At 46.8% G+C, this 72,089-nt stretch overlaps 2 protein-coding genes across 3 annotated transcripts; both read right to left on the reverse strand.

Moving 5' to 3' along the window:
* Positions 1–1,487: 1,487 nt before the first annotated feature.
* On the reverse strand, positions 1,488–40,955 carry SYT17 (synaptotagmin 17). 2 transcript variants are annotated; one of them, XM_061473487.1, is made up of 8 exons: positions 40,826–40,955; positions 37,676–37,693; positions 36,130–36,278; positions 30,818–30,966; positions 29,793–30,412; positions 18,825–18,945; positions 17,882–18,037; positions 1,488–2,665 (listed from the first exon to the last, which is right to left on the reverse strand). In XM_061473487.1, exons 1-8 carry the CDS (start codon positions 40,838–40,840, stop codon positions 2,469–2,471), a joined length of 1,425 nt encoding a protein of 474 aa, XP_061329471.1. In that variant the 5' UTR covers positions 40,841–40,955; the 3' UTR covers positions 1,488–2,468. The 2 variants fall into 2 exon arrangements, with proteins under 2 accessions (XP_061329471.1, XP_061329470.1); XM_061473486.1 differs by lacking the exon at positions 40,826–40,955 and adding an exon at positions 37,833–38,069.
* A 13,563-nt stretch (positions 40,956–54,518) lies between these two features.
* ITPRIPL2 (ITPRIP like 2) lies at positions 54,519–58,510 on the reverse strand. Its single transcript, XM_061473997.1, has one exon. The coding sequence runs from the start codon at positions 58,508–58,510 to the stop codon at positions 56,543–56,545; it is 1,968 nt and encodes a 655-aa protein (XP_061329981.1). The 3' UTR covers positions 54,519–56,542.
* Between the last annotated feature and the right edge of the window lie 13,579 nt (positions 58,511–72,089).

Here is a 72,089-nt window from a genome sequence, read left to right on the forward strand (position 1 = left end):
CACACAATTGTGCTGCCAAGCAGCCATGAGCCATATGCAGTGGTCAGTAAGAAGGGAAGGTTTTTCACCAGGGGACTGTGTGCACAGCCACACCAACAAGGTAAGCTCCTACCCGTATTTGTGCCCAGCCACAGCAAGTAGGTAGAAGGCTCAGCAACAAGGTCACCAAGGCTCTTTTCTGACATCCTCTATCCAACACCATGCCCTACCTGGGAGCAGGGTGTCCACACTTTTAAGCTCCCCGAGCCACTGAGACATAGCTTCTAGATACAGAACAGAGACAGCATCTCTTGTAGCCTCCTTGCATTCTCCGCATTCCTTCCTCCACAATGGCAGGGTCACCATATCAGACTTGGCTGTTGCATGGGGAACTCACATGCACTGCTCTGAGTGCAGAAGAGAACAAAACACCCACTGCAATGTGAACTGGAGAAGGTCCCTGGCTGAATGCTGGTATCGGAGTTACAGCACAGACCTTCACACTGGAGCACAGACATCCTGGACAGCAGCAAGGATATTGACCAACACAGATGTCTGCCCAAACAAGCACTAAGCTTTTTAACACTCAACTAACTGCAGCAGCCAAACAACAAATGGAGGTGAAATAGTCACATGTATGTATTGTTTTCTTTCTAAAACCCAAAATATTAAAAGTAAGGAGATAATGGAACTTCATTCTGTGCCGCACTTGATGAATATAAGGGAGGGAGATGGCTGCTGCCTGCCCTACCACATGCCAGCTCTGGATGGTTATTGCTCTGGAACCTGAAGACCAGCGTGGCTGCAGGAAGGCTCTGCACTGCAGGGTGCATGGAGTGGGCCATGGGCATGGGTAGAGGCCATGGGCTACCCCCAGTAACTTCACAGGTCACCTAGGGAGCAGATACAGCCAGAGCCGGGGCCCTTCCACACCTCTGTTCCATCACAGCAGCACTGATGTGGCAGCAGAGCCAAACCATCCGTAACACTGTGAGGCTTTCCAGTCCAACACAAATAAACACTGCTGAACACAGAACAGATCCCTCCTCCTCCACAATTAAGACATGGAAAGACAATAAAGTCACGAGCCAGTCCCAGCTCTCTTCTGGGCAATGCCTTTGCTGTTCCATTTCTTGAATGGGCTGTAAGCAAGGTACAGATTTTTATGCAGTCTCAGTGTTCATAAAGAGGGCAATAAAAAACAATAATATAGGCCCACCCCTGCAAAGAACCAAAACCCAAAGCCAGGTGCAGAAACCTGACACCTCCACCCTGCAGTGTGTCAATGTGGTCTGGTTGGGAACCATGCAGATCCAGACCAACGGCTCACTCACTCCACCGATCTCCATCATCTGGTCCCTAGTTTCTCAAATGGCTCCTGGTTCACCCACAGTGAGTAATAAGGGGACAAAAGCCAACATCTTGGCTTTTCTTGTGCCACAAATACAACCAAAGGAGCTCAACACAAAGATGAATTCTGCCAACAAGTATCACCCCAGTCTACGTGCCACAATTAAATAGAATTTTATTTTCAATAAATATACAATCTACATCAATACCAGACAATATGCTGTGAAAAAATAAAATGTACAGAAGCAACCAACAGGACAGCTTGACCGTAGCTAAGTTCACTTGGTGACCTGGAGGACTACCTGGGTTAACACACACAACACAGAAAGAGCCACTGCAGTCTGTGAGAGAACTGAAATCATGTATTTTGGGTCTTCTTAACTGCAAAAGTCCCCAGAGCAGGTTTCTTTTGCTGAACACACGTTTGAAAAGACATGAGCTGGCTTTCCCAGTACAAATGCTATTGGAAATGTTTACTTTGCTACATCATCACTGTATCTACGGGACGCACACAGGCTGCTATCGAGAGTGGCACGTCTCACCGCTGACATGACATCGGATCCGTTTGACGCGGGGCCACACGGCCGCACGCGTGCCCCAGCACACACATGTACGTACTAACAGGAGCTTAATTCTGTTAAACTAGCACAAGGACAAAACTGGAGTCAGAATCGATTTCACCACAGGTTCTACCGCTTAAAAAAATATTCTAGCCTAATTACCACGTTCACCAACGAGAGCACACAGGTACTTATATCTCCGAGAGGATGAGCCATGGATTTGGACTGGAAGGACAGCGGAGGCAACTCCCATCTCCTCCACCCGCTCAGTGCTTGCCGCAGCACCTCCACGCACAGCCTGCCCACGCTCCGCCATGCGGGATACGAACAGTCAAGCGGTGCCGGGTGTGCGCTGCGAGAGGTCCAGCCAGGAGGGACACCGGTGGTCCCAGGGCAACAGCCGGGAGCCGGTGGGACATGGTTCACAGAGGCCAGTGAGGCCGGTTGGGTGCCGGCAGCCGCTTCAATCCAACAGAGCTGCCATGGGGTGCGTGTAGGGTGTGAGGTGGGGTGGTTCGGTCGGTGGTTTATTCATGTGCCTTGTCCACCTGCTTGGCCTGGGTGCTGTTAGTCCCCACCTCATGTTACCTCCAGGGATGCTGGAGACACGCGGTCGCACTCCTCCCGGGACCGCAGGCTGTGCCACTGCTCCACGGCCGTCCGGTGCGCATTGAGCATCCGGCGCCAGTGGTTGGACTCAGGGGCCCCTGTTGAGTACTGCCCGATCACGATCCTCCCGATGAAGTCGTTGCTGCTCTTCACGTTGTGCCCATACACTGGAGGGAGCAGAGACAGAGACCGGTCAAGGCAAAAGCACTGCTTGTCCACCCAGAGCCCTGCCCCCAGAAAGCCAAACGACCTGCAAACACCCCCTCACACAGCACACCAGGTGCCAGTGTTACTGGTATATAGCTCAGCATCTCAAAATGTCAGAGACCGAATCGGGAGTTTGAAAGGGATACGACAAGCTGTACTACCAACTGAAATACAATTCAAACAAACGACACAAATCTGCAGTTATCATGGTATTTAGCAAGAGTAGGTAAAGTAGAATCATGGAATGGTTTGGGCTGGAAGGGACCTTAAAGATCACCCAGTTCCAATACCACTGCCACAGGGAGGGACACCTTCCACTAGTCCAGGTTGCTCCAAGCCCCGTCCAACCTTGCTCTGAAGTAGAATTACATCAGGGAAAGGCATGACAAAAGCTCTGCTGGGCACTATGAAACAGAAAAGCAGACAAGCAGCCTGCACCTGTGTAAAGGAAGAAGCAGCATCTCAAACTGTCCTCTTCCAAACACAAGTGTCATGAACCACTCCAGGCTAATCAGCAGCCTTCCCGACCCAGACAGGAACCACACACCTAGAGGCTGTCAGCACAATATTTCTACAGAAACAGTTTGCCATAATTATCACTGCAGTTACTTGTTAGAAGTCCAGGAAAGCAACCAAAGGAAAGACATCATCCCAACACCCCATCCTTTGGATTAGCCCAGTCTCCTGGAACAAAAGATCGCAGACAGCAGCAAACTCTAATGATGGGCCCGATCCCAGGAAAGTTAGCATGCTCCCACCAGACAGGAGCAAAAGCACTTTGCAAATCGAAGCCCTGCCTCGGCTCATTAGAACAAAGAGTCTGTGCAAGCTGCAGCCAGAATATCCACAGGCAGTGGCTGGAATATCAAGGATTTAAAAATCTCCTCAGGGAAGAGAGGGATTTTTAAGAACAAATGTCTGCAGGGGCTCCAAATCCACCCAGGCTTGTGCAGCAAGAGCAAGTTCAAAGGAGGAGAGCACCCTGGCATGGAGCCGTGAGCCTGGCATGGAGCCCAGCTCTGCCCCTGCCAGCGGCACCAGCTCCCCAGGGCTGCCAGAAACCAGCGCTGGCAGCAAAGCCACAACTGGGATCCCTCATGGCAGCATGCCCTGGTGCAGCACGCACACTTCCAGGCAGGCAGCACCCCGAGCACTAAACACTCAACCTCACTTTTAGCTACACATCTCTGTCAAGGCTGTGTATTTCCTATTATACCTGTCCCACAATTACTGTAATTAGTATGCATGCTACTCAGTATTTCTGTCATCTCCTTTCTCTGCAAAGGCTGGTTCCTAGCTACTGCATCAGTATGGGATCTCGCTCTGTGTGATGCAGGGACTACCTGCCAGTGCATTCTCAAAACAATCTGTACAAGGTTACATCTCACTTTATACCTTCTGACAGCTCTGACACACACAGTTCATGGGCAGAAATGCTACTGCTCCTCAAATTACCTGGGGACATTTTTGATAATGGCAATCGTTCAGATGTCTAAATCATTTCTCCAAACAATTACAATGAATGGCAACTATCCTGAAGCTCAGACCATTGTAAGTTTACCTTCAAACTAGTTAACAATTAATTGAGGTACCACCCCCGTTAAGAAGGCTTCATCTCTCCTGCTTGTCATCATCACTTACATAGAGGTGATGCTATCAGCTCTCTGGGGCATGTTGCCAAGGAAGTGCCCCTGCCAAGAGGCCAGGCTGGTGTTATTTGGAAAGGCCTTTTGAGGATGTGGTGAAGAATTTTAAGCCATCCATCTCCAGCTAGTGCACAGCTTGTCAGTTATTAACAAGTTCTGCTACAACAAGGCCTCACGAGTACCGCTAGCATGACTGTGCTAAATGTCTTTCTATGATTTATTATCCTAGAGAAATCAAATATTGTAATAAAATCGCATAAAAGTACGCCCAAACCAAACGTCTCCCTAGTTTTTTTTATGTAGGATGAAAGAAGACGAAGCCTAATCCTGGGAGACAACACCAAGTAATTTAAATTAAGGAGTCTTAAAGGCCATCAATTAATCACAGGGTAAATTAACAGTGGAGAAGTACCCAAGGCGCACCAATTCTTCAAAACCAGTCCATGTCAGGACTGCAAAGCAGGTAGGTGTGCTAACCTTCATTTCACTGTTGATCCAAGTACTTTGGATTTTTCTAAAGCACCTTGCTTTAGAAATGTCATCATGTCAGGTAATTAGCATGTTGATTCCTTTAGGGTATTAACAGGCTAATTATACAAGCATTGTCGCTTCTATCATTAACTAGTTTAGATAGCACAGAGGTAGACTTCTTGCTGAAGAACAGGGAAGACATTCAGAGAATCACAGAACAGCAGAAGCTTCCCAGGGAATCCCTTCCAGCTGAGCTCTGAGCAAGCTAAAGTTTGCTCTTCTAAAATACTAACCTTCAGCATGCTCTGCCTGATCCCAAACTCCACTGCAGCCAAGGCTGTCAGTAACTGAGATACTACAAGGCAGGTTTTCTTGGTTCCAGCAGCGCCTCATTCCTGGTTGGCACATCTAACATTTGTGTGAGGAAGCAGTCCTCTACGTATTCCAGGAAGGTGACAGATGACATGTGAGCTGCTGCATTGTTCTTCCACCATTTTCCAAGGCTAAATGCTAAATGCTCACACACCGACCATAAGAGGTGGCACTAGATTCAACCTCTGGTATACAGCCTTGCAGCTTCACTGCAGCAGCTTTCTGAAAACATGAGTGATCTTTGTGTGCCAGAAATCCAGCTTCACGAGCCTTTAAAACTCAAGGATGTGCCTTTCTTGCTTTACTCCCCTCTTTAAATGACCAGTATCTGCTAGGCAAATTTGCTGGTGGTGGAGCTGCACAGAGGTATTGTGTGGACCCTACCTAGGGGAAGGTGCTTAAAGCTGGTAGTGCAAAAATAAGCCCTTTTCTTTGCTCACGGGGAGCATGATTTTCCCCATTGCTGTCACCAGTTCTTCCAAGAACAGCTCGTAAAGGAGACCTGTAGGAGCTGACACCTGCTCTGGCTGAAGGGGACCTGCTGAAGCAGCAGGCATCCACAGGAAGACCTGAGACCAAGCTCACACCTTAGGAGGAAAAAGGCTCCTGCTCTTTCCTTTCAGCTTCTTCCACAGCAGGTAGAGGTGAAGCCCTTGTGGTCCAGCCCATGGGACAGCAGTTGGGCGCTGCACCACTCTCTGAGCACAGGTTATGGTACAAGTAGATGGAGCTGTATTCCCTGATGTCTGAGCATTCCCTTCCATAGCCTGACAGGAGCTCAGAGTAGATTTCAGATTAAATCTTCCCTTGGCCACAAAAAGCCCAGTACCTCCATGGAGCTGCTTAGAAGCAGAAAATGAGGTAATTACCATTTAGGGTTTCAGACTGACCCAGACTCTGATTATGGACAGAAAGACACTGCTTTCCATTTAAGAAACCTATTCTCCTGACAGAAACGACACACCTGATGTCAGGAGCTCTTATTCTACCACCACAGTAATTTACACAATAGCAACATCCATTTCTAGGCTAATACAGAACAAAAAGCAATTAAGGAAGCAGAGGTCAAACCAATTCCTTCTGCAGCTGCTCTTTACTGAGGGATGCATTTGGAAACAGAAAGACTTCTTTTTAAAAAAGATTAAATCTTATTATATTAGAAATGCTGAAAAATAAAAGAAAATTGGGTTCACTTACATTCATTAAAAGGGTGGAATTTTGAGGACAAGTAACGTAATGTAAATAAACCATTTTCATGTTATATACTCATTGATGCAGTGCTCCTGCATGATCCATATCAGATTGATGAGGGCCTGGGTGCTACATTAAACTTTTCTTTGGGGTAGGGGCAGATGTCCCTGTGGGGATCCCATGCAGGAAGGATGGCTGGGTCACAGCCCCATTGCCTGTCCTGCTCCCACAGGGCTGAGCAACACGGCACAACAGGTACCAGGCAATGAACAGCCCAGAGCTGCCCCCCATCAGCAGCAGGGACTGCCAGGAGATGCGCTGGGACTTGGAGCTCCAACATTTGGCTCCAGGGGCAACTCCCGCCTGAGCTTCACCTTGTCCCCTACCAGCCTCACAGGGAATTGCTTTTCATCAGTTTCACATGTCACTGCATAACCTGGCACTTGCCCCTGAACCATGAGGTTGCCGGGGTGGCATCAGACCTGGCACCAAATCCAGACAAAATGCACTTTTACCTTCCCCTTTACCTCTACCCTGAGACTTGCAAACCAAGTAATTGTGAAGAGCATGACTGCACAGTATTTGTGATTTATGAGTTATATGCAATAGTAAAATTTAAGCTGGCATTTCGGATACTAATTCATCCATTGATTGAGCACATTAGCTGCTTGAAATGACCAAGAAGAAGCACTAATTCAGAACATTTCCTTTCCTTAAGCTAACTTCAAAGCTATCCGTACCATTACGTGATGGGGAACAAGCTTTAGCAGCAGCACCTTGCTCAGCTGGGGCCACAGAGCACCTGCATCTCCTGAAACCCCTCTGCCAGACGAGCCCAGCAGTTACTCAGCAGTTACGTCTGCGCTGCTGCACTGAGTACAGCCACACCGGGCCTCTGCTGCCGCCTGCAGCTGCCGGAGCCCCTGCGGCAGCCTCCCCTCCACTGCTGCCTCTGCAGGAGGAAAATCTCCCCGCAGGGAAACCTCAAGGCACTGGAGTGGGTGAGAGCTCCGGCACCAAGAATTTAATTCTACTTCAGTCACCTACATCAGTCACCTGCAACGCAATTAAAACCATTTAACTCTGAAGAAAATAACAAGCAGGAATGTGCCTCTGTTTTTCATCTGTCTTCTTACTCAGTGTAGGCATCACGCAGAACATCTTCACCCAGTTTATACTAGGTTTATACACCCTGGTTTATACACTGGGTTATACACCCACTTTGCATTAGCTTATTTACAGCACAATTACAGCACACCACCACCCACTCTCTAACAAGTTGCCCCCAAAGTTTTCTACTTTTTAGGTTTTTTTCAATGCAATTTACTTGCTTCCAGCGTATTTTAAAAGGCCTTAAACAAGAGAGCACCCCTCACTGCCACTCATGTACACCCCTCTGACACACAATGCTGGCACACAACATGCCAGCTGGCACGATTACAGAGCCAGCCCACTGCTGCAGGCACAGCCACAGGAACCAGCATCCCAGTGGGAGAAACCCTGAAGGAATTAGAGGGCCCTGCTGTCTTCCTCTCCTCTACAGGATAAAGCTATTCATTCTATATACTAGAGAGCAAAAATCCACCTCAACTTTTATAGCTGGTCTAGAGGAGAATATCTGGTGCCTGGGTCAACCACTGGGCACGGAAGTCGTTAACTAAACCCTACCCACCATCATACACCTGCAATTGCTGTTGCCACAGGCTGTAGGAGTTTGGTACCCCTGGCCCACCAAGCAAGGAACTGAATAAACACCTACACAGCTGACATCCTTACTGCAAGGGCTGTGCAGCGCAGGCACACCTAACCCTGCAGCCATGCCTGCTGTAAGCTGCGAAATACCAGAAACCTTCATCCACCAGCATCCTGCTCCAGCAGCCACACTGCACACTGCCCAGACACATTCTCGGAGTACAGCCAAACCAGGGAAAAAAGGGGGAAGTAAGCAAAGGCATGTGGCCAAGGCTGCACACAGGCAATTGAGCCGCAGTGTCTCCCTGGGGACACAGGTCTCAGCAGACCATGGGGTCTCTGTCAGGAGCCACAATCCTGTTGGCACTGACCCATCAGCACTTCCCCACCTTAGCCTCAGGACTTGGCAGGGTCTCAAGTGCTCTGTTTTACACACACGGAATGCTTCCTCCCCCATCCTTTGCAGGCAGAAACCAGTGTCCAGGCTTTTCTATGCTGGCTGTTGAGCTCTGCCACCAGCTATAGTGAGTCTGAGTTATGAGGTTAAGCAGGTCTGAAAACTACTTCTGGACTGCTTGACATCAATATTGAAAAGCTGTTTAGCACAAGAAGGCTGCTGCTAGGAGCAGGCAGCAGCAGGACTAATAATGCACACTGCGAAGGTCACAGGCACAGACCAAATTCTGCCCCTTGCTCCTTGCGCATGGCCCATGATATTTAGTAGAGAAGAAAGAGAAGACGCAGTGATTTCATATCTATCAATTTAATCTCCATCAGGCTCTGATGTGCATGTAAAAGTCACTTACCAGCATCTCCTCCGTAAGGCTGCTCCCTGCAACGTCTGCACCTGCCCAGCTCCATAGGGAGTTGGTACCTCCTGAGCACATGGCCAAATCCTGGCCATGCACAGACCCACCGCAGCTCCAGTATCCAGCTGCTGCTCCATAGAGGGGAACACTACCATGGCAAGGAAACTCCCTTCAGAAAACCACTTTCCTCCTCGACCTCCTCTAAACGCAGCCCCTGTGCTCTGGCTGGGGCAGCTTGGGAAGGGGACCCTGCAGGTGCACCCAGTGGTGCCCCCGGGCCAAGCATTCAGCTAATTGGGGTGTGATGTCAGACAGGGAGAGGAAAGTCCCATAGGAGAGAGCAGGAACCCAAGGAGCAGAGGAAACACATAAGCATGTCTCACAGAGGTCTCAAGGACACGAAGGGATGACAGCTCATGAAATTATCTCATCAGGAGATGCTGGAATAACAGAGTGGATGCACCCATTGCAACAGCCCGGAGCATACTGAAAAGCAGCACCTACGGCTGGCTTTTTCCACCTCCAATTCCTCTTTTTATTTTTTCTTGTTTTTCATTGCATCTCCATTCTCTGCACTATGAGCCCCAGATCCAACAAAGCACATGAATGGCTTCATGCATATTTATATACCTCACAGGAACAGGCTCCGGCACCAGTTCTGTACAGCACCTGTAAACACGGGCAGGGATGGCCACGCAGGACAGGCAGCCTCTGCCAGCAATTCATATGTCTCCTCCGACAGCCATGGAGCCAGGCACAGGCATTTCATCTCCAGACACTGCTCTGCCGCCCAGAGCGGCTCCTGCCACGGACATTTTTCATTTGATACACAGAAGATTATGGCCTTGTGAGACGTTTGAACAATTTCTCTCACCACAGCATGAGCCAAACAAGATGAAACACTGAGGTCGAGACAGGCATGACACTGCTTAAATTGATGGGCTTGGCAAAATGAGCAAGCGCTGACGAGCAGCCTGGACAGAGGAGGGTTTGCTACTCTCTTGAGGAGAAAAAGATTCCCAAACATTCCAGAAAGTTCCAGGACAAGTAGCTTCTGCCATGTCTGCAATGCGGTTATTAACTAAGTCTGTCCTCTTGAAGAATATAATTTTGCCTTCTAAGCAAGCAACAGATGAGCTCAGGAAGCGTCAGCATCTTGCTCTCACCAGGATTAACAGTGGTTCACTCCTCCTAGTTAAAGCAGCGAGTCTGCAAAAAAAGCCAAAACCATCCCTGGAGCATCTTCCCTGAGTGAGCCTGAACCATGATCAGGGCTGCAGGACCCACTTAGCACCTCCAACTGACCCCCACTGCCTGCTCTGCTGCCTGCTGCTCCAGGCTGACAAACAGCACCTCTCATGGAGACCAGGAAGCCACAGGTGGGGACCTGGAGAGCAATGGAGATGGATTTTGAAGCCCATGCATGGCTCCTGCTGCACAGAGGCTCCTCCAGGCAGAGTGGTCACCAGGAGGCCAGGGTTTCCCACTGCAAGCACATCTCCCCGTGCTCCTCTCCCACCACCCCAAGAGCAGGAGATGTCCCCACAAGACCTGCCAGGTTACTCCATGTGGCCACAGGGTGCCGGGTGGGAGCACTCTGCTCTCTCCAGACCCGAGCACAGAGCATATGGTATCTGGTGCATAAATACATGAAGTATTTTATAACACCAGACACAAAGGCCAAATTCTGATCTAAATTAAACAGGTATAAATCCCCAGAAAATCCAGCGCTGACATCAATGGGTTTTTCTTTTTTTTCCCTTTGGCTAAGATAGGATTACACAGGTTTAGGCACAAATTAGATTCTGCTTCTGAGCTCCAGATCTGTGGAATATACAGACAGTCCAATACTTCAGAAACACACGTCTAATAGACAATAAGAAACAATTTTCTAGCAGCAAGTTGCCTAATTATCTATCCATCTGAGAGACATTACGGTGCTCAACATGATAGCATTTCAAAACAGAAACCACTTCTTCCTCCTGCATCCCAGCACAGGAAAAAAACCCTAATCATTTGCCTCATATATTAGAGAAGATTCCCCTCCACTCCCCATATTTGTGTGCAAAAGACAAAATACCTGGATATTTCTTTATGGGAAAGGAAAAGCAACAGGAGAAAGGAGAGATGAGCACCTGTCTGAAGCAACAAGTCAAAATGTACATGTGTAATGACCCCAAACACATCCTGGCTTCCACCCATGCAAACAGGCACCTAAAGATGATGCTGGCATCTGAAGGTCATGTTTTCACACAGACAGGCAAATCAAGATTCAGGTGTATTTCTGGAGAAGCCTGAGGAATAAAACCACTATCAGCCTTCAACCTGCTCAGCTAATTGGGACATTTGGAAAATGGCCTGTTATTTACAAAGGTACCACTGAAAAGCCTCGCTATGTCTGCATCCCATCCATGGCACTTTTACAAATCTAGTGCAGCACAGGCGAACACCAAAAGCATCACCTTGTCTCCAGTGTCTACACCAGTCTGACCACCAGAGCTGATGGAGAAAACAGGAATAGTTTTAAGGTCAGAGGAGCTTCAGCCATCTTCTGCTCCACCAGGACTTAAGAGATCCAATGCCTAGAGACCCGACTTTAGGACTCACACAGAATGAATCCTAGCTAGTTTTATTTCCAGCTGCAATGACTAAGTGTGGGTCTGTGGGCTGCAAGCCTCCGGTGCAGCAGTTTTCCCCTGCTCATAGCCTGGGCTCACTGGGAAGGTGAGGTCTGGAGCTGATGATCAACTTTGGCCCATCTCCAAGCAGCCTTTTCTGCCACGTCGGGGCTGCCCTCCTCCCCCCTCATCTCCACCACCTCTGACTGACCCAGAAACTCTGCTATGTTGTTCTAAAGCACCCCAAAACATTTTCTATAGAGCATCCAACTAATGTTCATTAGACAACATACAAAATCAAACTGGTCTGCAGCAGAGCATCCCCAGCACCCCCAAGAGTGAAGGGTGACAGTGGGCAGAGCTGTGCTCACCAGGGGCTGTCTGTGCCATTAGTGACCACTTTTTCCAGATACAGAAGCATCCCAAAGTATCCACCTTCAACAAGAAGTCAGGATTTCAAAGAAGACTCAATTCCTCTCCTCTCAAGCTGTAATGCCACAAAAGCAATGAATATGCTCAAACAGGCAGCATTCAGTGAAAGCAAACCAAACTACCCAGAACTGCACCATTAGCAACACACACCAACAGTGACTTTTTTTCTCCTCTAAAAACTCCAGCTTGATTAAATGGTCCTTAAATTTTCCCAAAGGCCAAGGGAAAGAGAAAATGAGCCAACAGAGGACCAGGTATATTGCTATTGAGGAGTAATCTGTTATTTTAATCAAGTACTGTCCATTACAGGAAGTTAATTAGAGTTAACTAATTGGAATAAAGCATCAAAGGGATCTGGGGGTCTGAAGACATGCATTGCTACAGCATTCAGTGCACAGACAGCTTGATGGTATTGTCAGTGCCTCTCTGCAGTAGCTATTGAAACCTCAGGTATAGGTGTGCAAAGAGTCGCTCCTCAATGCTACCTCAGGAACTAAAATACGTAAAGAAATTACATTTAAAAATTGGTCCTAAACCTTTATAGAAGACAGGCACAGTCCATTTTTAAAACATAGTGAAAAGTGAAGAGAATCATATAAAATCCTATGAATGCTTCAAAAGAGAGTGCCTGTGGGCTGCATCCTCAGCCAATACTTCAGATGAAGATCTTACCAGCTTTCACACATGTAACAAGGCTATCTCTCCATCAACATGTAAACCCTATCCCAGCCCACTTCCCTCCAGAGCATCCTGTCCTGCTGGAGTCACAGCCACCTTTCACAGGGGATCAGTGCAGTGGGATGAGCCCCACCACTGCACTCCATCAGACACCACCAGCCCTGATTATTGTCCCAGCTTCTGCTATGCTCTCAGCCAGTTCAGACAGCAAAGAAGGTTTTCCCTCTGGATTTGCACAGACCAGTACCCAGAGCACGAAAATGATTCTTCCCTTTTGGGGGACCCTGCTTGGTTCACAAGCTCTAAAGATGCTGTCATGTAAACACGTACAAGAGATTATTTAGATGGAGAGACACACACAGACTCACCACAGGACCTCAGGGAGATACATATTCCCTATCTGTGAGCCCTGAAGGCTGTATTTTTTATGGTAAGCAATCAAAAGATGTTAACGACCCACCAAGATGCAGCTTGCCCTGGAGCACTGATGTTTTTTATTGGACCATCTGGGCTTTACTGCAACACAAACAGCATTACCAATGATTGTTATTAACAACATTATAATCACTAACAAAATACCACAGTGCTCAGATTTCAGGTGTTGTCTCACCTCCTGCTGCACAGCCCATGTTTTCCAAATGTTAGGCTGGGATTTAGAGGACAACCTGCACAAAACCCATCAGTGAGGAGAGGGCACCCAGCACCAAACCATCCTGAGCTCAGAAGCTGCAGTCGCACCTTAAATATCCTCTTCTCTGCTTGGAAATGACCTTGGGCAGCAGCTGACAGCCCTGCTTCCAGGGCCAAACTCCACCTTCCCTTTACCATGGGACAGGTATATATATATACCACAGGTATATGTGGTTAGGAGAATACACCATCTTTTAAACCCCACCCCATTTCTCTGCAAGAGGTGAATCCAGGCTACTTTCATTTAAGCAGAAGATGGCACATGGAGGGTATGCATCAAGTTGCCAAAAATACCCCCAAAGTGGAAAAAAGAATCACCCCAAAAAAAGTGCATTTCTGTTACAGGATGTGTCCTGGGTTCAGCAGTAGCAGTCATTTTTCTCCTTAGTAGCTGATGCAGTACTGTGGTTTTGACTTTCAGCCTGGGAGCAGTGCTGATAACACCAATGTTTTCAGTTGTTGTTCAGTAATGTTTACTCTGACCAAGGACTTTCTGAGGCTCATGCTCTGCCAGGGAGGAGGGGAAGCCAGGAGGAAGCAGAGACAGGACACCTGACCCAAACTAGCCAAAGAAGTATTCCATACCACAGCACGTCATGCCCACTATATAAACTGGGGGCAGTTACCCGGAAGGGCTAGATCACCGCCAGGGTTGGGCTGAGTATCAGTCGGCGGGTGGTGAGCAATTGTATTCTCTTCCCTTGTTATTTCCCTTATCATTATTATTACTGGTGGTAGCAGCAGTGGTTTGTGTTATACCTTAGTTACTGGACTGTTCTTATCTCAATCCGTGGGAGTTACATTCTTTTGATTCTCCTCCCCATCCCTCCGGGAGCTGGGGGAGGAAGGAGGGGAGTGAGCGAGCGGCTGCATGGTTCTGAGTTACTGACTGGACTTAAACCACGACAGGATGTATACAGATGCTCATTACCTAGACAACATGTTTGATGGTGTAAATGAAAAACAAGTATCTTCTTCACTAGATGTTGCCTCATTCATCATCTATTTTTTCTGTCAGGACATTATACTTGTTATGATTATCAGCTACTTTCCTATTTTTAGCCTTTTCTGGGATTCTGTGACACTTGCAGCAGCGATCCTGACCCTAGATGGTTCCTCCTGGAATGGACATCTCCACCTAAGCTCATCCCACCTCATCTTAGGCACTAAACAGGGACATGTGAGTTAGTGACAGTTCCAGTAAGCACCTGAGGTAGGAACAGAGAGGAAGGCTGAAAGACAGCTTGCATAAGGTGTCCTGCACCAGTGTGGAAGGAGAAGCATTTTGGTCTGTAAATGCCAGTAATTTACAGTGTTGAATCCTAGTATGTCTGAGGAAAGAGCTAAGAACCAGTCCAAACCCCTCCAAATGTTGCCTAATGCAGAGCTCACCCTGTGCACCTCTTCTTGGAGGACCTACTGCCTTGTCTCCTAGTCCAGCTGCACTTCAGTCCAAAGTCCAGCTCTCCAGAGCACCATCAGGAAAGTGCTTTATGGAAAACCATCTATCCACAGTGTTTGTGCACACAGCCCTTGCTAAAGTTGCAGCAAAACTGGGCCTAAATTTTTACTACAGTAAGAACCAAACCCAGACTGTTTGATTCAAGATGCACAGGAGAAAAACACACAGGGGAAAAAGAATTAATCTTACTTTGTCTACATAGTGCTTTACTTCGCAGTGTGGTACCAACCGCACAGAGGGAGCCAGGAGCCTCAGTTGATAAGGACTGGCACAGCTCTACTGATTTCCAGTGAAGCCAAGCCAATGTAAAGACAGCTGCAGACTGGGTCCAAAATATGAAGCCACAGAAAAGGTTCCTTTAAATTATTGAAGATACGCTTGACTCCTGGCTCCCATGACTGCTTTTACAGCTCGCTCTTCATTCAAAGCATCATCACCCACCAATCAAGCAGGACTATTTTCCTTTTCAATTGGACTTTGACTCAACAGCAAATTTAATTAACTGACCTAATGGACTAGAGCTGTGGATTGAGAAAAAGTCAGAAATACAAAACAACTCCCACAAAACACACAACAGAAAAACCCATCACTGCAGCCAGAAAAACCCCAACCCCCAAGTGAAAGCAAAAACCTAGAAAAGAAAAATGTGCCTCATTCTCCTGCTTTTTGGAGATGCAGAGTAATAAAAACATCCTCACATTGCGAGGTACAGCTTCTCCATGGGGGCAACCATTTGCTCTTTATTGTCTTTTAACAGAAGATCCCAAAGCCCTTTACAAACTTTTATGCTGTGCAATACCCTAACATGCCAAGAAGGCAGCTATATGGGGAATACCACCATCCCCAGCCCAGAGTTTCAGTCAAGCTGCATGCTAATACTCATTTTATTTAAACCTCACAGATGCACACAAGAAGAAACTGGTGCCGCACTCCCTGTTGGAGTTAGGCTTCCACCAACATCCAGAGCACCTCCATCACTTAGGTGAACACTAAATGTGGCTCAGCATCTTCACCACCACCATGTCCCCTGAACTATCTCACTCTTGTGACACACAGAGTGCCAATTCAGAAAGGTCCTCACAACAAGACGAGCTCTTGGCTTCTTTAACAATGGGAGGCAGTGCAGACATTGAACCAGAAGACTGTACGCACACAACAGCATGACCAACACCTCTGGTTCCAGCTATATACTGGCTGCACAAACCATGTATATCAAACAACAGAGTCCCAACCTCAGCAAAAGCGGCAAGCCCAATGATGCCTGCAGTGCTGTGCCCAAGCCACTCACCACCCTTCAGTCTGACAGTAGCCATGAGAACCTGGCACTGCTGCTCCTCCAAGCTCTGCATGCTCCTTCCCAGCTTTGAAGCGCTGGTGACATTTCTGGCCTGGGATTATTTATTGCAACATTCAAAGTGAGCAACGCATCACTTAGAAAGTGAAGCACCACTTAAAAGGAACACTACAGAAATCTGACTGCATTATGTGTGATTAGAAATCAGATAACTACCCACTGGCTTGCTTGAGAATACATCCACCTGCACAGAAAAAAATAATCAGGCATCCACTCCATCAGCCAGGGAGAGGAGCAGCGTATTCCCCTCACCTTTCTGCCTATATAGAGCTGCTACTCCGTTTGCCTTTTCTTCTTCTATTAGGAAAAGGGGGGAACAAAGAAAAGCATATTTTACAGCAGTCACAAGATCACCTAGATGGAAGCTTCCAAGAACAAATTCATCATAGCACATGCAAGGTACAGGCAGGGTGACATGCATGCAAAGCAGTGATTAATTATAGACTTTTAGTTGAGGAAATTTCTGAGCATGCAGGGTAACATTTAAATTGCTCATCAGCATCTCTTTTGTTATAACATGTTTGGAAACAAACTAATTGGTTGGAATTAGGCTCCTTGTACCAGCTTTGACACCTGTATCAGCCGCGTAAGAAATAAAATGAAAAAACACCTCAAAATGTATTCCTTCAGATGCAGATTCCTATCTGTTCCTCAAAAGATGGCGAGTAATGGGTGGAAAGTTGCCAAAAAACATGTTTGTGAACCATGGGAACCCAGTGTGGCAGAAAAGCTGGGTTCCATTGCCCAATCCCTCTGTTCTTCCAGAGGACAAGAGGGTCTAATCCTAGTCCTGACAGTGCCCAAGCTCCACAGCACACACAGCCTGAGTGAAGCCGTGGCATGGGAGAGAAACCCACTGCTTCTTACGGGTCCCTGCAGCCCTGCCCATGAGCTCCATCCCGTGGAACAGCAAACAAGGCCATTGCCATGGTGGGTCTATGGCCCCAGTTTAGCCCCAGTACTGCTGCCCAGCCTGCAAGTGAGAGCACAGCCAGAGACTCATTGCTGTGCTCTGCTCCTCCTGCTCTGAGCAGCACGGCAGTTGCCAACTTTACTGACTGTGTTCATGCCCAGAGAACAAAAATAGGAGATTCAGAAATTGCATAAAAATAAGAATTCCTATCCCAGCCAAACATGCCCAGTGCTGACAGAGCTTTCGAGTGAGGTTAGCTCTAGGACTCCTCCTCGCCCACAGCCTGTGTGGTCTGTCTCTTGGTCTTTCTCAGCTGTGCCATTCAGGGCTTGACACTAAGTTCCAGTCCTTTAAACAAAGGCATGAACAAACCTGTTTACAGAACAGGTAATGCCAGTGTCAAACACCTGTAGCTGCATCACCTCACCAGCAAATTACGCCAAGTACCAGCAGTTATCTTTGCCTGTGTCTGGGATTGTTCAATATTTCCCTCTCATTCTTCCAGTATTTTACTTTATGCCAAGCTCATTGCCACTCAGAAGTGCAGTCAGCGCCTCCTCCTCCTCTGCACAAAACCATTCCAAATGGCACCAACTAAGCACAGGATGACAAGGTGTGCTCCCAGCCAGCTCCAGCCATGAGGTGGCAATGCCGGGACCATCTTCTGCAGAGGACAGGGTGCTAATTAAGCTTCCCTGGAGACCCCACCGACTGTCACCTCTTGCAGGGTGGCTACTGGGACAGACACCATCCTGCACAGGTTCATCTGAACACCCACAGCTGCTTCTTTATTGATGCTGGAGGTAAGCACAACCATGCCAAGTCGGTAACACCACCACCACATTTACCTGTGAACACTAGGCTGGCATTTTCCAGTTCTTCCTGTGGAACCTTGAAGCTGAAGGACTCATTGTAGAAGGGATCTATTGTCCCCCGCATGCAGGAGGTCTTCTTGGTTTTTGTGAGTTTTAATCCATGAACAAGCTGAATTTTCACAAAGGGATCTGGCAAAAAACAAAGCACAAGGTCTGCTTTATGGGCATCCTGAGTCAGCACCCCAGTCTGTGAAGGCTGGGCACCATGGGGACGGACCATGCTGGAAAACAGCACTTGGAAATGACTGGGACTTGTACCACTGCACTGCTCCCAGGGATTTGCAGTGGAGACAAAAGTCAGGCAGGTGGATTAAAACTGCTCCTTGCCAAAGCCACTATTAATGGCAGCCTTGACAGAGGCTCAGCGGACTGTTCACTTTGGAAAATGCCAGTGTTCTGGCAGCAGCGGCAGCTGGGGCAGGGAACATGGGAAGAATACCTGAGGACATGCATGAAGCAGTTACCAGCCAGCACGCTCAGCAGGGAGCAAAGCATGGGCACTGGAAAAGCCTCACAGCATCCACAGAGCAGCTAGATATCATAAATGAAACCACTGCAACATTAATAGTCAGGCAGCACACAGATCTGCAAAGCACAGCATAGCCACAAATGGGCTGCCTCACAGAACACATCACAGGGGTAATTTAGAGCTCCTGGTTCCTCACCTCACCCTGGTTCAGAGATTTTAACTTAAATATGGCAAAGGTATTCACACCCTCCATTTTATGTCAGGGTTCCAAATACTTTCATTATTGTTGGCTATATATACCAAATTAATATCTGGAGCCTTATATTAATAGGAACTGAGCTTCTGAATCCCCCTGGATCCCCCACAAACTGCAGCCTCACCACAGCTCTCCTGTAAAGGCACATATAATCTGCCCATGAGTAATGTGAGAAATGTACTGCCCTTTACCTGAACCTTGGCTCATGTCTGTCTGAAGAAGCTGTTTTGCTCTAATGATGTCCACATTCAGTCTTCCTGCACTGGGTAGGTAGTTCAGTGACAACAGCAGCTCTCCCAGCTCCACTTCATTCTGCAGGAAAAAGGGAACATGGACATTCAGAACAGAGCTTGGAGGGGAAGGGAGAAGCAGGAAGAGAAATTAAATAAATCCTGTTTATCTAAGTGCCTGAAAACCAAATTTCAGTTACGCTCTAAACTGCAGCCAACAACCATCTGGTGGTACCTCATGCTGAGCAGAAACAAGAAAGAATACTATCCCCAGGTGAAGATCGTTCTTTAATTGCTGATCCTTCACCAGCTTTTCAGCAGCCATGCAAAGAGGACCTATAAGGAGGAATAAATGTAAGGTCAGTCACTTGCCTTCTTGGGGAAGACATCCTTTTCCCTTACCAGCCCCCAGGGACCACACCAGCCACTTGGGAAGTCCAGGCATGAGACAGTTAATGCATCCCTGGGCCACAGGAAGGTAATTCAGAGGAAACATCCCCTTGGCATCCAGCCCATTCTATCCAGGCCGTGGCACAGCTTAACTGTGCCCTTGCTGTTCATCAGTCTGCACCAGACATAGCCTCACATCGAATAGCTGCTCAGCCAGTATTTCTTTTCCCTTTACTTAATGATGCTTAAAACTATTAATTAAAAAAAAAAAACAACAAAAAAAAGAGCTGGAGCACTGACATCACTGCTCCTCAGACATGACAGCTTAAAGTAACCTTTCCTCCCCTAGCACGACCTGGCTCCGAGATGCTGTTACTCTCAGATGCAAAATCCATACACTGAAACAACTCTGGAGACTGAAGACACACCAGCCAGCCCAGGCAGTTCACCAATCCATCTGCCTTGTCTCAGGTCCATGTCAGAGTGCAGAGCTGGTTCTTCATCCCAAATAGCCAAACAGTTCAAAAACCAAGTCACAGCCATTCCCAGATGGAAAAGGAGCTGCAGTGGTATTGCAATTGCAACAAAAGGCTTAAATGTCTTTACTGATGCCCCAAATATTAAATTACAGAAACCCAAAACTAAAGGACTAAGTAGACAATAAAGAAAAAAGCTCTGAGACGGAGTCACAGCCTGAACTGACCCAAAGAGCCAGGTTCATCAGCAGATGGGCCAGCACATGTAGTACCCATCCCTGGCAAAGTTACCAACAGTACTGGGGAAACTGAGGGTACGGCTGCCAGGAAACCCAACCGGCTTACAGCTACTCAGCTGCAAAGGGAAAAGCACAATCTCCACTGAGCACAGATCAACCAGAGAGCTTGGACCAAACCCGAGGAGACACTCAGGGAAAAGCCTCACTCCTCAGGCAGGAGCTGCACAGGATGGCTCCCATTGCCCACACGCCACTCAGCTCTTCACCTAACCAGCCAAGCACTAAAACCCACGTCAGGTAATGGTATTAAAAGTTCTCCCTGAGGCATTTTGTCTCCTCTCCTGTTCCTGTTGACTACTCCCGGGGAAAGCAGCAGGACGTGCGTGGCATGCAGGAGCACTGGCAGGCTGAGGAAGTCCTGCACCCCCGATGCTACATAATACAATTCAATTTAAATCAATATCCTTTTTTTTTGGCTTTCATAGAAAATGTGGCAATAGGCTGCCCAATTTCATATTAAAGGTCACTGCGTTTCGGGAGCTAGCAAAGCAACCCCCCTGTGTTTAACCCCACACATTTAATGAGCAAAGGACAAGGGAAGCACCATGTGGGGAGCAAGGCAAAGGCTGCAAGTACAGCAGCATCCTGACTCAGCCCCTGGGTGAAGTGTGGACCCACATCACAGATCCTAAGGCAAACACATGGCCCTCCTCACACACTCCACTGCCCCAGGAGCCAGCCCCAGAGCCAGCCTGGTAGCATCCACCCCAAGCTGCCCCACCTTCTGCCTGACCTTTCCCCACAAGGAAAAGCATCTGATTTCTTACCCCAAATGCCTTCTGTCACAGCATCTTCTGATGTGGCAGTATACAACTACACAGCACACATACTCACATTCATCATGTGCATTTTCTTCCATTGCTACAGTACTGCTTCACTGAGAAGGCACCCCTCTTCTGTCCACCTTTGTCAACTCCCATATCACAGTCCTGTTCAATATACGATATTAGAAGTTCTTTCAATCAGAACACCATTCCCCAACACAAACCTGACCCGACATGACTTCTGTGAGGTCAAGCCATACCTATATATACAGCTGTGCCCAATGGTTGCACAACGTTAGGATCTAAGAAAGCCTGACATTCAAGGTGATTTAAACATCATCTATCTAATTCAGGCTATCACCTTTGGTTTGATATTCCCCAAACAACTCTTCTCTGATCTTGGCTCTGTGGCTGGAACTGCCTGAAGACACATTTATCACCAAAAACAGTTGGCAACTTCTAAATCTATTACCAGGACAGTAATGAAGCACCACAGTGCCCACAGCAGGATCCAGCTGAGGTACCCCTCAAACTCATTCTTTATAACATATCAACAACGTATCCAGTCCTACTTCCACTTGCATTAACTGCTGTGTCGGGTTCCATGCAGTGTTTAATTCCTAGAAATTCAGGTACATTTGGACAGCACGAATTAGGAAACTAATTAGTGACGTTATTACCTGCTGAGAGGAGACAATCAAACAGCTCCTGTTGCAAATACCAAGTTTCTGGCACAGGCAGGAGGCTGGCTGGCACTGGGTAGGGATGCAGGACCTTTCAAGTCACCTCAAGCTTAGAGTGCTGAAAATCCACATTAAGATTTGGGGTAATAACTCCATTCATCCATTGTTGGAGCCTATTGATCTTATCCAAGACCTGCAGGAACTAAGGGACTTCCTTGGGTCAGGGAGGAATGGTGAAGCCCAGCAAGGGAAGGCAGATCTCCACACTTCCAACATATTTAACATTGGACACGTTTAACTCCTGACTGTATTTATGCATGACAATATCAGACTGGGTATGTAACACTCTCTAAGGCACTGCCAGGGAAACCAGGCATCTACCCCCAAGCAAGAACCAAGCCTGACACCCACTTGAACCCTCCCCAGCACTGGGTCACATAACCCCTGCAGAGGTTACTGAAGGAGCCACTATAACATAACTGTCACACTGCTGCCTAACCCACAAGCCTTCCATAGGTAAAGGTAAAGCTAAATCCCTGATTTTCCGTAGGACCTAACCTAACAGGGATATTGGCACCTCTAGAAAACTTTCTGATTATCTGGGCTTAAATTTGAGTAAGGGGAGATATAAAATGCTGTATTCTGTAAGTGTGATCCACTGAAGTCAGAAGATAGACTACCACTAGCTTTAATGAGTCCCAGATCTGGCCTAATTACCTAAATCTCAGTAGCACCTTCCGCCCCTTAGTGCTTTTCAAGCATTCCCAGATTTCTGTTAACTATTTTAAGGGAAGGAACATCCAACGCACAGAGGCCATGGCAGGATGAGTGTGCTCAAAGCCAGCCAGAAAGCAGCAGCTCCATTGTAGGGTGAGCACCAGCAGTGTCTGCAGCAGTAACAAAAGGTGTTTTCAGAAGGAAACCCAGATCCCTGGATAGCTGCCTCCCAGAACAAGTGACTCAGCCTTTTCAAGGCACTTAACCCAAGCACTGAACTGCCTTTGCTCTTTTGAAGGCATTATTTCTAGCTTAGCTGGAAGGATCTAGGAAACATGCTTCAAATCCTGCCACAGTGCCTGAGGGGACATCAGGCACTCAAGAAAACGAATTGGTGGCCAGCAGCCACCACATATGCCTCCCCAGCATGTCAGACCACCACTGCCTCCACTGCACCACGCTGGCTAGCTTTCTCCTGTTCTTTGGTTACCTGCCACCATTAGCAAGGAATTAACGTGTTGCTCCAAGAAGCACAAGGTACAAGGCCTCCTTAGGTTTTAGAGCTTCATTCTTTCCCCAGCAAGCTCATGCCGTGGCATACTTATGCTGATGTGACAGCCTTGCTCATAAGACATGCTGGTGGCACAGTGTGTGTCAGAGATGAAGATGGAGATGCAGACAGAGCTGCAGCTTAATGGACTGACTGGCTCAGCATGCAAAACGTAGATAACTGGAGCGCACAGTTGGATCCACTGCGAGATGGAGAAACAGGACATCCAGCTCTATAGGTCAGGCAGGAGACTCGGCTCAGGGAGGAATGAATGGCCACAGAGGTCTTGAGTGGCTCGTGGGGCCATAGGAGCTGACCAGAGAGCCTCTCCAGCTCACTTGCACCTTGGAAACACTCTGTGTTGCCATAACCATGGACTCCCATGCCCATCACCTTGTTCAGAGGTGTTTTATCGGTAAGACACGTCTTGCTGGGGACCAGAGGCATAGAAGCATGGCTCCTGTTTTGTCACACACTGCAGCATCCCCAACCTCAGACTCACGTAGAGGCTGAGCTGAGAAGAGGGATGCAAGTTCATACACAAGAGGTGTCATCAGCACCTTGTTCACTATAGGGAAAGGAAGTGCCTGAATTCTACTTTTCCTAGGTCTTTTCACCAGGAAACTAAAATGCTGTTGGTTTTGCTTTGAATATTTTGTTCATAGAACACAGCTGCAGAGGTGCCCCTCAGGCACCACGGTGCAAAGGCATCATTTTAGTTGCCATTATCATGCTGATGATGTGCTGATCTGTGCCGAGATCCCAGATGACCCTGAAAAAGCAATTTCCTGTTTGATGAGGTGCCGGAGTGACACCAAGTCAGGGACATCCGAGACCCTCCTGAAGCTCTGATTTACATTTCACTCCTGGCTGTTCCTCTCCGCAGCTGCGTTACAGAGCCAGACGTTTGGATTTGCAGCCTCGGGCTCGCGTGTGATCCAGAACCTTCTGCAGTTACTGACTGGGTGGAACCAGACACCCATAAGCAATCTATTTTTCTTTTTTGACATCTCTGAACCACAAAGAGGCCACCTCCAGGGAAGAGGAGTTTATAATTAGGGCCATTTGCACACCTGGTTTGGACCAGGGCAATTTTTTCCTCATAGCCCCCCCCTCAGACTGTTGGTTGTGCATTGTTACAACACCAGCACAATTCTGCAGCTAAATTCTGTTCCCGACGGGAACCAGAGCACATTACATCAGCACAGACATCTATGCAATGCTCCTAATGAAGTTTCAGATTGATTTTCCTCCTCAAGGTTATCTGTGACGGTACCTCCAGGCACATTAGAAAACTGATGTTTACAACAGTTTGCTCCAACAGGCTTTCTACAGCATCCTGCAACACACAGCAATCATTTCAGGAAGGCCAAGCCATTAAGGACCAGAACCTGAAAACAAATACATACTGACCAATGGCTAAGAACAGTGTTACTTGTGTAACAGAAGCTGGCTATATGCGTGATGAGAAGAGTCACAAAATCCCTTCTAAAGCCTAACTGGCTTTGCGTCAGTTTTGACAGCCATGAGAAAACCTCTCCTGTGCAAAAAACATTTGGGAAGAAGATGTTGCATGGAGAGGCCCAGCCCACAGGCCCCACCTCTGGGCAGCTCCTCCACAAAATACACCCCACACCATCCCAGTCTTACACAGAAAGGGCAAAGAGTGAACAGCACAGAGGGGAAGGGATGAGGCGGCTGGGTCAACAGCTGGAAGCAGAAGAGACAGATAAGAATGAAGAGAAAATAATCTAGAAGCATTTCTTATGCTGGAGCACTGGAAAATGAAAGGGGGGGAATAACACCAACAAATCTGGGGAATAAAAAACACACAGAGAAGGAAAGATGGCAGAATATCATAAACTAAAACATGACAACAAACCACAGGTTAGGAGCTAAAAATGTCATCATGACAGGCAAGTGTCTATCACAGCATCCCATCACAGTTCCCTCAACTCCAGTGACCTGCAGGGGGGTGGCATCACACCTCCAGCCAAGCTTCGCTCAGAACATCTCTCCTGCCTGACACAGGCAATCTGCCAGGTTGATTTTAATATCCTGTTAATGAGTGAGCATAGCCCTAAGTACCCAATCCGCATGCACCATCAATGATTATGCATTATTCCTTTAATTAAGCAGCCACTGAGCTCTGGGGCAAGACAAAAAAAAAAAGAAAAAAGGAAAAAGTAAGAAAAGGAAAAATCCCTGACACCGTTCACTTTCATGTTTCATTTCCCATATTTAACCGTCATGAACATGCACCCCCATTGCACTCTGGCACACACAGACTTGAGTCAACTGTTGTGCCAATTCTCCGAACCAAATCTCTGCATGACCAATGCTTTATGCCTGTATGAGAGATGAGTACAGGCACTATTTTCAATAATATACCACGCTACCAAACACAGGGCATCATCCATGTTCCCCAAGGATGGCTCCTTCTCAGGGCTGCAATGCCCAACGAACCAGGGTGCTAAGAACAAACCTGGTACACGCACAGCTGGAGGCCTCCAAGCCCATGCCATAACCACCTGGCTGCATGGCAGAACTAACATAGCACCCAAGAGGAATGTGCCAAAATGAGTCAGTACCTGAATTTCAAACTCATTTCCCCCTTTTCCTTCCCAAACATGGCACGGTGAGAACAGCACAGTACTTGTTGTAGGCTTATCCTGAGATGGGAATCTACTATTGCAGAGAGCTGCCATAGCAAAGCCACTCCATTTGTGGAGCACATATCACACTTTGAATGTAAAAAGCAAAGAGCTCATTCTAGTGCATTCATAGTACAAAGTCAAAAAAGCAAGTCCAATACATAATCCCCCTACTACAAAAATGGCTTAATTTGAGAGGAGAAGGAATTTTTACGCTATTTTGTCTCCATGACCAGGCAATTGTTTTTTCTTTTCTGGAATTATCTCCAAGCTCTCATTACTGCTGGTATACAGCGTTTATTCCTGCCTACTCAAATCTGCCAAAAGAGAAATGAATCATATGTCAATAAAACTTGGGGTCCTAAGCACGTGTTTCAGAATCAATGTGAACGGTGAAATAAGCAAATATGAGCCCAGCTACAGCAAGGCCTGCCAGCTTCATTCATGGTAATTAAGCAAAGCCACACACGTTTAAGGGGATATTTAAGGAGAGCAGAGTGTTCCTATGGGGACTGGACTCAAGAGCTACTTCAGGAGCTGCTCCTACTGTGCTTTGGAAACATATTAATTACCCTGCAAGAAAAAGCCTCCCAGAACTATCCTTTAGAAAGGATAAAGGATTTGGCAATACCTGCACTGACATTTTCCACAAGGAATAAGTCCTTCTGCTTAGTTGCTGGCTCTGATGATACACTGGACAGCAGCTCGCCTGTGCCTCCACACTCCACTTTGGACTCAATCCCCCATGTGCTCAACGAGTGAGCCAAATTAAAAAGCACTTATGTACAGGTGCAATCTTTTGCCTGAAGCTTGCATCAAGTGGTTTATTGCACTGATTCCCAAGGCTGAGAGAACAGCATGATGCTCACCCATACTGGGTTCTCTGACAACCCCTTTAGGCACTGGATGCTGCTGTGAGATCTCCCTGGAGCCTTCTTTTATCCAAGCTGAATAGCCTCAAGTCTCTCAGCCTTTCTTCTTCATAGGAGAGGTCCTTCAGCCCCCTAAGCATCTTCCTCCAATTCATCTTATCCTGGTCCAGCTCTTAGTGGAGTCAATGGAGCTGCTGGCTGCAGAAGCTGGACCATGCCTCAGACTGGGAGAAATCCACCCAGAGCTGTCAACACTGCAGGCTTCCCCACCTTTTTTAGCAGGACTCACTTGTGCTGGCGCAGTCCTGTGCTGAGGCTGTGCCCCAGCTCTGGGCTTGATGGGGCTCAGCGTGATGGTGGGACAAGGACTCAGCACCTGACTTTATCAGCACACACCATGGCAATGGCTTCCAGCTGGATACAGCAAGTGCAAACAGATGTTCATCCTGGGTGATACCATTAGGCCACTTTCTCTGCTCTTCCACAAACCTTGCCCCATCCCACTCCCACCTGTATAAAGAGAAAACCTTCTCCATAGCTCCTGCCATCTGGATTCACTTTCCTCCACGTCTCCAGCTCGTGACGTTTCTGTCTATATATGCCAGTAAAAAAAACCCACATATTTTGTGTCTTTCATCTTTACATACCACGTCTGTGGCTGTCTATTTTTCTCTCCCTCCTGTTACTGGTTTTCCAAGCACCTGCTTCAGGATTGTCTCCAACACGATCCTTATTGCTGGGGGGGTGCTGCTGCCAGCTGCTGCTCCATGTCAGAGCCCAGGGCAGCCAACCCAGCCTGGCAAATTTTCATCAACTAATGATCAGAGCTGCAGCACATCGGCTTCATGTGGCTCTCCAGAGTCTGAGGACACCTTCTGCAAAATAAAATGCTATTGCACAGAGACTTTTTTTGTCCCTGTCTACCGTGAGCTCAGAGCACAAAGCACACTTCAACAGACTCCACTTCAATCCAGCAAGAAACTAATAAAGGTTGTCTGTCCCTCAAATCATCAAGCAAAAAGAAGTATAAAAATATTGTCAGTATGTCAAGTCTATCATTCTGCAGGCAGAATCTTTCAACCAGCAGTCAAAAACACCTCACAAATTTCTAGCTCAAGCACCACTGTTATTGAAAGACATTCCAAAGCAGGTTTGTTCAAAGGTCTAAGCTTTATTGTTTTACTTCTTCCAGGCTCTATTTTTAACCCTCTGATCAATTAATTTAATTTTAACCAACTAAGATAAAATATGTCTTATTCATTGAACTTTAAATATCTTATCATTGAGGAAACATGGGAAGACTATACCAAACATCCTTTCTGGATGTCCTAGTAAAAGTATTGCTGTTCCCTTTGCAGTTGCAGTCTGCCAGCCAAGGTAAAAGAACAAGGAAGTATGAAAAGACCAAAACAAGGTACTGTACTAACCAAGGTGCAGAGGACCTTTCTGCTTAAATTTTTTTCCATATGATAGCAAGCAGATAAATGCAAAAGGTGTGTAAGGTTAGGCCTGCCCATCCAAATTGAGTTTTATCTTTGTCTCCTTCCTTTTATAAATATCAGAAATGCATAAATTTATCTTGAATCCCGGTGAAGCAGACAGCACTGCTGAAAACAGCAGCAGCTTTCAATGAAACTTTGGGGAGGGAGAGAGGAAGGGCTGGTTCAGAGCCTGGCACACAAAGGCAGATATGATCTTGTCTAACCAGGGTCTGTATTAGCTGCGGAATGAGTCCACGTTACTAACAGAGAGATACATTACACATAGAAGTATCTACCATGCAAAAGCAAGGGGAGCAGGACGGAGCAAGGCTGCATGGTGGGAACCACGGGAGGATAACGGGATGCAACGAGGAGAGCTCTGTGATCAGATACACAACGCAGAGCCCATGACAAACTGCTAACACACAAAAAAGGTGTGTGTGTGTGTATATATATATATATATATAAATTATTGCAGGCATTTTTAAGTAAACATTTGACAGAAGGTTCGGGCAGCAAAGGCAGCCCAGGAATATCTGTCTTTGTTCGTTCCCCTTATGAACAGCCTTGTAACACAGCCATGCCCTCACCCCCCCCCCCCCGCCACTCTAGTGAGCAAAGCAGATCCAATGACACAAAGACATGTCCTACATAAAGCTATGCTCAGGGACCCCATGATTTTGACTTGTGCACAGCATTCAAAACTTATCCTTTTTGCCTGAATATTGTTCAGGCTAATCCCACAATGCTCCTAATTCTGTTACAGTGAATTTAGTTAGCTCTCTTGCAGTTATCAGGGGTCTTGATCTTCTTCCCCTTGTACCCTGCAGAAAGTCTGAGCAAGAAGTAAAAGCACTCCCAGCCCCTCTGCACACAGAGAGGGGGCAAAGCAGAGTCAAAGACCCGTTTGGTTTCACATATAAACACCATTCAGTGGATTTTACTCGTACAAGTGTCTCATCACAAGTTCCCACTCCAAATCAGACTCTCAGACCCACACTGTACATCAGCAGTGAAGCCAATGATTTACTGTTAATCTTGTCTAATATCTCTGGCTATGCCATCATCCTGTGAACACACAAAAATCAAAGAAAATGTGAACCGTCCAAGTTCACAGAGAGGTTTGATTCAGCAAAGGCTTTAAAACATAGAAATTGCAATCCCAGAGCTGGCAAGGAATAGGAAGAGACAACCCTCTCATACCAATTTTGAGATACTGCTCATGCTATGCTCTTAGCTCCCTCCTCCTATGGGGTCCTGTGCCTCTAGCTACATGAGTGATACTGCTGGTAGCAAATCTGGTGGCTAACTGCCATTCCTGGCTGCAAAGCTCAGACCTTCCGATTGAACAACTCTTTTCCTAGCTGGGGAGGAGGTGGCACTGATCAAGGCCCTTTCCTGAGAGCAGATATGTAAGCACGCAGACCCTCTGCATCTTCTCCTCCCATCAAAGGGTTGAATCTAGTCCAAGACACACACTCAAACTTTCATGCATGCAATGTGTCACGTACATTAGAGAAAATCCATGGCAAGTTTATTTCCTTCAGGGACATGATGACAACAAATCTAACACTACTTTGCAATCTTTTGCTTATGCATTATACCAAAAAGTCTGTGGAGATTCGGACTTTACCGAATCAAATCATTAGCAAACTGGCATGTCCCCAAAGCACAGTCACGCTACCCACCACAGGAGTGACCCAGATGGGACAGTGTCACTGCAGCGTTTGGGAACGGATGCAGGTCACTGCAGTGTCAAGGAAGATCGTCTAAAAGGTGCAGACTTCCAAAGCAGTCTTGAGTCATTGTCATTAAAGCTGACACAGGATCATGTCACCTCCTCTGAATATGGAAGCCATCTCCTCTACCTCATAGTTTTAGTTATGAGACCAGTTACAGGCCCACACTATTTCAAGCCGGCAGATGCTGTATTAACAAGATGGCAATGACTAATTGGAAAGCACGCTACTTGCCAACAAGCAGAGGAACCGCACAAAAAACCAGCAAGAGAATTTGTGTCAATAATCTGATAAATTGTGTTACCTGAGAACTAGGCACAAGGGCTTTCCACCAGTGTCCGCCTTTCACAAGGTCTACATCGCTCAAGGGCATTGACACTTTGCCAATAACACAGTGGCGTGAGAATTTGTCAAAATCCACTACGGTTAAAAGCAGAGTTCTTCTCTGGGCTTCTAAAAAGGGGATTTCAAATGTGTACCTCTCTTCAAACACCGGGTTCTGCGTTTTGCGCTTCACTCCGGTCTGCTTGGAGTTCTTCTGATCGGGAAGAAGGCAGATCTTCACGTAGGGGTTGGAGTGAGCCATGTCTTGCCTTGAGCCGTCGTAAGAAATTGGAGGAGGCAGATCTTTAGCCTCAATGACTCGCACTATTAGGTAGTTATGCAACAGATCATACTGCGTGCTAAAATGCAGCATGCCCAGCTGGTACTTTGATAAGATCTCCTCATCTGTCAAGGAGTCCATATCGTCGCTATTCGAGTCAAGAGAGTACAGTCTTGGTTCAAATTTTCTAAAATAGTCATCTGGGGTGTAGGTTTTCCGCAGGATTGTCGGCTGAACTATTTCTTTCTTAGCTCCTATTATTCCAAACTCGATCGGTTTAATGTCAATTAACGGAGAACTTGGCCTCCTCGACTCTAAACCTAAAGGAGAGAAACGCAAAAATGCAATTGTTAGAAACTCAGCTGAAGCCATTAAAGGTGCAAGTCCACTTGTGCTTCTTTGGATATAGCTATTGTCTCTGTGCAACACCTTGCACAGCAGGCCTCTCAGTGGGACTTTTCACCACAATTAGTAGGACCCTTAATTATACTGAAGTCCAAGCCCACCTACACTTTTCCTTCCTTGTCCATTTTCACATGCAATTACCATGCATATGCTTTAGCAAGGAAAACAGAATTAGCCATGTTCCTGCAGAACAGAATGAGATTTTAATCAATGTTCCTTCAACTTGAATTGATTCCCTGCCTAAAAGATGAAAGAACAAACACTACAGTTTGATTTTCTTCCCCACAAGAATTACATTAATGTTGGAAGGACGACCTTACTTGAAATCCGCCTCGTGAGGCTGTAAGTGGACCGTGATGCATCTGAAGACGACCGCCTTCTGTCAGGGGAAACATCCTGCAGAGTGGGAGGCAGCTCACTGATTGTATTATCAGAGTCTCCATCTTTGTCCTCATTTTGGCTGCTTATCCTGTTATAAGAAGAGACCTTTGCGTGATTCAACTCAGTAAAAAGGGTATACAGAATAAAAATGCATCCTGGTATTGTGTCTCATCTCAGGTGCACATCCCTGGATGCTGTGGGGTATCTCCTGATCTATCTGGCAAGCAAAAGGCTGAGCAACTGACTTCAGACCTATGTGAAAAACAGACTCTTTACCTTTCTGCCTGGGTTTCAAACAGAGTTGTATCAGTATTAGTGCACAACACAGGCCACATGGGCAGACCTTGACCAAAAGTATTATCTTTGTCCTTAGAAAAAAAAAGAAAGAAAAAAACACAAATCACAAACCCCCAAAAGTAGCTTATTGCTGTAAACTCACAGGTACACTTTGGAAGCACAGATTTCGCTAGGAATGAGCCAGCATGGGAAACCACCATGCTCAGACATCTCAAACCTACAACACACCTCTCTCAGTAAAATATTGCTTTGCAGGTATGCCACTAATGTTTCAAAACTCGATCCTATAAATACATTCATTAAGAGCTATTTATTGACATGGGGAGGATGTTGTTTAAGTAACTGGCTGCTTTTTATCCACTTCTATAAACAACAGGTGATTCTCACCAGACAGTAATTTTACTGCCCTGGGGCCCTGGGAGGAGCAGGGAAGTTGGAAGGATCTAAATAACAAAGGGAGCTTTGAAGAGAGTTGTAACATCTTTGAGAAGACTCTACAGAAGACTGGCATTATAAAGAAGTCCATGTGTAATTCCTAATTCAGTTTATATAGATATATATAAAATTATACATATGTAAATATATCAATACGAAGTATAAAGAAAAAATTTATGTGAAAGTAACACCTATTATATATCTTATAACAACGTTCTGGTTAAAACCCTCATTGTGTCACAGCCACAGTGGCTCACAAAAGCAGTCAGGACCTCCCAGCCTTGACCGCAAGAAGAGCAAGAGCAACCAGTAACAACTACAGGAGATAAAGTCTCCAACTGCATGTTCAGAGGGGAGCGGCTGCCAACAGAGATGAAATCACTCAGCGGTACATGATGTGTAGTGCATCGTGCAAAATAAACCTTGGCTAATCCATGAGACAGAGCACTCAAAAGAAAATAGCAGCAGATCACAAGGAAAGCATCAGCATGAAATGAGCAAAACAAAGGGGAATACTGTGTGAGTTTTGCTCCTGATTCACCCTTTCTACAAGCATGGCACAGTTGGGTATAAATGAAATAGATTGAATCATTTGCTTTAGTAACCAATGACTGGAGCAGAGCAACAAATATATCCTGCAAAAAGCAGTAAAACTGCAGAAAAGTCATATCCATCCCATCTCTCCACCCCCCATATAAAACAGATTTGAACTGGAAATTCTTCTCCAAACCCACAAAGGTCACAGCAGAATCCATGCCAATCTCACTAATTCAGTCACACAACTTACCCACATGAAAGTCTGTTAATAATGAAAACCAAACCCTATGCTAAGAGGGGCATGCAATATTTGCACAACTCTGCAGCCCATTAAATGCAGTCCAAATCATGTGGTTTGACATATAATCAGTACCTGGAACGCAAATAGCTTTTTCACGCCTAAGTGCAGGTCTACACAATCATAGGTAGCATTTGGCTATACTTGTGTTTGAGAAGAAAATGCACAAAACAAGGAGAAGGCAGGGTGAAAAGGAAATCAGGAAGAAAAGCATTAGGGATGTTCTACAATGGGTAAACGTAATAGTGAGTTAATAACATACAGATGACCTTTAGTAAGGAAATTGCTGCTGAGCCACAATAATTTTCCCCAAATAAACTTTGGCTCTGGTTAAAGCAGCTCTGTTTCTGTTTAATCCAACCCTTTGGGAAGAGGAGCTGCATCCTGCCTGCCATTCAGTCTCACAGAGTGTGCACCATTTATCCATTTATCTTTGGGGTTTCTGTAGAATACTCCATAAGGGGCAGATCCAACATACACGCTCGTTCCCAGTCCATTGCTGCAAGGACCAGGATGCAAATGCTCCTCAGGGAATAACAAGAAGCAAGTACACATTCAGGTCAATATAATTAGACTCACTTTTGTAAGGAATTTTTTTTCCCCAAGTTACCACTGTAAAAAAATCAGGAAGTGATAAAATTCAACAGTCTCCCAAGAGGAAGGGCTTAAATATGCACCTTTAACATCCCATCCTGAGTTTCCAGGAAAGCAAGGTGTGTCAGAGCTGCCAAAGGGAAAACCTATAGGCGAAAAATAAATGATGGATTATTAAGCATGGGGTTCAGATGTTTGCTTGTAGGCCAGTGATGATCACAGAAGCAGTTTCCCCCTGGGAATTAGGTGGGGAGTTAAGAAAGGAACAAATTGCATTCTGCATTATGCCAGCGTCCTGGGCCCATGAAGAAGTGGCAAGGTGGAAAGATCTCAGCTAAAAACCTAGGTCTATTTTTGAAACACTTTCAGGCCATGAGTATGGCATACAGTAAATTGATTTGTTCGTATTTCTAATGCATGCATCTAAATGCAGAATATGGTGGTATTAAATCCATCTTCCATTTTAGGAATCCAAAAGCCCCATTTTAAAAAAGAAAAGAAGATAAAAAAGAATGAGGGGCCAACTGATATATACAGATTTATGAGCACTTAAAAACATACCCATTAAACACCTAATTCCTAGACCAACTCCAAATTCTTATTCTGCTCACACATCTAACTCCAGGCAATATCCTACCTCCAAATACACATACAGAGATTTAAGAGTTTAAAATCAACACAGTGAAAATAGAAATCTTGGGCTCCTGAATTCTGAGCCAGCAGAGGCTGCATGGGATCACTTCCACCTTAAACCTGCACACACAAAAAGCATGGCACTCCTATCAATCAGCAAACAAAAGACACCATTTCTGTCTCCCGCCTTTTACTCTCCTTTCTTTTTCATCTTCCAGACTCTTGTTCCTCTACAGGCTCATTTTTTCCTCCTCTCCTCTCAATCACATCCCCTCAGCTCCTTTCCCTCTCCATCTCCTCTGCTCTCTTTGCCCTTCTCACTTGACTAATTTCTGGGTTCCCTCACCATTTTCTAGCAAAGTCACCCTCGAAGCTCAAAGCATCACCATCTTCCCTGGCACCACCTTGGGTCCATCTCAGCTCACGACAAGAAGCCAAAAGCCTCTTCAAGCAAGCAAAGCCTGATCTCCAGCTTCCATATCAACATGTGTTAACAGGCATACGTAGAGATCACAGGATTTGCAACAGTGCCAGAGGAGATGGTGACTTCAGTGATCCTAAGGCATGGCAGCATCCATGCCTCCTTGCAAAGCTACTTGTCTCGTGTGTCCTCTTCTTTGGTTCCTGCTGCCCCACTCAGGCATTACCTTTGGGAACTCAACTGCTCTGAGCACTAGAGCAGAACAGAGACCCTAATGGCACCAAATCACCTGAGGCTGGAAGGAAAGATGAATATATGACCTAGGCTGGGGTCCCAGGGACCCTACCCAGGGCTGCTAGTATGAGTAGGTGCAACATAAATTGCACCATGGCTGAAGAACTAGGCTTGGTGTTTTTTCTTTTCTTTTCAGAGCACACTGTCTTCTGTCTGTGGCCATTCCAGTAAGTTAATTGTAGAGGTTTTCAGATGGAGCAGGACGGGGGGGGGAAACAATACAGGCTGGAGAGAGCATTTTATGAGTCCAAAGGTGTCCATGTTCTCTGCCTGTGGCAAAGTCCAGCTCATCTGCAAAGGCACCATACATCTTTGTTTTGAGACCAAAAGAACAGAGCTTCAATGCTTAAAATGCCCCTTTAGCCAGACAGAATCCAGCAGTCAAAACCAACATCACAGGACAATGACCACACAGCCTCAAACACATATAATGTCCCTTCTGCTTCTCAGTACACCAGAGAAACCCTAAAACAACCTCTCACAACAAGCCTAGCTACTTCTTCCCAAGTATGTAATTGTTCCTGCAGCAATCTTTCTATGTCCAATACTGCAACCTCATCACTCTGTTCTGTGCACAGTGCTTTCCTATTTAGCATTGATTTTGCTTCCATTTCCCATTAACTGCAGGTGAATCCATTTCTGGGCATATATCAGACTCTTAAATATGTTACACCACATTTAAAAACCGCTCTAACACATCTTGAACATCTCTATTTTTATTGCTTAGTATTAATTACCATCCTGTTCTACCTGGATTCAGAAGAGCATATAGACAAGATTCAAACATGAGACAAATTATATTATGCAGCACCAAGATATGGACCTTCCAGACCTGACAGAGAATAACCGCAGTTACTCACAGGAGCAGATAAAATCAACCAAGTGTCTCCGTGCCTAGGTACAAACTTCTGAGCATCAAATGCTGCACTGAACAGGCATCTCCTGTGCCACAGCTTCTGGACTCACTGAAACTGGACTCATCAAACAATCTGCTCTCACAGAGACAGCCCAGCCCCAGCTGACAGAGCAGCCACTAAAAGACAAGAGACCTCTGCTCCCTTCTTGGTTTCACTAATGTCTCCACAGGGTCACCTTTGTGCTGCAGACTCTCAAAAGAGAGGGATTAAAACAAGCACAACTTCACTGACTTTCTTAGTAATAGATTTGCAAATACACTAATCAAAGCTCCAGATAAAACCTGGCGCTGCCACTGTTGTTCTTTAATGGTTCAAGGGGAAATCTTAAAGAGTACTGAGATAGCACAGGAGATCAAGTCTCGCTAAATGAAATTTTAAATTCATTTCCTTTTTAGAGCATGTACAAGGTACACCTTTCATCTGCCTATATGATAATCACCTTATGCTAGGGTAAGAAAACATTTCAAAACAACCTCATCAGCATTTAAGTTAAGTTGAAGTGCTCCAAAGGGCTGGTCCATTTGAAAAAGAAGGAAGTCTGAAGATGAAAAGCATCCTCAGAAAAGGGTGCACAGCTAAACCAGTTGTCAGCTTGCTTGCTAAATAACTTCCATCTTACCCATCTAACATTACTATTTGAGCTAATAGGGTTGCCCTTTTTCACCTTGCCATTGAGTAGCCTACATTCCCAGCCTCAGCAGAAGGTTCCTCCTTTTTAAGTAGCATCCTCTGAATGTCCTGTCATCATTTCACATTAATACTCTCATCACAGCCAAGCAGCCCTACTCCTCAGTTAAAGCTAGGAAATTGTTCATCTAAACTTACAGCCAGGCTGGAGTTTGAGCAGGAAAAGGTCCCAGGATTTCAACTTCATCTTCATTTGTTTGACAACAGCTACAGTCGAAACACTTCTGACAACAATTTCTACAAGTCCACCGGCACAGCAAGAGATCCGAGATTCTAGCGAGCAGACCCTGAAGCCATTGGAAACCAAAGTACAAGATTACAACCCATCAATAGCTATTGGGAAATAACATTCAGCTGTATTTATGTTTGTGTTTCTGCAACAGAACATTAAGAACTATATTTATTCCATCTATATCAACAGACAAATGCTATGCAGTTACCAGCCCAACTTCACTGATGCCACAACAAGGCAGAAAAATAAGCATTCACCGCAGGTATTTTCCCTCTCATAGCAACGTATCATTATATAGGTTGGCAAGAGGGTGATTTACAAAACACTATGGCATAGCAATATGCTAGAGTGGAAACATGCTTATTCTTTCACGCACATCAACAAACTAATAGATCGGCAAATGTACAGCAGAAGGAATTTAAAGGAGAAGGTAAGTGAAAGCTCCAATTTAATCCAATAAGGGTCTATTTAATTAACACAGCAATGTGAACACATTCCATCCCTGTAGATCCATCAGTACGCAGTATTTGTATGATCCATACACATACAGCATTACAGCCCAACAAGCTTGCCACTAAAATGGATTAGCAAAGGCACTCTGTCCACATGCCTTCCTCTGCTATTATGATTAATTTCATGAAGAACCTTCAATGATTTTTTGTAAAGAAGATACTTGACCCAGAAAAGTATTTTATTCCTTAGGTTTCCATGGTGGTACTGACAGCATCATCTGTAGCAGTGCTCCTTGACAACATTACAACCACAGGGTGCACCCCACTGGAGGGCAGCAGGCTGCTGCCCCACTTCCATGCCATCCCTACAGCCTTCCCTCCACTTCAAAGCTCTGCTTGCTTCAAGAGGAGCAGAAAGCCAAGCTTCAGCCCATCTCCCACCCACACCAGCTCCAACTTCTGCAGGTCATAAGAAGGCTTGCTTAGCCAGCACAAGGGCCCTGCTAATAAAGGGCATCACACTGTAGTAATGCGGGTAGACGTGCAGCTGCAAGAGCACAGCATGTGCACATACAGGGTTAAATCACTTTATGATGGTATGTGACCTTGAAATGTTCCTATGAAGCTGAAGAAATAAAGCATGTGAGATCTTCTCTATAGATATCCCACCAAAAATACTTGAGACATTGCAGTATTCATGAGTGTGCAGACACAGGGGCACTATCACTCCACACAAAGGGGATTCCTCTGAGAAACACAGATCTGTAGAGAAGACTCCACAGGAACATTTCTTTTTGCTCCAGTAAAACACACATTTTTTCCATAAACAAAATCTGAACACTGGGGGAGAAGGGGAAAAAAAAAACCTAAAAATTACTAGCCCAAAATGCAGTGCATCACTTATATCTAGGACATCAGTAAAGAGTCAGAAAAGACGAGACAATCCCCTCAGGATGGAGCAAGGAGACAGAGCGGAGAGTGAATCATCAGATTAACTCACCTCATTTATTGGTTCCAACTGTCCTTTTAGACATCGAGGATGAAGCAAAGGGAAACAAAATTAAAAAGACAAAAGCAGGTTAGCAATGTTCAAATAACTTTAAATTTTCTGCCATGACCTGGCCTGGCCTGTGATAAGCCTGAATTTCAGACAGCACCTTGTAGATGTTAGAGGAAGGAGAGGTCTCCTCACCATCCATCAGCTTCTTTTTCCAGTCCTTCCCCACCAAGCTCCCTCTGTTCCTCCTTCCCCAGTAGTGAAATTCCCAAACCCATCGTAGAGCAATGAAAATCCTCCTCACTGCCCCTTACGATCAGGGTATCACATGCAACCACTTACTTTCCTCTTTAACATCCTGTCTCTAGCTGCAGCAACTACTTGCTGCTGACAGCAAATGATACCCAAATTTTTCCAGTTAGATGCCACAGTGGAAAAAAAAGCTTTCCTCCTGATTCAGCCCACATAAACATAGTTTCGATGCCAACTCATTAAAAGCAACGTTTCTAGGAAGGAGTAGAGATGCAGCATACTCCCCATTAAGTACCCAGCACTTGAGGTAGCTGAGCATCTTCAGTCTCATCCTCAGATGTGACTTGAAGAATACAAAAAATAGAAGCGCTTAAAACTTGAGCCACCAACTCCAGTTTGCATTCACTTCCCCCAAGCCATAGAGAAAATCTACAGCAAAGGAAGAAATCATTGCAAGGCAGTGTTTTATTCACAAAACCACCCTTAGAATATTATACTTGACCCACTTCATTTACAACTGGAGACTCAGAAGCATTTCCGGTGCCTCCTGAGACATCTTTCCTATCACGCTCCCTTGATAACGTCTAAAGAGTTTCCCAACTGTCCTGGCTGTGTTTCTATAGGGGGAATCCTTAAAAAAAAACCCAAATCAAACCAAGACAAAACCACAAAACAAAAGACTACACACTCTATTCTTCCATGTGTAGATACTGGCTTCTAGCTTTATGCTCATGACAAGGACAAGAGCAGCCTTTTATAAAGCAACCAGGTCACAAAAGGTGTCTTTATTGCCAAGAACTCTCCCATGGGCCACGTTTTGGTGCAAGCTCCCCCTTTAAAATTCCGGGAAGCCAGTGCTTGGTGAAAAGGCCACCACTTGTTAGAAGTATGAAGAGGCTGCAGTGCTGTATGACAAGACAGTGATTACCAGCCAGCCATGGACCGTTTAAGAAAACTCTAAATGGTTTAAAGGGCTTTATCATTCCTCATTAATGCTAAGTTGCAGCCAAGGCTACAGTGGTTTAGCAAAGCTGCAACAAGAATATTTAAATCACTCTGAAACGAAGAGGCTGGATCCGTGCCACACCATGGAATGCCATACCGTAGCACGTGCTGTGGGAAGGAAGTGGCATTTCAGAGTGGCCCATGGGGACACACGGTGTCAAACAGCCCTCCTGCTCCCAATCAGCCAGTAGCAATGTGAAGTCATGCCTGTGTGCTACCAGCCCCAAGAGCACAGTGGTCCTGTGGGCACCGTGACAGAGTGAATCCACGACCACCCACAGATCTCCACCAGGAAATGGGACAGCAGAAATAGGAACTAAGTATTATAGTGCAGAAGAGGTAAACAAGTAACCAGCAACTTCAATGCAGGGGTCCATGAAAGGAACACAGACACAATCAGCTATGTTCATCCACCTCGCTCATGTCATGCCAGGCAGGAGGGTCGGGGCTGGGAACGGGCAGAGGTTTAGGGAAGGATGCACCGGCAAGCAGGTGCAGCAGGATCTCAGGGCACAAAGTCACTGTGATGTGCTCAGCATCCCCCAGAAGAAGGGCTCAGCCCTTGGGGTCAGGGAGGTACCATCATGCCTTTCCCTATCTTCCCAAACCGGCCAAGCAGAAAACAACCCGGCTGGGAACATGAGAGAAGCCTCATTGAAGGCCAGTCATGAGTGCCCTGGATGCATCCCCTCACGCAGCTCTGGGTGCAAGGCAGGACTTCATCTCCGCACCTTGATGCAGAGCCCTATTCCCCAGCCTGCCCGGCTCATGAGGGGTCCCCCTGCTCTGAGCCATCACAGCTGCCATCACAACCGGGGCAACAGACCAGTTACAACAGCCCACTGTGGCCACGTCCCTGCTGGGGGATGCCGCAGCAGGGTGGGGTCCCCGCTGTGACACCCCCAGGGAAGGCTCACAAGCCCCACCACAGCAGACACCACAGCCTTGGAAGCGTGTCCCACCCCACCCCAACGTGATTAACGCCACAGTGGGGGGATAATGGGGTGTCCCCGCTGCCCTCCTCCCCCCCCCGGACACTCCCGCCTCGCACAGCGGGCCCCGACGGCAGCGCTGCCGTGGAGCCCTCCCGGCCCCACTCGAGATCCCCGCCGAGCCGAGGGTCCCGGTGCCCCGCACACACCAGTGGCGGCTCAGTCCCGGTGGGAGGCGGTCGCGGGGACACAGCGGGGTGGCTGGAGGTGGACGTGGCCCCGCGGGATGGCGGGTCACGGGTGGCGGCGATAGCGGGTGTCTCTACCAGCGCCCGCACTGCCAATACTCCGCTCGGGTTTATCTGAAAACGGGGCGGCAGCCTCGGGAGCTACAGATGGGCGCAGGCAGCTGGGAACTGCAGAGCCGAGGCGGGGGGCGAACCGCTCGGGGTTTAAACCAGCCCAAAATTCAGTTCAGCCTCACACTGCCGGGGGTCCCGTCCGGCAGCCAGAGGCTGGGGCCCCTCGACATTTCGGGCTTGGGGAGACGATTTACCCCCAGCGCAGCTCGGTCTGCCCGCGGGGTTTCGCATCCTCCTCCCTCCAGCAAGTCCTAGTGCGGGCTCGGGCCGGGCTCACCCGCACCCGGGGCCACCCCGCTCCCCCCCGCAGACAAGGGCGAGGGCCGACCGCTGCTCCCCGTCACCCTCGGGAACCCGCTCCCACCGCGCTCCTGCCCCGGCCCCGCCTGTCCCTCTCGCCGGGGGCTGCCGCCGCCGGGAACTCCTCCCCAGAAGTTAACCCGAAGTTGCGCACCAGCCCCGGGCCAGGAGAACGGGGAGGGAGGGGGCCGCCAAGGCACCGACACCCATCCCGCGGACGGAGCAGGGGTCCCCCTGCACACGCCCCAGACGTGACACTCATCTCTCCTTAGGACGCGGATCCTCCGCCGCTCCGCACCCACCTGGATGTACGCCATCTTCCGCGGGGCGCTCCGCGGGGTGCGCACGGCGCCTCCCGCCCCACCCGCCCGCGCCGCAGTACGCCCCGCGGTGCGGCACCGCCCCGGGCGGGGTGTGTGTGTGTGTGTGTGTGAGAGAGAAAGAGAGAGCGGCTCCGCGGCCGCGCAGGCACCGCGGGGGTCCCGAAGCCCCCCGCGGCCGGTCGGGTCTGTGAAGGCGCTGCCGGGCTGGCGCTCCGAGGGGCCGGCGAGCGGGCAGGCTGCCGCCCGGCCCGCCCCTGCCCGCGGAGCCTCCGCGGGGCTGCAACAGGTCCGCTGCAGCGCGGGCGAACACTGACCTCCAGAGGGCCCGGCGAGGAAATTCAGGGCTGGAAACCCCTCCTGGCCCCCGGGGGACGCGGGAGGTGCCGAGGGAAGCGGAGGCTCGTACGTGTGGAGCGGTGGCCTTGTCTGATAGAGCAATTTCTATAGCGGTGTTTTCCTCTAAAGAGTTTGTCTGTGAGAAGATGCTATGAACGCACCGGAGCTTCACAAGGATGGAGTCGTTTTATGAGGTTGAATGAACAAAGTTAAAACATGTATATACTGGTGTTCTCCCAAGCAAAGATGAGCTGGAGCGAGGAGTGAGCTTGTAGCCCACAGACCACGCTGAGCATTACATTGCTTGGGTTGGTCCCAGGGGAAGGGAGGGTGGGAGGGGATGTGGTCCAGCAGTGGGTAAATCCCACCACGTGGGTGACTGGACATGGAGAACTCACGTGGGAGGAAAGCACTCTTTTGAGGTCAAACTCCAGAAAAGGGAAAACACAGGAAAGGTGGAGATTTAGGGCTGCTCCCCTCGAGCACCACATTGGTACCATACAAATTAGAGGCTTCCCAACGTGCTGTTGGGAGCAAAGGCTTTTGCCATTAGCTTCGGAGGAAACCCAGGCTACGCTGCTGGCATCTTCCTGGCATGTGGATTTACGCTAAACCCCGGATAGAGGCAAAAGGCAGTAGCTTGCAGCTCAGCCCAACTGGATGGTCAGCAGTTGCATGCTACAGGCACATCCCCGACTGACACCAACCCTTATACCTCAGTGTGCTGTGATAAATGGTAAAAGCATCTGCTCTGGAGAAGTGGCCATGCACAGCTTCGGAGGTTGGCGCGCCTAAAACCATGGATCCCTACTGCTCCTAGTGGCAAGGAGGAAGATTCTGGGACAGGACAGCTTTGGAAAGCTTTTGCATTACTGATCTCATTTAATGGCCCATTTAAGTTCTCATTGAATTCAGTAAAGAACTCCCGTTGACTTCCGTGGGAAGGGCCATACTCTGAATTGAATAAATAAATTCTCTTTTTCCCCAGGGAGAGCAGCTACTGCTTTAGAAGAATAATGACCACAGTGGAGATAAGCAAGGAAAAAACCCAAGCCTGTAGTAGTTTCAGACAGTTTTGAGGATATAATTAAACTGTGGTACAAGTTGTTTGTCAATTTTTGCTTTGCAATTCTTCCTAATTTCCCTTCTTTCCAAGTGCCAGTGTTTAAAATGCCAGCCTTTACTTTGAATATCGTTGCTCTTTTAATCTTGACTCACCACCGCCTTGATGCAGTTTGCAATAAGCGAACACATTTTGGAGGCTTTTTTCCCCCTGATTGCAATGTAGCAGAGAGAGGCTTAAACTTTTCAGACAGATTTTTTGACTCCTTGAAGGCAGAATGCTGTGAGTCACAAAGCCGATGGCGTGCCTCACTGTATAAACATTATGTGCATGTTTGTACTTACTCCTTTAAAGCATTTAAGACAGAGAAAGATCAAATGATGCATCAATTGCCACTGCCTTTTTGTTTTTTGATAACATCTATAAGCATTGTGAACCCAAAAAGAAGAGTAAAACAAGTTAGATGGGGGGGGTCACTAATACATAGAAAAATGCTCTTTTTTTCCCCCATATGCTTTAGTAGCTGACTGTAACACAGAGCCATAAGATAGATGTGCTTCCCTTGCACACTCATACATATACATGCATTTAAGTGCCTTTTTCACTGCTGCATGAAGGCTTTTGGATCCCATTCTCCCAGCACATCTATTCACTAAGCAAACACAGCTCTAACCCAAAGAATTTGATGGATTCAAAACGGCAGACAGGTGGTTATTGTAAAATCTAATTTCAAATCTGCATATGGCTGATGCTCTGATTAAGCTCTGCTTCTAGAGCACTCAGAATAAACAAACCCATTTGACATGATGACAACATAACCTTTGGATGTCCTTTGCTGTGCACACTCTGTGTCCGGTAAGATACATTCCATACTTCCCATATGCAATGGCTGCAATGCAGATGGCGAGGCTTGCAAACGCAGAATTTCTACACAGAAAACAAGGAAATTAACACTGCTTTTGCAAAACGTGATTTTATGATAAATTTCTATTCCTGCTGGTATTAATACACATTGGGAATAACATTAGCTACAACCAGAGCATGCGCTTGAATCATTACAACCAGCCCAGCAAGGAGCAAAATCTACCTCCAGCACAGCAAATCAGTTCAGCAGCTTCCCAGACAAACCAGAACAAGGGCTGCTGGTATTCAAGATGCTATGTCTGCATGTGTCTTCCAAACCCTAGTCAAAGTCTTACAGCTGCTTCATGCCTTAAGGGAGAAGAGCATCATTCAAAAAAAAGTGGAGAAAGAAAGGAAAGAAAGCTGATGAAAGGATTTTCATTTGAATCTTCCTAAAGCAACTGACAGGGCTTTCTGCTGCAAGGGGGAAAATGGGGAGAAAAGTGGCAGGGCAAGATGAGATGAGATGTCTTACTCTGCTGTCCATATGCCAAATCCTTATCATCACTTCAGCCTGCTGGAATAGCCAGCTACCGCTCTGACTAAAAATAAGTTTCTTATCTCCAGATGTTTTTCTAAATGGCAAACTATTGTAGCTGGTGCTTCCCCAGTGCTGTTGGCAGCCCATAAAGGTCCAGCTTCAATCATCACTATAAGATGAGCTTTGCTCCCCCACAGCATCATCCCTCCAACAAAGTTATCTTCAATTCACTCTTCCAGGCATATCTATCAACACGTTTGTCTCCTTGAGGGTTTCATGGAAACACAGTTTCCCTCTGTGGTTTTCAGGTCTTTTTCTGCCTTGGATTTTTACCCTGAAGAGGCAAGTCCATGAGGCTTTATTCAAGAAGTTCTGGGCAAGTGGGATCAGGACCTGCACCCAGGAGAAGGGAAGGGCTGGAGAGCACTGGCACAGAGATCCTGAACAGTGGAGTTAGGAAACTGAGCAAATACCCCTAGCTGGGAGTGTGAGCCAGGCTCTGAGCTGCAGATCTATCCCAGCTGTCAAAGCAGAACTTGGCAAACTCTATTCACCTGCCTTTACCCCCTGCTGCATCCCAGGAGAGACCTGACACGCAGTGTGGGTAAGGGGGTTGGTTTGCTATGGGGTAGGACAGCTCTGTCTTGCTGGCTCCTCATATTGCAGGCTTTTGGCAGCAAGGATTAGCTTTGACTTTGCCATAGGAACCTGTATTTATTCAAGCTCAAGGACTAACTCAGTGTCAGGGTCTCTGTGTTTGTTATGAGTGCAGAAAACACCTGAAGTGACCTGAGCTGAATTCCACCCCCCCACTGGTGGCCAAGGCGCAAGCTAAACCCCGCTGGCTGCTGCCCCAGCTCATGTGTTGATTGATCCCTTTGATCTCTTCTCCCAAATTCCCATGTAGCAGCATGCCCAGATAGCTTTGTTTGAAGTAGGGAAAGGTTATCCCCTTCTCCCACATGTGCTCCAGAGGTCAGCAAGAAGCCTCAGCTGCAGTGGCTCTGCCCAAGCTCTAGCCCCCTGAGGCATGCGAGTGTCATAGCAGCAGGTCTCCTGCCAGCGATGATGCAGTTTCCAGCAGGAACTGGGCTGACATCAGTGTGACAGAAACAGATTCCAGCTACTGACAAACGGGGAAGGTGCTACAACCCATTTCCAAGACTCGTCCAGCCTTTGGTCTCAACTGTCTCTAATTAGCCCATCAACACGGACATCTGTGAATGTGCCTGAGCTGAAGCCAAGATACAATTTCCCAGGCTCCTGCATTTTCAGTAGCCAACTGTCTTTAAATATCATTGCATTCCCCTCCTCCTTCTCTGCAGTTTTCCTAAGCTCGTATCCCTGTCTGGTTTGGCATTACCTACCACAGGATATCCCTCTCGTCACATCTCCCATCCCCGACTCATGCTGTAGCCGGGAGGAAGCCGCTGGCGCTGTGCCCTGGAAAGCACTCCTCTGCTCCACTTCAGAAACAGCCTCTGCTGATGCTGCATCTTCTGCAGCACATCTGGGTTATTAACTGGCCACCTGGCAGCTCCCTAATTGGCAATATCAGTAAAAGCATATTTTTCTCTTTTCTGAAGTCTCCAGATAAAGTGGTTAAATTTGATCTAAAATCCTCAGGTCCTCAGTGCCTCACATAATTCATAATGGCCTTGCTTATGCCATAAAGATTACTGCTTGCACCCGCACGCTTTCTGTTTTGTCTTTACCATACATCCTGGCAGGGAACTGAATGACACAGCACAATCTACTAGAGCTATTTCCATAGTAAACAGAGATAAAAAACACAGCCAAAGGTCACGCAGCCTCTGAGGAAGCAGGCACCGCATACTACTGTAACAAGCACCCAAATCCAAGCTCCTGCTCTAAATAAACCTGTCCCAGGGGGAGCCATCACTGCCCGGTTCAGTCGTGCTCCCTTCCAGCATGCTGATCACGTCTCAGCACTAGTTATAGAACCATGGAATCAACTAGGTTGGAAAAGAGCTTTAAGATCATCAAGGCCAACCTTAACCCCACGACTGTAAAGTCCACCACTAAACCATGTTACTCTAAAGGCCTCATCTAGATGGTTTTTGAACAGCTGCAGGGAATGGTGACTTCACCACTGCCCTGGGCAGCCCGTTCCAAGGCCTCACCACCCTTGCAGTGAAGAAATTTTTCCTAATACCCAATCTAAACCTCCCCTGATGCAGATTGAGGCCGTTACCTCTTCTCCTATCACGTCCTGTAATGGCACAGCCCTCAGTGGCTTCACACGGTCACTGCATGCGAGCCAAGCATCATCAGCTGATGGTGTTGAAGGGAAACGGTGACTGCCAGGTCCTGTGTGTAAATATGAGTTTGAGGTCATGTTCTTCCAACGACCTGATTTTGCAATAAAGACAGGACCTCTGTGGCCTGTGACTCGCTCACTCACAGGTCCCCCCCGACTCGGTGCAGTGGGAGAGTTCCCTGGAGAAGGGACAGCGCTGCCAGGACTCCTCTGCTTTGGAACTCACTCCTTGCATTGAGGCCAAAAAAAGCTTGGATATGGTACACTTTGGGTCATGCTAAAAAGCCCAGAGTATTTTCAGACTTCCGAGGAGAGAACATTATATTTATAGAGAAGTTCAGCTTTTCAGTTGCTTTTGTAATTCATTTTGTTTATGACTGGTTTATTCAAGCTGTAGTGCTGAGGAGTTAAGCTGCTAGATTTCTTTTCCAGGCTTGCATTTCTAACTGTTTGCAGACATAGGACAGAGCTATTTTTGTAATATAAATCATTACGGAGAGAATATCTCACAGGCCCCACTGAAGCAAATTCCTAAGGAAGTGAGCTCTATTTTTAAAGAAAATTTCTACTTGGTATTTGTTTTAATTTAATGACTGAGAAACATCAACCTTTCTGCAGCAGAGAAGTATCCCCATTTCTCAGGAAGACAAACCCAGCAGAATGAGAGCCATTCCTACCAAGAGGAGTCAGATGGGAGCTGCAGACATGGGTTCCCCAGCCCTGGGGATGAAGCGTGACCCTGGCAAGTGGGGGGCTGAGCCAACGGGGGACCCAGGTCTCCAAAGTGACACAACTTCAGAGATAAAGATACTCAACATACTTCCAGTGTCCACCTTAGAAAAGTGAGAGGATACTTCCTATGAAGGTCAGAATGTGGGATTTTAAAGAACCAGGCAAACTCAGTCTCCCATCCAAGGTCATCTCTCCGAGACTTGAGGGTAAGATTGCAAGATAAATGCTGAGCGGTTTGGTTGAGTTACAAACTCACAGATGACTTTCTTAGAACACTCTGATCCCTGGAAGCTGTTTGAGTAACTGTGCTATAACTCTTCCCATTTGATTCACACTAACTTAACAAGTCACAGTTTAAAATATTCATTTCCTCTTCATATGAACATTAAAAACTCTATCAAACCTAGAAAGAGGCCAGGGAGGAAGTGGCTTTTACAGTTTTCTCCTTTCCAGCAGTGACCTAAAGACATGAGTTAACACAGAAACAGATGTGGTCAAGCACACTTCAACTAAACCAGCAAAGCTTTATAGCTGAGCCCTGGGGCTGTGCAGCTGTAAAATGTAGCAAAAGTTATCACAAAAACATTTAAATACGGCTGGTAAGAGAAACGTTTTTAATTTATGAATCAAATGACCAAACCAGAGAAATAGAGATCGCTTAAAGCTTTTGGAGAAAAATGCCAACATCAACAGCAATCGGACCTGCTTCTGAGCTGCAAAGGAACAACTATGGGAATAAGTTTAGGATCGTTCAGCTGCAAAGACCAAACCATCATTTACAAAACAAAAAAAAATGCCCATGTCAGCTTCAGAATTCAACAGGTTCAAAAGGGCAGGGCTATTTTTATTACAAAAGGCTCCATTTCCAGTCATTCCCTCACAGCAGCAGAGACCACTACATCTGTTTTTCCCATCTCACTAAACAGATGTGCAAAATACTGTATCACATAGTAGAGCTAAATCGGTGAGCTAAGGGGGTGATTTGCATTCTAAAAGACTGCAGTGCTGTAGCTGAGAAATAAATGGGATTACTGAATCTTTCTACCTTGTAGGGACCTTGGTTTTACCCATCTATTTCTGTTGTTTGATTCTTTTTCCCTCCTGCCCATTCTTATGCATTCATCCTGTGGTGTTTTCACTAGGACGCAGCTCTGCTGAAGAGGGAGGCTACAAATCCAGCTGAATGTAATCAATATAAATGAACCAAGTCCTTTCTGAATTAAAATTTCCTTCTCATGAAGAATCTCTTCTCTGGACGTTAATGGAAACCAAAATCTCTGCACACAGCAACCAACAGTGTGCTCTCTGCATTCAGATTCAGAGCCGCACTTTGAAAACAAACCTGTCTTCATCACAGATTGAACCAATCTTATATGTAAAAGTCTGCTCAAATCCAGGCAGTAGAAGTCCTCCTTGCCACCGGGTGCTCCCCTGGGTGTCTGACCAAAGAAACTTGCAGGTTAGACAGTAACACGCTTGGTCCCAGGTTTGCTCCCTGTATTACACGGGCAGCAGCACGTTATGTTCCTCCCTCACATTGTGCCCAGTAACTTGTAGCTGATCAGGCAATGCTATCAGGGAAGATGTCTCTGCTCCTGAGCAATGTCCTGGTGTATGTCCAGCCCTATCTGCTGCCTCATCCCACTGTGCCAATGGCTCAACCCACATCACCTGCCATCACGGGTGACAAACTGCATGCCCACTGACCTCAGAAGAGCAGTTTATGAGTCAAGGACTACATTAGCCCTTTCCCAAGGGAGGAAGCTTACTTCTCCTCCTCCCTGCAGCATCCCTTTTACGGCATTGAACTGGGGACCTCGTTAGCAACACAAATAATTTTCCAAGTAGAAAAGGGAAAAAAGGAGATCTGATCTCATCCTGGCTTCCTCCCCCACTGAAAGAGATGGAGCGGCTGTGGCCAGCACATGATCGCCATCTTGTCCCCATTCCACTGGGATGCCATTGAAAGGTTACAAAAATACTACACAGGAGGGAGAAAGGAGTTATCCATCTGCTCCCTCCGCTGCACGGGCCTGCTCCTCTGCAAGCCTGGACCCATCACAGAGGGGAAAATCTGCTGAAAACAAGCCCTAGTTGTTCTTGAGGGGCAAAGATGTGCCAGAGCAGCCAGGATAGTGTATCCCGGTACGTGCAGGCTCCCGAGTTCAACCAGAGCAGCACATTATCCACTCAAAATTACCCTTCTGCTCTGCAACACACAAGTTTCCAGGGCAGCTGTGTTTGCTCATCTCTGAGAGCATGAGGTTTTGTTCAAATACCTGTGCACTTCACATGCAGCTACTCCAATGGCAGTCGAGCAAATACTCAAACTGTTGCGCTGCCAAAGCCCTTTGATATAAGAGTCTCATTATGAAGGTCTTTATCAGCCAAAGAGATTAATTTCACCACCAAAACAGCCCTTTTTCAGATAGCAGGCACTGTACCCCTCCAGCTGCCAGAGATGGGTGAACAGCGCTTTCACCAGCCAGCATTTCTGAAGACAGAAAGCAGTGCCTACATCTTCTTCCATAAAAGCTACAAGCCTGGAAAGCTTTGGCTGAAGGAGTTTATGCAAATCCCAGGGTCAGCCCTCAGAAAAGCTGTCATGTTTTCCACCAAGGGCTGACTCTTCTGCTGACCACCCAGTTAGTTGCCATCTTCCCCAAGATGATGCACCTAGCCCTCCTTGCAGCCCAGCTGCTGTGCTCCCTACTTTTCCCTTTCTCCCACCGTCTCCTCTCCACCTTACCTACATGGATGTTTCTGTCATCTCTCCAAGTTTGATACTAATTTCATCCTACAGCATCTCATTAAAATTAGTTCTTAATTGCCACTTAACACAGGGATCACTTTGGAAGACCATAATCATTCTTCCTTGAGGAATAATTTGAAAGTTAAAAGCTCATTATGTGCCCCTGTACACTTTTTGGGTAATGAGAATGATTTCAAGAGGCAAATTTAAACACTGCTGCTCTCACAAGCTCTGCACACAAGATTTATACAGTTTTTTTGAACACCAGTAACATTTCCAAGGGTTAAACCACAGAAGTCAGTGTCTACTAACAGCCTCCCTCCCTCTGGTATCCACTGTGTCTTTATACTGAAAGTATAAGACCTGAGAACTGCACCAAACACCAGCTTGAGGAAGACCCTGAACAACAGCTCCCTGCAGAAGCCAAGCCTGCACTACACGTTTAAAATGAAGTAAAGGTCTGTAACACGCCTGTTAATTCACTGATGTTTGTATGCCTAAACATGGTCCTAGAACTTCCAAGCAGCAACAAGAACATATTCCTAAATGCACTGCACAGCACAGAGAAGTCTCCTGCAACAGAAATAGAGGAATGACTCATTTCCTCTGTAGCTGCTGCTCCAATGCTTCACTTGCACAGGCAGCAGAGCAGCTCCCAGCCGGAACTGGGAAGCTGCAGTTTCCAGCATAGAATCATAGAATAGTTAGGGTTGGAAAGAATCTTAAGATCATCCAGTTCCAACCCCCCTGTCATGGGCAGGGACACCTCACACTAAAGCATGTCATCCAAGGCTCTGTCAAACCTGGCCTTGAACACCTGAATTTCAACTATGACTTGTCCTTAAAACCAGTGATCCCAGGTTGTCATTTTGGATAGCACAGGAGGCAGACTGGTGAACCATTCCCCAACGCTCCCTCCCTCAGTGGGAGTATTTCAACATTTTAATTTTGCACAGAATAAAGCACTGGAAGAGCTGCCCTGTCCCTTGCCCCCCGCCTGAAGCATGGCTAGTAAGCACACTGATTTGCCAGCGAACTCAGCTCTAAGTTTCTCTTCTCCCCAACTTGAAACTGGAAAGGCACAGACTGAAACAGCAGTGGAGAAGTGGGCTATCTTGTTAGATTCTGCAACCATTCTTCCTCTGTTTCTACAGCTAGCAGGTTTCTCTCTGTAGTGAGACTTCAAAGAACCTCTTCCATTTTCTCCACTGGGAGTCCACCATAACGGTAATTTTTCTTCTTTACTTTGGTAGCTAGTAACCCTCACAGCATAATCCCCATCACTCCTGTCTTCTTGATTTCTTACCTCCCCACTTTTCTCCCCCCCACCCAGATTATTGTATGGACTCTTGGCAGGGATAGAAGCCAATAGAGGATCACAAGTATCATGAAAACACTAGCAAACCCTTATTATATGCTGTCTAGCCCAGAGAACTGAGTATTCTCCATGCAGCTTTGGTCCTAGTTTTAGGGAAAGGGGGAAATTCCCAGGGGTAGGGGTCTCAAGAAATGCATACTATAACTTGAGTATACAGAAATTTTCTGAGTCTCTGCATCAGCATTGTTATTCTTTCAGAGGAAAAAAATAAGGCTTCCTTAACACAGAAGACTGGTACATGATGACATTTGATGCGTACACATTTGTAACCTTTAAGAGTTTTGCCTGTAAGTTGGTATTTGAGTCCTAACAGACTGTGGCACAGATACACAACATACGTTATCTATAGCTGTGTTGCTGATCAAGTACAACAGTGCTTTGAATCTCTTATAAAGCAGTTGCACATATGCCAATTCTTGGTTACGTATTTAAAACAGGACGTTGCAGGCACACACACCAGAGCACAGGTAGTCTCTTAATTAGGGATACCATATGTTTGAGAAACCCACTATGTACAGGCAGATCTGTCTATGGTCAGCCCTCCATGTCCTGCTTATTGTAGAGTTGTGTTACTCAGACCCCTTGAGTAAGCCGAGCGCTGTGCTCCGAAGCATCAGGAAGCGCTGAAGGTGAATCTATGCACTTAAAGGGGTGCAGGTCTTTCCCCTACATTGACTGCCAGCTTCCCAGTGCTATCAGTCCAACAAAAATGGGGCTGGCTTTTCTGCCAGCTCCTCAAACTACTTTTCACCAGTCGGAATGTCACTTACCTCAGGGAAGACTTACCAGGCAAACATCTGAAGAGGTGACACAGGAAATAAGCCAGCCTAGGAAAACAAATTTCTCATGTCTGAACTCCTTTGGAGCCTTATGAAAATATGCACAAATAGAGTCCCTTCCCCTGCAGGCAGCTTTAACCTGCATTTGCAGAACTTCATCAGCAATTCACTGCCGACCTTGGCTGCATTACAAGGGAGTTATTTGCACAGGGATGGAAAGATTTTAAACAATTTATCCAATGAGCTGGATGCAAACAGGCTTTTCTTTAAACACCAAGCATGCAAGTCCTTAGGCCAGTTAATTTTTTGTTAACAGATTTACCACGAAAGGAAAGTCCTGTGTTTTTTTAATGATTTTTTGGCTGAATAGAAACTTGGGCTTCAAACAGAGAAATTATTTCAGAGCAAGGAATGAATGGAGACCAAAGGATGATCATTGCTCTTAAAGGAAGCCATTACAACAGATTATCTTATTAAAGAGGTAAAGATCTAAATACACTTCCTCTGTACTGACTTGGGTGGCTGAATGTTGACACTAAAGGAATGACATTCTTCCAGCCTTTGCCAGCAAGAACTCTTGTTAGCCAGTGGGGCTACCCCATCGGCTGCTGCCCCTCTTGCAGGAGCTCTTCCCTGCATGGTAAGAGCCAGGCACACAAAGATCTGGAGGTAGTAGTTTTCAGCCTGGCTTTGATTTAATGATTGAAAAGCAAGGGGTTGTGCTGTAATTTCATTCTTCAATAGGGAACATCAGCACAAGCCACGAATGTGGAGCTCTGGCATCTTACCAAAGACTAATAAAGTACAGGTAACTTGCTGGCCCATCCACAGAATTCCTGCTGGCTTCAGCAGGACATTTTCCATAGTTAGTAAAGCGCGACCTACACCGTTTGGAAAGGAGATGTGTCTGTACATGTCACGCTGAAAAGCTCACATACATGCCATGAAATGAAGTCCTAGCTCTTCAGTAAGCACCAGAAAAAGCAGATTTTATGCAGCACCCTTAAACTGGAGCCACAGAAACGCAGAATGAATCCTTCTTAACCTCTGAGCAAGACAGCCACAAACAACAGCGTGCTCCATTTCAACAGCTGGCAACAGCACTGATGGTGCCAGCCCTGCTCTAGTCTCTCTCCTGGCTCTTCTCCCACATCCCTCTGCACAACTCCCAAGGCGTGGACTTCCTGCTTTCCCATGGATTTGCCACTCCAGGATCCTCCTCCTAAAGAGCACATAATCCTGCTGATCACAGTTTTGTGGCTGCAGGTAGCTTTTACTGAGGAAAAGATAACAAGGAATTTAAATCTTGAGGCACAGGCGCTTTAGAACAGCCATTTATTACTACAGTGAGATATCAAAACAAGATCACCCACGTTTTATGGAAACAATAAAAGTGCAAAAGTATTTTGATATTAAATAGGAAATGAATTTATAAATGCCTCATTAAAATGGGCTGACACTTTGAGCCTAGAAACACTTTTTTTCTTTTTTTTTTTTTTAAAAAAAACAATAGCAGCTGAACATTTTAGTTTAATCTTTGGTCTGATTATTAACCAGCAAAACACAGTTGTACCAAGAATGTACATTGCAAACAGACACTTAAAATTTACATTACTCTGCAGAGACTCAAAATCAAAAGAGGAATGTTTCTGAGATACCTAGTCAGGTAAAAAATAATGATGTCTTTCAGAAATACACAACAGTTTTCAATACAAGATAAAGTCACATATATGAATTTTTGTTCCGTAAATAAACTTATTCTTTTGCAGGTGTGACTCCTCTTGCCAATCAATGTTCAATGAAAACAACTTCATTTGCAGTCTTTGGAAAATTAGGCTGCAATTAGATGAAGAGAACCAAGAACCCACATTAGTGCTAAATAACATGCACTTTCTTCTGTGTTCGTGTTTCAGTTTACACACGTAGAGGCAACCATGCTGAATCTATGATACACTGTAATAGTTAGGACCTTAACAAATAGGCATTCATAACCTTGTTCTGTGTACAGTATCCATGGGTTGAGAGAAAAGGGAGAGGGCAAAAGGCTCACCGAATTACTCATATAGGTCAAGTTCTCTGTACACCTCCTTGCAGATAAGGCCCTGTAATAGCTCCAGCATGCTGTTGGTAGTATTACATTTGTTGTGGAGTAAGATGAATACCATAACAGAACCCAACTTTTATCAGCTCCTTTTGTCAATCGTATTCATGAATGCATGCTTTATAGCAGATACAGAAAATACACTCAGCTGTACAACAGAGCTGCAAGTTAGTCTGAGAGACTTCCTCAGACCTCCCACCAACTGCATGCACACTGCCTGACTGGCAGGAAGACCCCTCTCCTCAAGAGAGCATACATTTTCTCCCATCAACAGCCATCACAAACTCAAAAATGCTTTGCTGAGCAAAAACTTAAACTGAAGATCTGCCTACATGGCTAATAAGCCAAGGGTTTGTTTGCCTCACTGTTCAGCCCGGATAGATTCAACCACTTTGGAAATACTGTCAAGGCAAAACCTACTTAACCCTCATTTCCCTACACTCCAAGTACATCTTGCTTTCAATAGCTCTCCTTCAATTTCATTCCCATGTCTTTTGGCTTGTTCCTCCTATGTCTTCACTGAGAGTTTACCATCACTCTCACTCACCCCCCCCCGAGCCCAACTTTCATTTTCTAAACTATTTATATCCTCCACCATCTTTCCTTGTCATGCATTTCCTGATGTGACTGCCTCTTCCTGGCATTACTACATTTTACCAAGTCTATTACAGATTTCTGTGTACTGCAGCAATACTTAATACACACCAAATATGCATCCCTTTTCAGAGCAAAGATCACTTTTCAGAGACAGGGATGCAGTGATGTAAACAAACTGACAGCTGACTAAAGTGGTTAAGATGCCAAAGTTAACAGTTATAAAGGGGTTTTATGTCACGAGTTCAGGCAGCCACAATAACCTGGCTGCATCTTATTTCAAACACCAAGTAACACAAGTCTGCAAAAATAGTATGTATCATGGTCTGCTACCAAAAAAACTCAACCCCGAAACACCAAGGTAGCTAACTTAAATACCATGTGTAAAGAACACTGATCAATACTACCTATAAATACACTATTTGTAGAAAGAAGCACAGTGCTTCCTATATAAAAATAACCCAGTTTACGAGTGTGACCTAGGCTATAATTACCTGAAAATAAGACTGCAAGAGCAGTTAAAAAAAACAGACAGAAGTAGGCAAACATCTGCCTAGGGAGTGTTTCCATTTAGAAAAATAGATTTTTATAAAGCTTCATAGATTTTGAAAATGTTTGCTTTGTGCTCTGATGCACAGAACTCTGGATAAAGCACATTGGTATCGTTATGTACAGCAGGGAGAGAAGGAGTGTATTAGTAACTTCAAGTTACCCTAAAGCTTTCCAGAAGGCACACTTGGTCATTTATAACTTGTTTCCAACTGTTCCCCTAGGACACAGTATAGTGGGTAATGAGGCCTCAGCCTCCTGAGCACCAGCAATTCAGCAACACATTTTGTGTCTTAATACATCAAATACTTGAGCAGGCAGCCCAATAATGCAAGGATTGAAATGCTGAATTTGCTGACACCCTGAGACACATCAGGTTCGCCTGCACCAGGTACCTACGCCAGGAGCTAAGGACACTTGCACAACTGGCTGTGTTACAACTCGGCAGGTTATTCCAGAGACTGGGACATAACTGGGCAAGAAGTGGAAATTATATGGCTGATCTGAATATTTAGGGGACACTGGAATCCACAGCCTTAGACTGCCACTGTACCATGAATCAGTGCTAAATAATCTGAAGTACCCTGAAACACTTCACTTTCTCCTCCCCACAACAAGGTAATGATTGCTATAGCACAGCACTAGAAATTCCCATCGGGTTATTTGGTCAAAACACTGCCACAATCAGACAACTGCCTAGGCAGTCATCCAAAAATCCCCCCAATCTCCTATCAGAGAGCAGGAAGGTGCAGCAGTCAGCTTACAGCACTGAGATTTGAGCTCGTTTAAGGTTTGTTTCAAAACATAATATACAATTTCTTAGTTTTGTTTTTGGTCCTTGAGGTAAAGCAAATGCTAAGAATACTTGAAGACAGAAAAAATAATACAACTCAACAAGAACCCACAAAAAAACCAACCTCTTTGGCATTTCCTTAAAAGAAGGTTTTCCTGGGGATGTCAAACATCATTCCCCTAACAAATACTAATGCCTCCTAATGCAATATTTAGTGCAGCCAATTATCCTAAAGAGAAGGCCTTTGTGAAAATAAAGTGCTATTTGTTTCCTTTTATCTATATTTCAATCCTTCAGTATAACCTTCACACAGAAACGTGCAACTAGATTCTTCATACTGTTACCAGAGACGGTTTGGAGGCAGAACCCCAATTTTACATGAACATTAACATATGCACTGTATTTCTATTCAGAATAACGTACTCAATTACACATTTTTAGATTACACAATTTAAAGCATGTCATTGAGCATTTCAAACTGCGATCCACAACCACGCTCCATTGCTCGCTGCATTTTAAGAGCACCTTGGTACATTAGGGGGGCTGTTTGCACTTACAAGTTTTAAATCCCAAATGGATTTTGCATCATAAAAAGCAAATATCATAAAAAGGTCAAATTTGCCACTAAGACAACAAGTGAAAATGGATTTCCAGAAATGCCAGTTTAAGCCTGTTATACTTAGGTTCGCAGACAGCTGACTGAACGTAATGCTTCTCTACTAACGCATTTCCCCAGAAACTTCACAATTTCCCCATGAACAAGCAATGAGATTAAAAAACAAGAATCACAAATTCCTTAAGTCTTGGCCTCTGGTTTCCCAGTCTTCTCACGGCAGGGACAAAACCACAGAACCACACAAACAGGTCCCACCTTCCTCAGGCAGACATGGGCTCTCAACGGACTAGCGGACTGCGAGCGTGCGCTGCCTGGCAGAGTCCATGGACACCACCGGCTCACTCTGCTGGTGGCTCCTGCTTGGCCTCGGTGACATGACGGCACGGGGTGGGCACTGGTCGCAAGTACCGGGGGCTGCTGTACATCCTGATGATGTGCGGGGCCTGGATCCAGGTGTTGATCAGCTGGAAAGCTGTCAGGTCCAGCATGAGCCCATCAAAGGCAGCCAGCAAGTTCACAGGGGCAGCTTCCTTGAGGAACCGGGGCACCGCCACGGCCTCGGGGAGGCTGGTGTTGCCCAGGAAGAAATGCATCAGCACCTGCTTGCGCAGGCAGTCCCTGAGGTACAGCACCAGGTCCTCCAGCCGCTCCACCAGGAACCGCTCGTCCCAGGCCTCCAGGGGCCCCTGCATTAGCAGGGAGAACAGGGCCGTCTTCAGCACGTAGGAGGAGAGCACCCGGCTCCACTGAGAGCTGAAGGGCTCCTCCAGGCCCTGCCCGCGGAGGTCCCGCAGGCCCTTGAGGATCTGCAGACACTTGAGGTGGCAGGAGGAGGCCGGGGCCTGCTCCTTCAGCCAGCTCAGCAGCCGCTGCTCCTGCCGCGAGGCGTTGAGGCCCCACACGGCCTCGGGGGCCGGGGTAGGCAGCGGGCCCTCGGGCGGCAGGGCCGTGAGGTAGAGCGCGTCGCCGATGGGGATGGCGGGGATGAGGCGCACGGCCATGGAGATGTGGCAGCAGACGTAGTCGGAGCAGGGCACGATGTGCAACACGGGCGGGCGGCCTGGGCAGGCCGAGAGGTTGATGCGGCAGCGCTCCTGCAGCCGGTACCGCACGGCGCCCAGGCAGCGCTGCAGGTGGCCCTGGAACCAGCGCAGCACCAGCGCCGAGGAGAGGTGGCAGCGGCCCTGCAGCTCCACGCAGAAGCCCTCGGCGAAGGGCCGGTAGCGGCGCGGCCAGCCGCCCCTCGCCCGCAGGCCGCAGACGAAGGCGCCGTGCGGCCCCAGCCCCTCGGCGCAGCGCGGCTGCGGCTCCAGGTGGGGCGGCAGCCGCAGGGGCACCAGGATGTCGAAGCAGTCGGGGCTGCGCACCTTGTGCTGCTCGTAGGCACTGCCGATGCGCACGAAGTCCCCGCGCAGGCTGAGGGCGAGCGGGCCGGGCTGCAGCCCCTGCGCCTTGGCGGCGCGCACCAGCTCGGCCACGACGCGCCCGACGTGCGCCTTGCTGTGCCCCAGCACGTGGGGCGACACCCGCAGCTGTCGCACGTAGAACCGCTCTAGGGCGTCGCGCTGCGCCCCCGCCGACCCCGCCAAGCGGAACCCGCCGGGCCTCGGGCCGCCACCCGCCCCGCCGCAGCAGCGAGCCAGCAGGCAGCCCAGCAGCAGCAGCGCCGAGCCCTTGAGCAGCGGGACGGAGCCCGCCTCCGCCGCGCCCTCCTCGGCCGCGCCGCCCCGCAGGGCCTGGTAGAGGCAGAGGAGCGCGGTGCAGAGAGCGGTCGCCAGCGGCCAGAGCACCCGCAGGTTGACGGTGTAGACGGGCCCGGCGCGGCGGGGGCTCGGGCCACGGCGGGGGCCGCCGCCCAGCCCCGCGGGCGGGGAGCGCCCGGCCCCGCCGCCGCCGCCCCCCTCCTCCGCCCCGGCCGCCCCCAGCGCGGGCCGCGCCGCTGCTTTCCCCCTGCTACCCCGCCGGCACGGCGGTCGCCCCCCTTGCCTGCCTGCTCCGCTGCGAGCCTTCCTCTTCCGAGGGAAGCGGCGCCGCGTCAGCCGCCGAGTGAGCTCAGAGGAAATGCCACGGGCGGCGGGCCCGGCCGCGGCGTGAGGGCCGGGGGCGTTGTCCGACCGGGGGCCGGCCGGGCCGGGGCCGCCCGCGGGGCGGGGAGCGGCGCCTCCCGCTCCTTCGCGCCGGCGCCACCGCGCTGAGGGAGCGCAGCCGAACCGCCGGAGCCTCGGGGCAGAGCTGCAGCGGGTCCCGCACGGCGTGGCTGTGCTGCCCCCACTGCGGGGTGTGAGCACGCGTTTCCATGCCCCCATCACCACAACAGGACACTGCGGGGTTTTGTATCCCCAGGACTGGGTGCTTCTGTATCCCAGGTACGGGGACGGCTGTGTCGTCGGGCAGTGCCGCTGCGCGGGCAGTGGTGCTGTGTGGCAATCTCCGTGTTGCACGTTTTTCCCCGAATGGTTTTCACTTAGGGGTCTGCGTCCTGTCGCGGGGGAGCTTCTCCCGCTCACAGCGCTGTCTGAGGGTCTCGGTGCCAAAGGCACAGCAAAGCCATCGCCATTAACTCACCGGGGCGTGTATGGCTTGTTGCTGTGCTAACAGCTGCTTGCAGTCACGTCGTTCAAAAGCGTGGTTCCTTCCCTTGTGCCCAAGTTCCACAGTCGCTGACAAACTGAAAGGGAAGAAATAACCCTGGGAGAAGTTACTCATTTGTTGCACAGGGACTTCTGTGGCCTCATCTGTTGTATGAAGCAGAGTGTGGCATCAAGCCCACTCTTAACTGCAATTGTAACAACACTTCTGCCCACAGCATCGCCCTTAGCACGAAGAAGGAAAAAGAACATCTATCAGAAACGGTCACACAGCACTACCTCAGGCATTGTCCCAAGCCTACAAATAGCAGAGCCAAACATTCAAGTCAGAAAACAGGCACAAAAACATCACCACACATGTAAAGCCTCCAAAGCACTGCTGGAGAGTTGAGAAGCCACCTTAAACCACATAGAAATCACTGGGGCTTGCCTGTCACTAAGACTTCTTCACCCAAACTACTTTTTCAGGGCATTGCAGATCTGAAGATCACTGGAACCTGCATTTCCTTATATCTCATGTGATGTCTCTCTCATAGCTGGTACATGCTCACTGTAGCTAAGCTGTATTTCAGGATGTGGCTCTGGTCCCAGCTGGCTTTAGCTTGAAGACTCCCCTATGATGGTGATCATGATTAAACCTAAGAAATTAGCACATCAAGCTCCTACTGCTGCAAGTCTTTGGAGAGCTCAATTGCTGATGAAAAGGCAGCATTTTAAATTTAGAGAAAAGGAAAATTGTGCCACATAGCACCACACAGAGCCAAGACTTCTTTATATAGCATTTGTCTATTACTGTATTTATTGACCATAGAATCATAGAATAGTTAGGGTTGGAAAGGACCTTAAGATCCTCTAGTTCCAACCCCCCTGCCGTGGGCAGGGGCACCTTACGCTAAACCATATCACCCAAGGCCTTGTCCAACCTGGTCTTGAACACTGCCAGGGATGGAGCATTCACAACCTCCCTGGGCAACCCATTCCAGTGCCTCACCACCCTAACAGGAAAGAATTTCCTCCTTATATCCAATCTAAACTTCCCCTGTTTAAGTTTTAACCCGTTACCCCTTGTCCTATCACTACAGTCCCTAATGAAGAGTCCCTCTTCAGCATCCCTATAGGCCCCCTTCAGATACTGGAAGGCTGCTATGAGGTCTCCACACAGCCTTCTCTTCTCCAGGCTGAACAGCCCCAACTTCCTCAGCCTAACTTCATACGGGAGGGCTGCATAGTGGATTGCACATTTTCTTTCTAGAATTCATGCCACCTGCTTTCTGCACAGGTACTCAAGATCATTGTTAAACATCTATTTTACTGGAAGTATATTAGCTCTGTCTCAGGTGGTGATGAGAACAGGATAATCGTCCTCAGCTTCTACTTAGTACGTGGTTACCGAGTTTCGAAGCTGTTTGGTGCAGTTTAAGGAGCATCTGTGTAAGCATTCTGTTGTGGTTTAATTTCAGGTGATCAAGTTATTACAGCATTGCTGCAACTTGCTGCATCTGCATAGTGTCATGGGTGGCCCCATGCAGGTGACAGAGCAGTGCTTGAATACAAGATACTAACCCCAGCAAGCTGAAAACGCTGTAACAAGGAGCAGGGCAGAGCGCCAAGTGCAAAGAGAAAGGCTGTACAAGGATTTGGTTATGTAGTATGACTTTATGTGAAACAAAACAGGATTTCAAGTACATAGAAACCCTACTTCATAGAAAGCAGCTTATGTTTTATAGCCAAGATGCTGTACTCACAGTCAACCTGGGTAACCAAGGTCAAGGAGCCTGAACTAATTCACAGGCAACCAAACTAGGGTGAGAGTCAGAAGCACACTTGAGAGCTGCAAAAAGGTGTCCTAACTACTCCAAACACTGAACCTTGGAGTTAGAATCAGGATTTTCTTATTTATTTATTAAATTAAAAAAAAAAAGTATATGTAAAGGTAAGAAACTGTCAGCAATTTTACATCATCTGCACAACATTCCATGCCCCATAACTAAAAGTTTTCTGACAGCTGTGGAACAACTGAAGCCACAACCTTGCTACTCAGAAATGTCATTCCACAACAACCAAATCTTTGAAAACAACCAGAAAGTGAAAAGCATTTTTCTTCCTCACTCCTTGATTTGTATTTTCCTGTATTTCTTCACAAAGCCAGATAAGTGGACAAAAACATCATCATGCTGCCCACTGCCTGTGACCCATCACTTCAAACACTTTGTTCTGCATCCCCAAAACATTTTAAAAGCACAGCTGTGCTTGTATGAAACTGATCCTAAAGATGTTTTGTTGAAAACTACCACTGAATGCTATGAACCCATTGCCCCATGTGCTCGATTCTCACTAGCCTGTGCTTGTTTGCACCCTTGAGCCCATCATGTTCCACATCCTTTCAGATCCTACGACAAGCATACTGACTTTTCAAGGCAGCCTGGGCTGTCTTTTCACGCAAGGCTGATTCGATTAGCTGCACATCCACGCTCAAGAGACAGACAGCTACATCTGCAGGAGCTGGCATGGCCCTCTGTGCCTGGGAGGCAGCTGCTGCCCACAGAGTGACCTAGAGCTTGGCAGCATGGCAATTATCACGGTAGGACCTACATAAAGGGGAATGGCTGCAGCCTCCCAGCCAGCCATGGGGCCCACAGGCTGGAGAAAATGCAGATGTGACCCCAAGCCAGTGGGAAAAGTCCAAGGACCAAGTGGGTGACCAGCCACTGCAAACTCCAGCTCAGCACATGCTTGTACATGCTCCAGACAGTTCTTGTGCAGGCTCACTCAGGCTGCAGAAGGGTTGTACACTAATAACTGTGACTTCAAAGTCAGGACCAGAGTAAATCCACATTTTTACTACTGCTGTTTAAATTGTGAGGTAGCCCTTTCTCACCTCCTCAGCCAGTGGCAAGATGAGAGCTCTTGAGCTTGGGGCTAATGAAAGATGGCCAACAGCCTATTCTTCTAGGACTTCGGCTACTTCCAAACTCTCTGAGCACAGACTGGGTCTCTGGGCAAAATGCTGAATGTGTCAGAGATGGGAGACTTCACAGAGTGCTCTGGACCTTCCTTGGAAAGAGGCAGTTGATGAGCCACACCGTGTGTCTGCTTGCACAAGCTAAGGGCATTTGATGGCTGCTGTAGAGCTGAAGTCATAAACACAAAACTGCTTTCAGTTACCAAGTAGCAACAAGCATCATTCCTCATTACCCATCTTTCAAGTCCTACTACAGTTATGCTGCAGGGGCTATATTTACTTTGCCATGGATACCGTTCACCCACATTATCACACCTTATAGTTTGCATTTTGAAACCCATCACAGCGTAAAAGAAACACACCATTTTATCTTGTCTGGAGTACTTTGCTCTTCTTGTCACTTCTAGTAACAGAATACATTGAACTTGAGAATGAGTCATAGTGATGGGACTCACCTCTCCTGCATGCCCAGGAGCTGGACCATATGTAATACATTTACTACTGTGGTGGCCATCAGATTTGCTTTCCAATTTCTGTGTCTCCCAAAGAAGTAGCAGTTCATCTGTTTGGATTAAAATATCTATAAACTGCTGGCAAATCATAATGCTGATGCTCCTTGTTTTTCACTTAAGCAGTGGTCTTCTTGCTTGTGTATAAAAATGAACAAAAAGAGTTCATGAGGTTTTTCATAGCAGTTGTGTACTCCAGAAAAGCAATAGGTTGTACAATAATAACCATGACCTCAAAAAGAGGACCAGAGAGAATTCACATCAATTTTTACTACAATTGTTTAGCTTGTCCATTGTTTAATAGCTGTTATCTAAACACTTGCTTCAGAATATCCCATACTCAGGATATCCTGGTCATTTAATAAGGAATAATGTTATATTTATCCACAAGAAGCCTTGTTATTTGGCAATGAACCATTCTATGATTCTGCAGAGGACTACGTGTGTGAAAGCTTGAAAATCTCAACTTTAGAATTGCATGGAGCAAGGAAAAGCAATGTTTTCTTACAAGCTTACAGACCTTGAGAAGAGGTAGAAGATAAACAAACCATCTGGATTAGAAGAACAACAACTAACTTCAGAAAGATCAGGAAAGGCAGAAAGCCTTTGAAAAGCTCAGCAGAACAGCAGGTAACTGTGTTCCTAAGGGAGCTTGGTTCATTATAATACCAAAATCCCCCCCCCCCCCCGCCCTGAGATAAGAGACCCTTGCCCACAGAGACCCTTACTTACAGAACACATGTAATGTGTCCTTAAAAAGAGACAAGAGAACATAAGAGCCAATGATTGTAGATACAGACTGTTATGTATAAGGAAAACACTGATTTCCACTGTTTGAAATGCATAAAGGTGGATAGCTGGCAGACTGAGGGTTTGCTGGCTTTGCAGAGTGACCGCCTTGCACCCATCTCTGCACAGACATAGAATAAACGGGTATCTCGACTCTGGGTATTAACTGGCTCTCTGCACACCAGGTGAAGAGCCCTGATTTTGGGACAACAGTCCGAGCTAAAAACAGATATCCCAGTATATACAATCTGCATGATCTCTCTAGAGATTTGCAGAGGCGAAGGGAAGTGTTGGGTATATAGCATCCATCAAAGTTTCTCCACAGTTAGTAGTATTTTATACATCTGTGTATCCGATCTGTTAATGCTACAGTACACCAGATGCTGCCTGAGAGGTAGGAAGAGCAGCCTGAAGCAGGGAGCTCACCAGCTGAGTAGGTAGAAGAAAGTGGCAGGAAGACAGAAGGCATGGACAGGTGTTGGCATTTGTCTGATGCTTTCACAATGTACCCGAGACTGAAGCCCTGGACTTCCCACCAGCTACGCCTGGTCTGTATCCACCCTGATGAACCAATGCTGCACATAGTCTATTTAAGAAGGAAACACATGGGGGTCCTTTCTTGCACCAGTGTTCTGCTGCTGCTCTTCTACAGCAAGTGGAAGTTATTATAACGCATTTTTAAACAGTGTGAGCTGAAAAGTACAATAATTGAATGCAAAAAAGAAATGCAAGTCTGAAAGATCAGTCACTTTATGCCACAATCGTTACTTCTAAGTATATCCTCTGAATGCAAGGCTGCCAGCAACTCTCTTCCCCCAGCCCACTGGGTGGTCATGCAAGGGAGATGCCATGATCAAAATAAACATCCTTCATCTGACATTCCTCTGACTCCCAGGTTTTAAGGGACACTATTAATGACAGTACAAACCAACACAGGCAGACATGGATCCATTTTGTACTGTGGACTAATGAATCTCTGCCAGTCACTGCAGCAAGGTGATCAACTCCCCACTTAGGGAAGGGAAAACAGGAGAGGGTGCCTTGCTACCACAAACAGCTGAGGAGATTCAGCAACCCAGGACTGAGGAGAGCTGGAGCTCCAGAGCACATGCATGCACATGGAAGAGAGTTTGGGGTAGAGGTGTTACTGCACATTCTCTCTTAAAACATTTTCTGTTTAATAAGTGGGATGTTCTCACCACCTCTGCCAGTCTGTCTGTTTACTAGCTATCGCAGGGTATAGCACTTCTTAATCAGAAGGCCTGCAAGCAGACCTTGTTGCTATAAACAACATAATACCCAATACAGGATTTCCTTGCTGTAGAAGGATGGCTTCCTGAGTAATTCATACAACAGTCTCTAACCCAAGCCTGTTTTTGTTATAGACAGAAATACATTGGCTCTACACTGGTGACCATACCAGCATCAGCTGGCACATCTCCAGTTTGTCCCAAGTTGTTTGAAAACCCTCAAGGACTTTTTTTGCTTAGAAGCCTGTGTGAGCAGAGCATTTATACTTACCCATCACACCAGCATTCAGGAAGCCATGCCTATATGTTTGCAGCTAAGTAATGAAACGGGAACAAAACCCCCAGCCTATCTATATTAGTATCAGTCAGCATGCTGAGTTCTGTCTGACAAGCTGTGGCCATGGGAGGCTGCTGTCACATGTCCTCCAGCAAGCTGAAGCTGCTGCTATTGTGAAGGAAGCCAACTACGGCATCATGGAGAGGAAACATTCTTTGGCAAGGGGAATGCAAGTATACAGCATCATAGGGAAGGGAATCAGCAGTAATTGTGAATGAAATATCCTTCAGTATTTCTATCGGAGATGTTTCTTACATTGAAAAGGGAAACATGAAAACTCTCCAGGTCAAAACAAGCGCAGGACCCTGCTCAGCCCTTCCTTTTCCTTATCACCCCCAGGGCTTAGCAGAGCTTGTGGGTCTGAGGACCCCAAAGATGGAGCCAGGTAACCCACAGGTTTAAAAAACATCAGGTAGAGTCCAATTTTACATGTGCTTGTGTTAAACTAGTTTAACAAGAAACCAGTTTAATACTAATCAAACCTGAGCATGTGTGTGTCCAAATGTAAATCCAACCACTGACTGAAATGGTTTAGCTTAATTAATTCTAAGTCACTTAAATGTGTATTTGCACCATAACTTGCTAAACTAATAAAAACTGATCATACAGCTGAGCCCTAATTTGCTGATTAAAGCACAGTAATCTAAATGAGGATTGTAATGGTTTCATGATACGAGTTTGAGGTTATTGTGCCATTTGATTGATTTTTAAATCAATGTAGCAAGATTGGATCATTTTAAATTGGCCTGCATCTTTAATACCTGCTTGCTGCTGAATTAGGAAAGAGATTTAACAGAGGTTCCAACTTCCTATTTATTGCTCACGTTATTGGAACACACTTTTCCCTTTGCTTCCCAAGGAAACTATGCTGCTTGCCCAGCACTGCCCCTCCGAATAACTTTGCAATTGATTTGGTTGAAATTGGCTATTGCGAAGCAGAGCAGAAGTCCAAAGCATTAACATGTGCAATTTCATACAGGAAAGATCCTGTTACAGTCCTCAGGCTGCAGCAGGACATCAGCACTGCCTGGCCATCTCATTCCACCTGAGAGCAATAGAGTCAAAACCTCAAGAGCTGCTCAGATCATCACTTGTTCTTTAACTTCAAAAATACAGGTTCTCACAAAGCAGATTAAAACTTTGCTTACCTTCACCACTACACATCTAAACCTCAGCTACCAGCATTTGTGAATTTATCCCGGCAGAGAGCCTCAAGTCACACAGTGAAAACAGCTCCTCTGTGACACCTATCACCTTAACCACAACAACAACAATCAAAAAGATTCTGGTTTTCATAAACCAGTGCAAGGGAGCTATGTTATGCTCATGACACAGCTTTCCACTGGTTTCAGCAGTGCTGTGTCTGTGTCACTGACGACTTGGGGCAGCAGCTGCCCTACAACTACTGACTCTTGTTACTGGGTCCAGCTCTGAGCCTGCCTGGCCTCTGTGTCTTACAGTGTTGGGCTTCTGTACCCTAAGATTGCTACGCAGGTAGAGAGGGGCTTTGTGCCTGACAAATAACCTGCAGCAGCAAGCTGCAAAGTTAAAGCTTTGGCATGAAGCAATGAGATATAGCACACAGAATCAAAGGCAACCGCACAACAGTGAACAAGCTCTGTTATCAGCTTACAGTCTCAAATAATGAGATGATCCTGGCTCAGCTGACACTCCTCCTGATGAGCCTGAGCTGGATCAGCCACCCAGGGAAAAGGAGGGAAAAAACAGCTTGGGAGGAAACCTGAGGGAGGGAGGATCAGTCCAGGAAAACCGGCTTATCAGCACTCGGCAATTAGGGTGGAAAAGCTGATGCTTTGGCTTACAGCATCCATGCTGAAGGACGGGAGGGCAGTGATAGCTTAGGAAGCCTTGTCTTAGACCCTTACCTCATCCCATCAGAGACAGAGAGGAGAAAAGCTAATGGCTTAAAAGGAAAGTGGCATGTGAAAAGGAAAAGCAACCAGAAACTGATAAAAGGGCCTGAGCTAGCACTGTTTCTCACCCCTGCATTCCCAATGGGACAGTAGTACAGGTACTTGGGCTCAGAGAGGTAGCCTGGCAGCAATCTCCAGCTGGCAGCATCTCCATCAGAAAGTGCCACCTCAGTGACACCAGTCCACATGGGACAGTGTCCTCTGCACTGCTCTGGCCCACCTGATTTGCGTAGAAAGATGCTGGGGGTATGCTGCAGGCACTGCTCATCATGGGCTGAAATGCAGCACAGTGCCTGGTATAGATGTCCACATATGCAGTTGCTCAAGTCATGCCTAAAATTCAGCCTCACCCATGTAGTCTTCCTGCTTTAAGGGGAATTCTTTACTGGCTCAGCTGGCCTCTGAGGGGACCAGCATTACAGCACTGGAGCCTGAAAGGAAGGCTAAACCTGATCTTTTCCCAGCATACCTCCACACTGATTTTTCAGGCTGTGCCCTTTTAACTAAGATTAAACATTCCACAGATCAATGCAAAGCAGCACAATTACTTCATTAGCAAGACAGCAAGCGTAGCATTTACCTGCCTTTGTTTAAGGCCAGTCAGATGAGCTCATCAAATGACAGCTATTTTTACATCTAGTGTTATAGGCTGCCTTATTATTACAGTGCCAACCACTTGAACAGAGGTGGGATCATCTTTCATGTCCTACATAATTCAATTTAAATCTATTTTTTTCTGTTTTATGATACAGAAGACATCATATTTGCTCCCTGGAACTGTAAAATATGGGTTGTTCTTCTCATCTCACATCAGTACAAATGCAAAGCAAACTCACTGAAACAACAGGAACCACAGAGCCTCACCTAAGGGAGATCGAGGACAAGGCCAAACTGACTTTATAGCAAGCGGGTTCGCAGTTGCATTTTATTTCTTACTTCACCTTCAGGAATGTGCTGTCTCCTGCCCCCTTTGCCATCTCTGAAGTGATACTTGCAAATGGGGGAGGAGAACGGTTGAATGCAAAAGGTTGTTTTTCCCCACTCTCAGCAGTGGTGGGAAGGGGCACATCCATGACCTGGGTGAGGTCCTACTATTGGAAGTGAGTGGATCCCTCACTGGAGACTCTCACAGTGCTCAGAGAAACAAGCAGGAGGTTTTCCAAATGGGACAAGAGGGCACCATCCAGAGGAGCAATTAGGATGCCGAGACCTCCTCCTTGGCAGTAGTTGGTACCTGATCTCCACTGACATGAGGCTCCTTTGGCTCCCTGCTGACAGCTTCTCACTGTCATCGGGCTCATGATACAGTGGCCAACACCACCACCTTCCCTAGCAGCAGGGTCACACTTCTGGGATCTTCATGCCTGGGGTCTCTCTAAACGGCAAAGAATATGCTCATAATGGAAAGAGGACATAAAAGCAGTAAAAGACCACACAAAGTGTTGAAGTGAAACAGACTCGGATACCTTTGCTGCATCACACATCAGGGACCACAGATGTAGCACTGCAGAGCAGAGATGTCACCACCTACCCTTGCAATAATTTGCTGGTCCTCAAAGTAGCAGATAAAAGGGACATCCATGATGGCCAAAGAATTAAAAGCTTAAACTGAAAAACAAAAAAGAACTGTTACCTACCCAAAACCAAGACTTTTGCTTGGATTGTAGCTCTTTAAATGGCATGACATGGTCCTTATACAAATGTGTTCTTCCTCTGCTCTGTCTGCCACCACAGCGTGACAGATGTCAAAGGCTTTGGGAGAGATGCCTCAGGCTGAGCAAATTTCAAGCTCTCTCTGAGAGCACTTTGATATTGAAAGTTGCACATTTGAAATTTCCATACCTTTTGCTCTGCTGTGGTTACAGCTTTTCTGGGATCTGATAGACAGGAGCTTCAACAACTCATCTCTGCAGGAAGATTTTTAGCCATTTAAGAAGTATAAAATACCAAGGGTTGCATCTGAACTCACCAAGAGGTCTCAGTTCTCACAATTTCAGCAACAGCCTTTGGCTCTGGAATAAATAATATACCCCCTCTTCTAGATCATCTTTTTGTCAGGTTTATGAATTATAAGCCTAGGAAACATATTTTAAATCTCACTCCTATACATGGTAGAGTACAATGAATTATTCATGATGATAAAATGCTTTATTGGATTTATTTCCCTTGTTTTAATGAATCATTCATGGACTTTTGGACATTTATCTTACTTGAAGCTGTTCACCAAATACTTTGAAGGAGCAAATTTGAACCAGTAGGTTTCTCGGTACACCATTTGCCTCCAGTGTTCTTAGCCATCTGTAGTTTGTGCTGCATGTACACCTACACATGTGCAACAGCACTAATGTAACTCCTTGACTAGATGACTAAATAAATATTAACATAGGACTGAAGGCAGTTATTTGTATAAACCACAGGTATCTCCTAAACAGCCACCTAACAAGTCCATTTACACCCTGTCCATTGACCAGAGAAGAGTAGAAACAAACATGACTTAGCTTTAGTGCCCATCTTCATCTGTCAGCAAAGGCAAGCCATCCAGGTCAAACCATACCTGAACAGAGCATGGAGGCCTGGTGTGTGGAAACTCCATGGCAGCCAAGTTGTCCTCTCCTGGCCTCCAGCCACATTGCAGGTCATTGCAGCATGAAACTAACTCTTCTCTGCTGCAGGGAAACCCAGCTCCTGCTCAGCAGTGTGAGCACAGTCTGCCACCACCTCACCAAGAAGGGCTGGAAGCCTTAGAGTCCAGAAAAGGCATAAATATGCCTGTGCTCTCTCCATCCTTGGAGGGCCAGCAGGAAGCACCCAGCAGGTTTGAAGATGTGGCTGGTTAAATGGTCTTGCCAGCTCTCCTAAATGTAAATGGCTCCAACTACAGCCATGTTACAGCCACTGCCTGTCCTCTTGTCACCTACCCAGATGCGGTGGACTCCACACCTAAATGTGTCTAACTGCTGGTGACTGAGAGCTATAGCACCTCTTACCTCTGTGAACACTGAATAAAAGTCATATTGCCCATTTCTCAGCTCAACAGAGACACGTCATATTAATGAGGCATGTGCTGATGTGCATTTGCATAGGTACTTTCACCCACCCATCAATGATCAAAATCAATTGTCATGATAACACTTGTAATTCATTACCTTCAGCTCAAGATTTTGAATCTCTTCTTAACGCCCTGAAGAAGGGCACTGCTGGACAGGGGGCACAGCTGGACTTGCCTGGTAACCTAATGATTCAAATTAGGTTAGAAGCCAAGAAAACCAAAACCTGCAGAAAAATCAGACCCAACTTATGCCCAGCAAAGCAAAGAAAAATGAAACACCTAAAAGCCATTAAAGAAGTTACTTGATTTAAAGCAAATACAGATGCATGGTAGCTATGATTTTTGAAACTTCATAGCATCAAAGTCTAAACAGGGGAAGAAGGAGAGGTCCACAGACCAGATGGACTTTGATCCACTTTGGATTCATCCTTAACAGCAAACAAAACCAGCTACTGAATCAAGTCTACAGTGGTGTGTTGTAGCAATTTCAGATTGTTAAGTGTTTGCATGAGAATGAGATTTATATCTTGGTATGTGGGAGAACCAAGGAATGAGTTGCCTAAGATGAACAGGGTGAACACTGACTAAGAGCAGAGTGTGGCATAATAGTTGCCAGGTGCAGCAATATTTATCATTGGTTTTACAGTGCAAAGGAATATTCTCTAGGAGATCTCTGTAAACTTCTCAGGAAAGTCACTGAAACCAAGACACAGTGCTTTCACCACTGCGAGTGAGGAGGGGTTTTTCTGTTTGAATTCCAAGTCTGTGGAGAACGACGAGTCAACTGCAAAGAAATATTGAACTATCAGGTCACTCTACAGGTCACTTCAAAGCAGGAGCTTCAGCAAGCTTCAGTAAGCATTTTCATCCCAACACTTTTGCAACATCCAAAGCAATGTATCAGGTAGGTCCAGATGGCTGCTTCAGCAGCTATGAATTGCCAGTGATGCAAGCCAAAATCCAGGCCATACTCCACCTGCTCCATTTGGAATCTTCCCACGGATTAGGCAACAATCCATGGGAAGACTCAAGGTTACTCATACCAGCTTACCAGGATAAATCCTCCTGCTGGTCACCGACCTGAAACATCCAGTGAGCGCTGGGATTTGTGCCACATCTGTTGGAGAGCAGCAAATGTTCCAGCTCACGCTGTACTAGTACTTTGTGAAGCAAGCCTCCACATTTGTGACAAATGATAAGCAAATACAGCCAGCTCTAGGGTCTGTCTATAAACACATGTAACTGTCATCTTCCTTTGTAAGGCTCAGCTGCCTGGGAAGAGAGAACTGATTTCTCATGCATTATCCTTCTAAACATACGCCTGATGTCTTGCTAGATTCTCATATTTTGTGTAAACAATAGCACTTGTATCACTTAAAATTGAGAGATAATTATTTCTCATTAGCAAGCATTGCTGGATATTTGGGTGGGAGGAATTCAAAAGTGGACAATTTTTTGTTGTTTTTTCTTTATTCTAAATCACAACATTTCAGCCACTTTTGAAGTCTTCAAGTAAACTACATTTTTCCTGCCAAAGGCAGAGTAACAAAGGCTGACAAGATGAGATGTGGGAGACAGCTCCTCATCAGTCACTAGCTTTTCAGGTCAGGGCTGGAATTGAGCCATTAGAAGTTAGAGCAATCCCACCAGTGATTTTAAGTCCTGATGCCATTCTTTTGCTGCATAAAAACACTTAAAAGCAGCAAAGTCTGTGCCTTTTTGCCAGATACCAGGAGTGTTGTATTGTTAGTGCAGACACCTGGGAGGTTCAACTCCTCTCAAATTGTATTCCCAATGTACTTCTGCCACAGACTTGCTAGTTGGCCACAGGCAAATCACTAAAGCCTCAGAACAAGTTTAGCCTTGAGCATCCAATTATCCCTGTTGCTCTTGCATTTAAAGTTAAGCAAAAACCACTCTAGCAGACTTGCACCCAGTAGCCTTCTCTTAATCCAGCCCTAAAGCAAAGCCCCTTCCCATGAGAATGCCATGGGCTAGTAGAGGCATTTGTTAAAACACAATAGTTACTCCTGAGAGGAAAGCGGGAGTTTGCCGTACCTGCCTTGGGATCCACTGCCATCGGCATGGGGAGACTTGGGATGAAATCTGGAGAGCAGAGGCCCCGCTGTGTGCCAGTATTTCAGCACTAGTCCTGGGAAAACAAGTTGTATGTTCTCCTTCCTCAGAAGGTGGGTGCCATCTCTAGAGCATGTCTCTGCCCCCAGAGGGGGCAAGAAACAATCTATCAGCAAGATGAGAGAACTTGAAATTAGACAGGCTACAGTTTAAAGAGGAAATTGACTTTAATCCAGAGATAGCAACAAAAATCAACAGGCTTGAGTTATCTGCCTTGGCATTGCATGTCTGTCTGCTCCTATAAGCAAATGCTTTTCATTCCACTAAATGTTTTATCGATTTGCATACACAGTTAGCAGCCTCTGCCTATACAGCTGCCCTCAAACCACAA

The sequence above is a fragment of the Pezoporus flaviventris genome, unplaced genomic scaffold, assembly GCF_033815535.1.
Source record: "Pezoporus flaviventris isolate CSIRO_AGI_PZ_B2104156 unplaced genomic scaffold, CSIRO_AGI_Pfla_v1 ptg000078l, whole genome shotgun sequence".
Taxonomy (NCBI): domain Eukaryota; kingdom Metazoa; phylum Chordata; class Aves; order Psittaciformes; family Psittacidae; genus Pezoporus; species Pezoporus flaviventris.

What these genes read in the sequence shown, in the direction of transcription:
- SYT17 (XM_061473486.1), bottom strand. Translation starts at nt 37,874, where the DNA reads ATGGATGGTGAGGAGACCTCTCCTTCCTCTAACATCTACAAG. An exon ending in GCTCAAACTCCAGCCTGGCT is followed by an intron (nt 30,967 to 36,129) that starts GTAAGTTTAGAT and finishes TTCTTATAACAG; the next exon opens with GATAAGCAGCCAAAATGAGG. An exon ending in CCCTTGTGCCTAGTTCTCAG is followed by an intron (nt 18,946 to 29,792) that starts GTAACACAATTT and finishes TTTTTCCTGCAG; the next exon opens with AATGAAGTGGAGCTGGGAGA.
- ITPRIPL2 (XM_061473997.1), bottom strand. Translation starts at nt 58,510, where the DNA reads ATGGGGGCATGGAAACGCGTGCTCACACCCCGCAGTGGGGGCAGCACA.